Raw genomic sequence first — 72089 nt, forward strand, 5'->3', positions numbered from 1 at the left:
TGTAATTGCGACTGACACATCATTCACAAAAATGGAGAACAAGAGAGGGCCCAACACGGAGACTTGGGGCACACCGCTTGTTGATCTATACATAGAGGATGTCTGCCCATTAACACTAACGAAACTGAACCGATTGCTTAGATAGCTACCCAGCAACGCCATGAGTGGAGTATCAATGCCCGGCTGCAAAAGCTTATCAAGTAACAACGCGTGGCAGACAACATCAAATGCTTTGCTCAGGTCACAGTAGACGACGTCCAACTGGCCTCGCTCAGAAAGTGCAGCGGAGGCCTGCTCCATGAAGCAGGCGAGATGAGTCGTTGTCGACCTTCCTGACATAAAACCATGCTGTTTACTTGTGAGAAACTGCTGTACAGAACTTGACAATACCTTGTGCAGCGCTGTCTCAAAAAGTTTGGAGGCAGCACAAAGTAGAGAAACTGCTCTATAGTTTTTTGCATCAGATTTGGTGCCCGATTTGAAGATGGGGCGCACTCGAGAAATTTTCCACTTACGAGGAAATGTGTTTGTGTTTAGACAGTGATTGAATACCGCAGTTAAAACAGGAACAAAAATGCTACTGAATGTTTTTAAAATAGCGGGAGGTATTCCGTCAGGGCCACACGACAGCGACGGTTTCATGCGCCTTAGACTCTGGAGCACCAACTGCTTGTCCAATTGTACTAAGCTAGGACCCTGTACATTATTTAACATTAGGTTTATTTCGCTGTCATCGCGCTGTCCATATGTAGTTATAAATTGCTGAGCAAAATGGTTTGCAACATCAAGAACTTCTTCCCCAGAGGAATCAACAAGACGGATTTGCTCATGAGAGTTATTTTTACGGGATCGAATATATTTCCAGAATGTTGAAGGCTGGGAATTAACGCTGCTCTCTACAGAATCGAGATAAGAGCGCTGATCCCGCTCATAAAGACTTTTACACGTTTTACGGTAGGAGCGGAAGTCCTCTTTCCATTCATCAAGCCCGGTTTTCTTACATTTTCTGTGGCTGCGGTCTTTTGACTTAAGAGCGGTACCAAGTTCATTAGAGAACCAAAAGGAATGTTTGAAACGGCATGGTTTACACTTGGGTATAACCTGATTCATGCTACTTTTGACTATTTCAGTGAACCGCTCGACCTGCGCATCGCAATCTGGGAGTTCTTGAATTTGCAACCAATCGAACGAAGAAAAAAAGTTATACAAACCAATGTAATCCCCACGGGCATAACAGTAGGGAGCGAATTCATTATTCTTCAGTGTAGCACTGCAACGCTGAATCGAGACATGAGGAGACACTAGAAAAGGAGGATGATGCTTGTCGGGCTTGAAAAAAGAGATGTCAGACAATGATACACGCGCGCTTTGAATGTCTGAAAAGCAAAGATCCAAGATATGTTTAGAGCTGTTTTTGATATTATTAAGTTGCACGAAGGATGTGAAATCCACGAAGTCTAAAATCATGCTGGATTTTTGCTGTACGTAATAATTGTAGTGTTGATGGGTAAGATGTTCCCATTGTACACCCGGTGTATTGAAGTCGCCCACAATGATATGCTGGTGATTCGGGTGTGATGAGGAAACTTCTTCTACAGAAGAAGTCTAATAATCAATCAATCAATCAATCAATCAATCAATCAATCAATCAATCAATCATGTTTATTTACGTGCCCAGGAACAGCCAGAGGCCTGGGTGCTGGCGCACGGATAGTTACATGAAAACAAAATACAAGAAACATATTGAAAGAAATAAACAAGCGACAACACACACAAATTGAAGTAGCGAAAATTACAGAAATAAAGCACAGGCGGAGCCTGGGTACAGGTAAAAAAGAAAAAGAAGATGCCTTTGTGGCTCAGCTTATTGTAATGAATACACAACAAGCAGAGAACAAAGTTTAACAGTAAGACGACAAGAACAATGACAAAGTATAGAGACAAATGATAAGACAACCATGATAAGTAAACAGTTTCAAAAACAGGCAACTATAGTGGTTAAACAGAACCACAGAGAAACCAAATTTCAGCAATAAAAAAAAGAAAAACGAACGACAGAGATATCATAGATGTTTAACATACTGTGTTCAACAAAGCAGTACGGTAAATTGTAAAGGAGCTTTGAAAGATGTCAAGGCGTTCAGAGAAGCGGTTGTAGCAATTCTGTATTCTGCGCACAGGAGAATGATTGGAGTTGCGCGCAGCGGTCAAGAAAGGGCGATGCGACCTGGTGGGCCTCTGTGGAACACTAAATTCTAAACAGTTAAGCAGGTCTGCGCAAGAAAGGTCACCATGAACAATTTTGTGAAGAAATGTAAGGTCTGCACGCATACGTCTGCAGGTCAACGAAGGAATGGAAGGAACTATGGGTAAGTCAGAATCAGGACCCGAACTGTGATTGTGATGACGGTGCTTAAATATGGATAAAAACTTCTTCTGCACACGTTCTATTAATTCACTACTAGATTTGGAGATGCCGTTCCAGGCAACAGAAGCATATTCTAACTGGGGGATACATATTGCATTGTATAGCATTAGAAATGGATCTGGAGAAGAGAATTCCTTTGTAATCCGACACACATTTCCAAGACTCCGGAGTGCTCGCCGGGTGATGAGCCTAATATGAGAAGAAAAAGAGAGGGTACTGTCGAAAAGAACCCCGAGGTCCCTAATCTCCTCAACCCTTTGCAACGGAGCTCCCGCTATACTGTAGGAAAACAGTAGACGATGGGTTTTCCGGCTGTACGTGACAACCTTTGTTTTAGCTGGATTTAAAATTAGACAGTTTTTGCTGCACCAGACCGATAATTCCGACACATCCCTCTGCAAGGCACAGCAGTCCTGAAAACTGCTAATGTGCCTAAATAGTTTGACATCATCAGCATAGAGAAGAAATTAAGATTTTGTTAACACTGTTGACACATCATTGATAAAGATAGAAAACAATAGTGAAATAATAACAATAATAATAATAATAATAATAATAATAATAATAATAATAATAATAATAATCATCAATGAATCAATCTATCAATCAATCAATCATGTTTATTTACGTGCCCAGGTACAGCCAGAGGCCTGAGTGCTGGCGCACGGGTAGTTACATGAAAACAAAATACAAGAAACATATAGCAAGAAACAAACAAGCGACAAGTCACACAAATGCCACACGACAGGCAGAGCAACAAAGTTTGACAGTAATACAACAAAAACAACGGAGTGTAGAGACAAATGATAATACGAACAAATGACAGTAAACAGTTTCAAAAATAGGCAACTATCAGTTGGATAGACACAACCGCAGAGAAACCAAATTTCAGAAAAAAAAGAGCGACAGACATATCATAGGTGTTTAACATACTGTATTCAACAGCGCTGTACGGTAAATTGTAAAGGATTTCTGAAAGATGTCAAGGCGTCCAAAGAAGCGGTTGTAACAATTCTGTATTCTGCGCACAGGAGAATGATCGGAGTTGCGCGCAGCGGTCAAGAACGGGCGATGCGACCTGGTGGGCTTTTGTGGTACGCTAAACTCTAAACAGTTAAGCAGGTCTGAACAAGAAAGGTCGCCATTAACAATTTTGTGAAGAAATGTAAGGTCTGCACGCATACGTCTGCAGTTCAAGGAAGGGATGGAAGGGACTATGGGTAAGTCAGAATCAGGATGAAAACTGTGATTGTGATGACGGTGCTTAAATATGCATAAAAACTTCTTCTGCACACGTTCTATTAATTCACTACTAGATTTGGAGACGCCGTTCCAGGCAACAGAAGCATATTCTAACTGTGGTATACATATTGCATTGCAGAGCATTAGAAATGGATCTGGAGAAGAGAATTCCTTTGTAATCCGACGCACATTTCCAAGGCTTCGGAGTGCTCGCCGGGTGATGAGCCTAATATTAGGAGAAAAAGAGAGGGTACTGTCGAAAAGCACCCCTAGGTCCCTAATCTCATCAACCCTTTGCAGAGGAGCTCCCACAATACTGTAGGAAAACAGCAGACGGTGGGTTTTCCGGCTATAGGTGACAACCTTTGTTTTAGTAGGGTTTAAAATTAGGCAGGTTTTCCTGCACCAGACCGATAATTCCGACACATCCCTCTGCAAGGCACAGCAGTCCTGAACACCGCTAATGCGCCTAAATAGTTTGACATCATCAGCATTGAGAAGAAATAAAGAGTTTGTTAACACTGTTGAAACATCATTGATAAAGACAGAAAACAATAATGGACCCAGCACGGAACCCTGGGGTACACCACTTGTTGCAGGGTAAACACTAGACTTTTTGTAGTTAACATCTACATAAAAGGACCGGTCAAGGAGATAGTTCGACAACAAGGCAACAAGGCTTGCGTCTACAGCGGACTTAGCAAGCTTGTTAATTAATAACTGGTGGTTCACCACATCAAACGCCTTACTGAGGTCAAAATAAATAACGTCCAACTGGCCGTTTTCACAAACTGCACCGAAGCCTGTGTCATAAAGCTTGCAAGATTTGTGACCGTCGATCGACCCGCGAAAAAGCCGTGCTGATTTGGTATCACAACGTTCTTGACGCAGCCAGCAAGAACTTTGTGCAGAGCTGGCTCACAGAGTTTTGAGGCGACACAAAGGAGTGAGATCGGGCGATAGTTAGAAATGGCTGACTTATCACCAGACTTAAATATTGGAAAAATTCGAGCGATCTTCCATGCACAAGGAAATTTACCTAAAAGTAAGCAGTTATTATAAATGGAAGTTAAGACAGGCACAAAAATGTTGCCGTAAGCCTTTATGAGGGCTGCTGGAATTCCATCTGCACCACAGGAAAATGATGGTTTCATCCGTTGAAGGCTATAATTGACTATTTTTTCATCGAACCTAAATGTGTTAAAATTAGAGGTATTAAAAGATAGGCGTTCGTCGTTGCCATCTGGCAGTCTAAAGACAGAATGAAAGTACTGAGCAAAACTGGTGGCAACATCCTCAACCTCTTCACCATCGGAATTAAGCAGGCTAACGTGTTCTTTAGACGCCTTAGAACGGCCGCGTACATACCTCCAGAATTCAGCTGGTTTGTGAGACGCAGCAGCCTCTAACGATTCTATATAGAGCTGGTGGTCACGCCGGTAGAGGATTTTACAAAGTGAGCGATACCGAATAAACTCCGCTTTCCACTTGTCAAGCCCAGAACGCTTGGCCTTTTTGTGGGCGCTATCCTTAAGTTTAAGCGAACTTCGAAGTTCTTTAGAAAACTAGTGGGGAAATTTGGAAGGAACAGGCTTATAACAAGGAATATACTTTTCCATGCCCCGTATGACGATTTCAGTGAAACGTCGAACCTGTTCGTAAACATCATTGACATCCAAAAGACTAGACCATTCAGCAGATGAATAAAAGTGATACAGCGGAGCATAATCTCCACGCTTGAAAGCATATCGCGGGACTGCACAATTGTCAACACCGCCAGAGCGATGCTGGGTCGTGACCGAGACAGAGACAATAAGAGGGGGGTGAAACTTGTCGGGGTGCACAAGGGATGTTTTGGAGGCACACACTTGTACGTTTTTTAAGTTTGAGAAGCACACATCTAGAACATTATTACAAGAGTTTTCTGTGCGGCAAAACTGCTGCATGGAGGTGAACGATTGAAAATCTAATAGCACGCTGCATTTCTGCGCTGCATAATGGTTTTTGTGCTCAAAGGAAAGACTGTTCCAGCGAATACCTGGGGTGTTGAAGTCTCCACGTATAATGAGCTTATGGTTGGAGTGTGCATTTGAGACATTTTCTATGGATGTGAGTGTTCGATTAAATACAGAAGGTAATACATCCGGGGATATATAGAATGCACCGATCAGTAGCTTCTCGCCCTTCATGAGGCCTACCTCAAGCCAGACTGATTCGTCTAGGGTCTCGAGGTCAGCATGCCGCATGCAATACACTGAATGATCAACGGCAACGAGAACCCCGCCACCTTTTTGTTTAGGTCCAGTTAATTTTTTGTCGCTTCTAAAGATTTGATAGTTAGAAGGGAAATAGTCTGAAGACGAGATATCATCGGAAAGCCAGGTTTCAGTAATGACAACAGCAGAAAATTTAAGCATACAATATTTCTAATAAATTCAGAGGACTTAGTTCGTAGACCTGTAGTGTTTTGATAGTATATGTCGAAACTCTCGTACTTACTGATCATTTTCAGTTATTTCAGAGCTGTGCAGCATACCAGGGTGGACCTTGCCTTGAAACGGCTTGAAAAGGCAGCCTTTTGGCCACATAGACGGGTCGCTCAGGTTCCTAAAACACTCCTCGTTAACAGTTACGCAAAAAGAAGAATAGGAGTCGTACTTGGTCCTAAGGCGTTTGCACGACAATGGCGTATCTTGCACAGTTGACAAGTGAGCCAACAATTGAGCAGATGTGGTGCTAGCGGACAGTTTTGAAACAAAGATGACCCTGGAGCTCGGTGGTCGGTGTACCACAACCAACTGAGAAGCTTCCGACGCACCCACGCGGGGAGGGCTCCTTTTCATCTGCAAGTTCATCGGCGGGCCATTAAACGCAGTTTCGGACCTAGGAGGCGGGGGCAGAGGGTGGACCGAAGGGGAAACCAAAGTGTTAAGGCCGTAGCAGGTTGACTGCTGGGGCGGTCAACGAACGGCGAAGCGGTGTTAGAGGACAGGAAGGGGGCACCTTCACCAGCTGCACCGGCGGCGGCTTCGGCGAACGACGACCTCGTAGGGATACCAGACTGCGGTGACGTCACCGGCGGCATGAAAGGATTAGCAGGCTTCGGTGAAGCAGGTGGAGAAGGCGGGGGACGCGCGAGATCCCCTCGCAGGCAGCGAACCTCCTCACGCAGGGAAGCGACGATTGCAGCCTGATGGGCAAGCCCAGCCACGTCGTCCCGTCGAAGAAGCCGGTTCTCCTCGCGCAGCTCGGTGACAACATCCCCGAGAAAAGAGAGGCTGGCGCAGGCTTCGGACAGGAGATTCTTCAACGCAGCTACCTCTGCGCGTAGGTCCGCCGAAGGGTTGAAGCTTGCTCCGACAGGGGACGCCACTCGTTTGGCGGGGATGTTCACTGGCTCACCGTCTTCGCTGGCTTGGTCACCGGGGTCCCTAGGCCTAGCGGGTGACGCCGCAGGCACACACAGATTGCAGACGAACGGCTGCTCACCGGAGATCAAACGCTGCAGTTCCTCGTCCGGAAGAACAATGCACTTTCCGTGCGCACGGCGTTTACACGCAGAACATCGAAAAAACGCCTGCCTGCCGAAGAAAGCGAGGCAGCAGAGGAGGCACTTGTCCTTACTGGGCGCCATCATGCGGCCAATAATAATAATAATAATAATAATAATAATAATAATAATAATAATAATAATAATAATAATAATAACAATAACGCATGCTACAAAAACAAACTTAACGCAGGCAATTAAAAGGTAATTATAATAGTGCGGACATGCCCACACAGTTTATTAGTTATTGTATATGTTGTTACAAATACACTTTGCTGCGTACCGTGCATAGCCATAATGCGAAGCACACGATCGAAATGCATGAAACCAATAACGCACGTATAAACAAACTTGTGTAGCTAATGTAGTCATTGTATTAATTGCCAGATGCTCTGCCACGCATTTCATGCGTAATTCAAGAGGCCAAAAAAGACAATCAGAATCTAATAAATAAAGTGCACGTGTATGCTGAAGCTACTGCTGCAAACGCATCCTGCTATGTCGTGCAAGCGTAGACAAGCAAAACGAGCAGCATGCAGTTCGTACCTTTCGTCCGCGGGGTCCAATTTTTTTCACACAGCTCACTACAGCACAATCTGCGATGACGGCGCGAATCCATTCAAGCGTCTGTTTCGATGAAACAAACTTTACGGTGGTAAAAACGGCCTTCGGAACACCGTGTATCGTAGCATACCTGTGGGCGCGACCAGAGACACCCCTTTTCAGCGGTGCGAAGTAGAAAGGCGCGGTTCCCGTTTTCCACTACGGGTGGCGCTCGTAGTTCGGAGTCTCGAACTGCAACTTTTAAGTTCATTTGCATATCAAAAACTTTGTAATTCATAAGTAACCTGGTAATAAATATAAAATGCAACAACAATGTTCATTTATGATCGCATGTAGTACAGCCCCCAAACGTTAGGATCGCTGCAGTCACGGCACAGAAAAACGGCGGAGTTGCATCCCCCTGGTATAAATCATAAATGTAAGCGCACAACATGCGCAGAAAATGTGGTATATGAAATTCCTCTCTCTTGCGGCAAACCTTACATTGGGCAGACTGGTCGCTGTGTTAATGACCGGCTTCGCGAGCGCTCTAGCAATGTCAAAAACGAGAGTTTCGGATGCTTAGCGCATCACTGTTCCACGTGTTACCACCAACCGCACCACGAACCGCTCTTCGACAAATGCATCATAATCGGCAGGAATAAAGATAGCTTAACAAGGGAAAATATAGAAGCTAAAAAAATAGATAGGTTGCAGTCTGAATGGTTGAGCACACCCTCTGTATCCCTTTCTCAAGTAGAACTCTGTTATCTCAGGCGATTATAGGTGTCTCTGCGCATGTGTGGTAGTATGCAAGTGGAAAGCGTGGCACGTATATATGGTGGTTTTTTCCAAATACATTTTGTTGGTAGTAAGCGCTCCTCCTGTTGTCCCCTTCCTTTGCCCGTGTCGAATTTGCGCTTTAGGTTTTCATTAGGCTGGTGGAGGCCGGACGCTACAACCTCCGACGCTGAGACTCCGAGTACCGTCCAGGGGATCGTGTGCGGGTTTGAACTCCCAGTCGACGACGTGGACTTAGAAGCTTCTGCAAGTGTATTTCGGACCGCGCAAATTGGGACCAATTTATTCCCTGAAACTTCTTGATCTTATGTGCCCATCTAACTTTCTTCCAGCCCCTGCCACGCTTGCCTTTTCTAGGGATGCACTCTGTTACCCTTAATGACCAATGGTTATCTTCCCTTCGCACTACGTGCCGTACTATTATGTTTCTGCTAATATGTCCCTAACACACGTTTGTTCCCTGACCCACTCCGCTCTCTTCGTGTCCCTTAATGTTACACCTATCATCTTCCATTCCATTGCGCGCTGTGGCGTCCTCAATTTAGGTTGAACTCTCTCAGTGAGCCTCCAAATTTCTGCCCCGTAGGTGAGTACCGGTAAGATGCAGCCGTCATACACTTTCTCCTTTAGGGACGATGGTAGGCTGCCATTGATTATCTGAGAATGTCTGCCGAATCCACTCAACCCCATTCTTATCCTTCGAATTATCTCTGCCTCAAAGTGGGGATCTGGGGTCACAACTTGGCCTAAGTAGATATATTTGGTTACCACTTCCACGGCCTTGCCACCTATCTCAAACCACTGTGCGGTCCTGAGGTTAGTGATCATTCTTTTAGTTTTCTGCATATTAATTTTCAGGCCCACGGTTCTACTCTGTTTGTCCAATGCGGTAAGCATGCATGGCAATTCCTCCCGCGAGTGGCTAAACAAGGCAACGCCATCAGTAAATCCGAGGTTACTGTAGTATTCTTCATTAACCTTACTCCCACCTGTTCCCCATGCAATATTCTGAATACTTCTTTTAAACACCCTGTGAATAACATCGGAGAGATCGTATGTCCTTGTCTGACGCCCTTCCTTATAGGTACTTTACTGCTCTCCTTATGGTTGATCATGGTAGCTGTGGACTAACGGTTTATTTGTTTTTCTTTTTAGCGCCCGGCAGCGCCGGGCTGTGTTATCTGTGTCCTGTGGGCAGCATATGTTCCATTTTTTGTTTCTTAAGCCCCACGGATTATGTGATTTGATAGGAAGAATGTTGCGCCCTAGCACCACTTACCTAGAATAGTATTCCTTTATCTACAGTGTTCTCAGTAACCGCACGGTTCGAGAGACACCTCCACCGAAAGATAAATGCCCGCAGAGGAGTCAATGCGCATTCGATTAGCCGACACTCGCCTGCGGATGTCAGTTTGTTGTCTGCTGCTTCGCCGCGTGTGCATTTTTATTTGTTAGGGGAGCACAAGTTCGCTCCATTAAAGTTGCTTTTCCTTCAATCCAACTGCTTCATCTTTGGCTTCGTGACAATATTTATACTCAATAACTAATACACCTTTTATAACTCCTCTCCTGCTCCTAACTAAGCTTATATGTTCAACAAGCGCGGCTGGTCACACACGAATATCCATTTTACAACTCCGAGAAAAGAATTGTTGCTAACGCGAATGCTCAAAGCGTCGTAAGTCGTAATATGGATCGCCTTAGGACTTGTGTTGAGTTTTTGGTTGGCTGTTTGGGTATTTGGGCTATTCTTTTTTTTTGAGGCACCCTAGAGATGTGAACGAAATGCAACTTTTGGGCTTGCTCACAAGACATAAATGAATCAATCGTTGTTTTACACTCTTATCATAGCAATGTTTTAGTCTCACCGCAATAAAAAAAGCCGAAGAAGATATAAAGTTCTAAATGCGCTGAGCAACAAGTATTAAAACGGTCCGGGAATCTTCTCGTTTTCAAAGATTGACAGTGCCGATTGGCACCAACTTGCAGTACGCAGCAATTTATGCGGCCACGTGGGTGACCTAAAGCTGCGGTGTAGGCCAAAACCTAAAAAGAAACGTTCCCTATCAGCCTTCGAGAAGGGCGAGAGGGAGAGCGATCATATGAGCCTGCCACATAAGCGAGTGAAGAAGTATCAGCAAACCTCACTGTCAATGTGTAGAAGAGAAAGCTTTCAGAGGGTTTTTAAAACTGAGTCCGCACAATTGCTACTATGCAACGTTTAAAAAGTTTATACCTTCAGATTTTGTGTGATACGTTAAGAGTATAAAATACATTGTACGCATGAAAAATAAACCAGTTGGAAGTCAGCACACGCTTGTGTCCATGAGTCCCTGGTCTGACCAATGCTGCTGACCAAGCTGCCACACGTGCTTCACAACGCCATGGGCAATTGGGCCCAGGCCAGTATTCAAAGGCATGTCAAATAGATCCCGCGTTCAACGGTATGTTGAAAAGGTTAAGCTTTATTACCCTGGTTTCTTTCGCCCTGTCGTAGATTTCTGAACCATTTTATACTGCCATGTTACCATTCCAGTCTGGTTCACATGCATCAGGAGCCCTTCAACAAAGTTATTTGTATTGAACTATAGATTGGCTCACCTGCTCACCATCCGGGGATATGGCTTATTGCACCGCCTGCAAAACAGAGCTACGTGCCCATGTGCGAGACCTCCAAGCGCACCGCAAACATAAAAGAATACCAGAAGCATGCAGCCCTAATCGCCGAAGAACAACACAGGCAGTTGCACAGCTTTGTTCCCTGGCAACCAAGGATTCCTAGTTATAGGAAGGAACTTAAAATGGCAGAGCTGCGTTTCGATGCGCACATCGCCGTCCATGTTTCGCTTGTACTGCTAACCACATGACGCCACTTATTGGCTACAACCTCGGCGCATCGCCAGTGCCGGATATTTTGCTAAAGCTCTCCCAAACAGCGAATCACATCTGCGCAGGTGCGGCGGGTTACCAATATTTTGCCGCATTTGCTCCTGCACTCATAGACGCAGTACAAACTCCGCTTACATCCGTTTCCTTCTGCAGCACAACCCCACATGAGGCTGAAGAAGCAGCTGTGTACTTTTCGGTCACCTTAAAGGCAACCCCTAAATTCATCTGTTTTTATAAATCAGCCATTATAAATTTCGCCCGTGGTAGCGTTTCTACACGGGTAGCCAAAATGCTCCCTCAAAATTTGGTGCACCTATACATCAATGCCTCCTGTGGATCCCTGCGCACGCGGGAGTCAATTTGGCTGAAACCACCCCGGAGGTAGAGCGAGACGGGAACAAATTGGTTCCCGAGGCGAGAACAAAACAGGTTTCTTTCATGTTTGCACAGCGAAGGTTGTGTTGGTCGAAGCTTTCATGGGACAACGCGTGGTACGGTAGGCGCCACCATGTGCAGAGGACCAATCATAGCGTAGAGGAGAGCAAGAACCAAGCACCGCGGCGCTATGGAAGCTACGGATGTAGTCTTCAGCAAACATAACCCAATGCTATCACTCCGACTGGCATCGTGGCTCAGATGCGTGTGCCGGGGAATAGTGTCTACATGGCCGAAAGAAAAGGTTGTCTGCTGAAAGTTCAGGCACCCTCGACACACAGTATTGTGCTTCGACACATGGCGCCACCTTTAAGTTTCTCCTATAGGAAACACTGAAAGGAGCAGCAAAAATACGCAACCTTCGTCAGTCCAGATTGAGCTAGCAAAGATCTAATTATAATAATTGAGTTGACAGTATTAGGAAGTTTATTCTGTGATTAGACTTGCGCTCTACTTTCCTAGTCGCAGGATGCGCGCAATCGCTCTGTATCCCTGATTGCGCTGCACGCTATGTATGAACGGAGTATAGGCGGATAAATGCGCTTGGCGATCGTTTCTAGAATGTTCAAAATACGGGTAAATTCGCGCGCTCTCGGGAAGAAGCAACAGGTCTTCGGGAGCGCCAGCAACAGTTCGCGTGCGAACGGGCACGGTGTCGTCGGGCGAATCCAGTCTTATGGCGAATTCTATTGAGCGAACAGGAGCAAGTGGAGCGAGCAGCCAGAGCAGCACACGGGAGTAACGGGGACGCGTGCTTTCACTCCGCGAATGCCACATTCGCGCTGCTCCGGGAGCAGTGAAAACAGTGGGAGGGCGAGGTGTCAAGAGTCACGTGACCAAACGTTTCCCGCGCTAGCTTCCCGAAGCATATCGCGCTCGTGATGTCCGCACCCAGTTATTTCTCGCCAGTTTTGCCAGATACGTGCCGGTGGTTTTGGGTCTGCCTTCCGCATGGCGACGAATGAAGAAGCCGAGCGGATGTTCATTTTCATAATAAAGGGGTCCCCATGGTGTCTCCCAAAAATTAGCTGCGAAGGATAACAGCGTCCGCCGTCTTTTCCAGATACGACTCTGCCTTCGGTAGCTGCTCCAGAGGGGTGAACAGGTGCTCGAACATGAACTCATGCAATGTCAAATCGTCGTGTTCATCGCTGCTGCTGCTGTCCGATGATGAGCTTGCGCTTTAATCTGTGGTGCTTTCATCATATAAAAGTAGCAGCAATTCCTTGACCAGACGGCCGCGCTTAGCTGCTGCCGTACGCACTGAGCGACTACCGCGGCTGCTGAATTCCGCCATTTTTCCTCCGCCACCCGGAGATAAAACCAGAAGTGACGCAAAGGAGGTCATGTGACTTCCTCGGCGTTCCCTGTTATTCCGCCGCTGGCGACGGAGCACCGAGAACTGCTCTCGGCTGCTCTCGGCGCCAAAAAAGTGCTCCTCATCGACCAATGAAACACAACGTCCCTGCTCCTTCCCGACCGCTGGAAGACGCCAGAACTCGCGAGAGCACTTTGGGTGCAGTTACAAGGGAAGCGCTATTAGCTTGTGCAAATCGACCTTCTGGCCTTGAGAGGCTTTGTGAAACTTGACCTTCCCATTAGGAACGCCAGGAAGCTGTACTACTAAAATCAGAGTTCGCGACGTTAGGGCGTTTGCCTTGGCGAATTGAGAGAAGACGATTGAGAGAAAAATTGAGAGAAGACGATTGCGCATAGGGCAGCAAAAAGCCTGACATATATTAGGTGAAAGACTAAAATATTTTATCAAGAGCAAAAAGTGACCGTAGTTGTCAGCGAAAACGTAAATAGAACCAAAATAACGGCCGCTGCATTATGAAAATAAATAAAATATAAATGAAAACACCTTTGGGTTCAAACGGCATTTGAGCTGGTGTCACCGGAGCAGCGGCAAAGTTCGGCAATCACAGGGTTAACCTGGTAGTGCACCAGGACGGAACAAAGATTTGCCTGCTGCGCGACGTGGAATATGTAAACGTGGCGGCACCGTAGGCACAATGCAGTAGTTGAAGTCTTTTATTATAACTAGCTTTACCATTCTAATCACTTCAGATACTCAAGTGCCACGTGAATTTTCTTTCCAACACTGGAAAGAGTATATTTGCTGCAGGTTGCATCACCCAATTCCCAGCAGAGGTTCCCGTTTCGAAATGTGTGCACGAATGCACCTGAAGGCATTGATTTCAGAAAGCGCTTCCATTCCTGCAGATTGGTCTCGATAGACCGACCGGAGGGGTCACCGGTGGGTTTGGGGTTTAAGCGAAAAATGTAGAATGTGCACGGATTTCGTGTCTGTGAGGTTTGGGGGGTGACGTGTGTGCGTGGCGGCTCCTTTTCGTTCCGTATAGCACTTTACATAAGCTCCTCCTCTGCCAGCACTCACGCCATGTAAATAAAATTGATACGAAAAAGAAGGTAACTCACACGTTACCCTCGCTTAGAAGCGAGGGTAACGTGTGAGTAACGTTAGAAGCACTTTGCCAATAGTAGTATCAAAACGGAATTTATCTTGGAACACCTGTTTTTTTTTCACTTTATCGTGCCTAAAAACGTTGGCTCCAATCCACGCTATAAAGGCGACTGTAAAGAAAATATTTAAACGACACCTCCAACAGCTGCCCAAGAGAGGTCACTTCAATTCACACACGTGGCTCCATATTGAGTGAAACCAGAGACCCTCCCAACCGTTTCCTGGTATTCGCGCGGGCGGAATCCCGAACGCAGCAACGTCAGCCATAGATGGGCTAGAGTGGCGGATGCCGCCACTGTAACAGTTACGGGCCGAGCCTTTTCCTTCTGTCAACACCCTGTTAGAATGTGTGGAAGCGGTGACCTATCCGGAGCCTCGGGTCCGGTGGCTCCTCGCCGTGCGCTGAGCGGCGCTGGCGTCCTTACTGAGGACGCTGCCCCTCTCTCTTAGTGTTCAGCGCCTGGAAAAGACAGAGTTGACTAATTCATTCATTCTGCAGAAAATTATGTTAACTTTGTATAGAAGCAGATGGAAATTTTTCTCAGAGTTCTTTTACTCGGTATTTGTTTTCTATGACTTGTTTTTTTTTTCAAGTCAAGTTGTCAAGTCAAGTTGAAGTTCATTCTTCAAAAGTAAACGGTTACAAAAAAAGTTTACAGACAAGGGTGCCGAAGTCAGCGACCGCACTGGGACCCTCGATGGTGAATTACATGAAAATTGTTACAGATGCACCAGTGCAAGCAAAAACAAGTACAATAAAACATGAGTAAAGGAAACAAATAAGCAAAAACATGTAGTGCATGGTTTTCATTTAGAGTTTACTTAAAAATAGGCTATGTACATCAAAAGACATTTTACACAATTAAATAATGACGGTTTAGAAAAGAACACAAAAAAACTACTGCGGAAGCACATGACGAATGTCAAATGAGCAAAACCCAGAAATAAAAAAAACATATCAGGTTAGAAGAAGACTTTTCGGAGATTTTTTAAAAGCTGTGATAGAATGTGAAGACTTAAGATTAAGTGGTAGGCAGTTCCACAGATTATTGGCGGCAAAAGGAATGTTTGCTGGCCATAATTAGTTATTACTTCAGGTAGCAACAAGTTGTTATTCAAGGCAAATTTAGTATTGGTATGATTCACAAAAGTACCCACGTCAAGAAATTGAAAACATAATTGGTTGTAGAGTAGTTTGAGAAACAAAATACCTAAGTTATATTCTAACAATGCTGTGACACGTGAAACTTAATTTTCGCGAAGTAGAGGTGATGCACTTGAATGGCGAGGGCTGCTAGTATTGATACGGATAGCTTGATTTTAAATGTGCTGGGTGATTGATAGGTGGGTGTGATGTGTGTTACCCGACCATTGATTCCATAGGTAATATGACTGTGCATGAAAGCGAAGTAGAGTGATAACAAAGCCTTGTTTGGAAAGAACGGTCGTGCCTTTAGCAATGCCGGATGCCAAATGCCATTTTTTATATGATCGACGTGAGAAGTGAACTAAGGTTAGTTTCAACAATTATGCCAAGACCTTGACGCAGTTGCGTGATACGGTAAGATTAGAGCCACGTTTTAATTCCGGCAACATGCCTAGCACTTTCTGGCTTCTTCTAAAGATCATAAATTTACTCTTAGTAGGAATATTATTTAAATTATTTCTGCAGCACCACTCAGTCACATCCGTTAAAGCAGCGTTTAATTTATCAGTTAGAGATACTATAGATGTGTCTATAATGTTATTGTGGTATCGTAGCATATAAAAACACATTTGTAGGGCATACAAAGTTGGGTAAGTCATTGATATAAACAATAAGGAACCGAAAATGGAAACCTGTTGGACACCTTTATTAATAGTTTTACAGTCGAAGAACGAGCCAGCTGCCGCAACCACGTATTGCCTATCAATCAAGCATTTTTTTTAATGAGTAAGTGCATGACCGGCTATACTGTATGCTTCGAGTTTCATAAAGAGACTTGTGAATACTGAGCCAACATATTTGCCACAGTCAATAGATTTTTTAATAGAATCAGTTGAAGTTAGTAAAGCTAAGCTAGTGGAACTGCCCGCACGAAAACCGAACTGTGAATTATCTATTACGTTAAATTTCCCTACATAGTTAGTTAGGCATTTAGCAACTAACTGTTGGATGACCTTGCCTAAACTGGAAAGGATTGAAATTGGTCTATAGTTGCTAAATAACTCCTTGTTACCTTTCTTAAATACTGGAACAGCCTTGGCCCTCTTTAGGGTTTTAAAAAATGGCAGACTTAAAAATAGTATTAGTTATGATACTTATTGTTCCGAAATGATATGAGCAACAAGTTTCAAATGAGGCATTGAAATTTCATCCAAACTCAGAATAGTATTATCCAAACCGGTACTGTCCTCTACATTGCGATCCTTGAACTCCTTGCGGTCCTGTACCTTGCGATCCTTGTGTTACATTCACATATTGGATTCATCTCTCTGCCCTTTGTGTATTTTTTTCTAGAAGTGCGAAATCAGCTACCGTTTTATTCATTGAAAACACAAATTTCTCTTTTGAGCAGCTCCTGTCAAACATAATTCATTGCTTTAAAACATACCTGGGCTGAAACGTTCTGTCGGAAAGAAAGTTTGCGGTATTTTTTCGTTACTCTAATGTCTACTGCTGCATCAGCATTTCTTTGAATTTTTATTAGCCGCAAGTATAAAATGAGGCGCTGTTATTTTGAATCTTCACATTGAAACTGCTTCCTTCCGGAGATAGTGATCAGGAGTCATGAAAGCCGTATACATTCTCGCCCTTATGGCCAATTTTGTTTCGGCACTGTGAGTACACTTGTTGCACATTAGACTGAATATTTGCATTAGTAGCCATTTATTGTTATTATTATCTTGTTCCAAAGAGTAATCACAAGCGCGTATTGAAGCTGCAATCTTTTATAGTCACCTCTAATTGTATCCCTAATTCGCGCAATTACGTTTTATTATCTTACACAAATCAGCACATCACCTATTAAAAAGATATTCTGGAAGAATCGTAACAGCTACAAACCTCGATGGAATTCAACGTGTGATGCCAAGCTTGCAAAAATCATGCCGTAAATGCAGCTGCCCTATTTTTGCACACATCTGCACTACCGAATCTGCATTGAAGTTCAATATTTTTATTACTTTCACTCTGCATTGAGAAAAACAAAGGGCTTTTAAACACTTCTCCACCTCTGGCCAATTACCTGGTTAAAATTATAAAAATCACGACGAGAAAATAAACCCGTTTTTCACGTCAAAATGCAGATTTCATGGGACGATTTTGTCTAGCCACAACCAGGTAAGCAAAAGAACTGTACCAAATTGTTTTTTGAGTTTGACGTCCTTAATGGAGAAGATAACACAGAAGTCGAACAGTTTCTCCAAACGTCAGTTTGCTAAAAGCCGAACTTATCACATGGGATAAAAAAAATTGTAGCCGGTTTCAAAGAAAATTTAGAGCCGAAATCGCAATCAACAATTAAGTGGTATTGTTATGATTTCTCGCTGCAAATATAAAATAAAGAGTGGATTTTGAATATATTATCCAAGCGAGGAAAAAATTAACAGGTTAACAAAGGAGGAGCGAATATATTTTATTTCGTGTGAATTCCTAGATGCTGAAATTGAACCTAAGAGCGCATTATACACCAGTGTGATGCAATGTCGTGTTTACGGAGTAAGACACAAGAGGAGCTCCGACTCTGGCCCAGAAAATATAATTTGCTTGTACTGATAATGCCCCGCTGCGCCGGCCGGCCACCTTGCTGTACCTTTACCGTCTTCCTTCTCCACACACTTTCTTTATTGTGCCTGCGTACGTGGCTCTCCACTTATTCGTATTCCATCTCCCCAGTTTCTTGCTTCCTTCCGGCGCGACATCTGTCTTCGAACCTGTCAAACGGTGTGTGCAAGAAGAGACATTCGTGGACGCGCGGAATCTATAGCTGGGTGCACAGCCGCAATGAGAGGCACTGGTGATCGCGTACTGTCACATACGTGACAATCGCTTTTTCGCTATCAGGGAGCGTGTAGTCAGACATAACCAGGGTCAGCCGAACAATATCGATCTAACCTGAGAGTTAGAAGCCGCAACACTACAACTACGATCTCCCTGCTGACGATAAATCGATGCTATACAAAAATGGCCCTTTCTGTTACAGCCGTTCTCCACCCGCCTTTTTGATCATCTATGCTTCTTCTGCGCCCAAACAACGCTTAGGAGGGTCATCAGCAGTCTCTATAGGCGTTCAGCAATGGCGCTACTTCTGCAGGGGGCTTAAGGAAAGAAAATAAGCAATATTTAAAAAATGAGCTTTCGGAGGTAAATTAATTTTTTTTTTGGGAGAAGTGATCTGAAGCTATGGCTTGCGCAATAAAACGAGTTTGAATTGCTATTATCTTTTAATTATTGCTGTGAGGCATGTTATTGTATTGTCGAAATTGTAGAGCATCATCAGTCAACCCGATATCCAATATCAGCTTCGCGAGAATGTCTTTGCCCAGAAACATGTAGGGTGAGTACTTCAGTCCTCCAGACGCGCGCACCGGAAGAGCGCTGCAACGCCATGTCCGCGTGTTGATGTCGCTCAGAGCTGTACACCTCACACGCATGCTGCGCTTTATCACGGCAGGGCTAGAGCGGACTAGCAACTTCGGTTAACCCCGGACGTGCCTTCATCTTCCTTTAAGCGGAAATTATAAGAATGTTAATAACAAAAAGGGGTACAAAACTTGCTGAGTAGCTTGTTACTTGTCATAATTAGATAGTTCACTGCGGAGTTGCAAAAGTTACAAACTCCTGCCTGCTACAGAAGCTCCTCGCGGAGGTGGCTGGTTATGGGAACGGCTGGAACTCGCGCTTTCTTCAAACTATCCCGAAACAAACTGTAGTAAGATCATATTCTGAAAGCCCTACTTTATCTGGGAAACATTATCTGGTACGTGCGAAGGTAGCCCTCAATCACAGTTCTACAATAAATTTTATCAGTACAGATAATATGGCTCCTCCCGGAGGTGGGCAGTTATGGGGAATGGCTGGAACTAGTGCTTTGTTCAAACTATCCCGAAAGAAACTGTAGCAAGATGATATTTTAAAAAAATGCTTGATAATGGGAAACATAATGTGGTAGCTGCGACGGTAGCCATCAGTCACAGTTATACAACAAATTTTATAAATAAACATCATATGGGCTCCTCCCGGAGGTCGATGGTTATGGGGAACGGCTGGAACTGGTGCGCTTTTTTCAAACTATCCCGAGACAAACTGTTACAACATGATGTTCTGAAAAGAATACTTGATCATGGGAAACATTATCTGGTAGGTGTGGAGGTAGCCATTAGTCACATTTCTAAAAAAAAGCTATACGTGCAGATAATATGGGCTCCTCCCATTGATGGGTGGTTATAGGGAATGGCTGGAACTAATGCTTTGTTCAAACTATTCCGAAACAAACTGTAGCAACATGATATTTTTCAAAGAATACTTGATCATGCGAAACATTATGTGGTAGCTGCGAAGGTATCCATTAGTCAACTACAGATAATTTGGGCTCCTCACGTAGGTGGGTAGTTATGGGGAACAGCTGGAACTAGTGCTTTATTCAAAATATCCAAAAGAAACTGTAGCAAGATGATATTCACAAAAAAATACTTGATCATCAGAAACATTAAGTGGTAGAAGCGAAGGTAGCCATCAGTCAACTACAGATAACATGGGCGCCTCCCGTAGGTGGGTGGTTATAGGGAACGGCCGGAACTAGTGATTTGTTCAAACTATCCCGAAAGAAACTGTAGCAAGATGATATTCTCAAAAAATACTTGTTGTGGAAACAATGTGGTAGGTGCGAAGGTAGCCATCAGTCACAGTGATACAACAAATTCTATAAGTGCAGATAATATGGGCTCCTCCCAGAGGTGGGTGTTTATAGGGAATGTCTGGAACTAGTGCTTAGTTCAAATTATTCTGAAACACTGCAGCAACATGATATTCTGAAAAGAATACTTGATCATGGGAAACAATAACTGGTAGGTGCAGAGGTAGCCATCAGTCACAGTTCGCACAATAAATGCTATAAGTGACGATTATATGGGCTCCTCCCGGAGGTGGGTGGTTATGGGGAACGGCTGAAACTAGTGCTTTGTTCAAACTATGCCGAAAGAAATTTTAGCAACATGATATTCTCAAAAGAATACTTGATCATGGGAAACATTGTCTCGTAGTTGCACAGGTAGTGATCAGTCACAGTTCTCACAATCAATGCTATAAGTGCCGATAATATGGTCTCCTCCACGAGGTGGGTGGTTATGAGGAATGGCTTGAACTAGTGCTTAGTTCAGACTATCCTGAAACAACCTGTAGCAACGTGATATTCTGAAAAGTATACTTGATCATGGGAAACATTACGTGGTAGCTGCCTAGGTAGCCATTAGTCAACTACAGATAATATGGGCTCCTCCCGTAGGTGGGTGATTATGGGGAACGGCTGGAACTAGTGCTTTGTTCAAACTATCCCGAAAGAAACTGTAGCAAGATGATATTCTCAAAAAATACTTCATCGTGGAAAACATATTGTGGTAGGTGCGAAGGTAGCCATTAGTCAACTACAGATAACATGGGCTCCTCCCGTAGGTGGCTGGTTATAGGGAACGGCTGGAACTAGTGCTTTGTTCAAACAATCCCGAAAGAAACTGTAGCAAGATGATATTCTCAAAAAAATACTTGATGGTGAGAAACATAATGCGGTAGGTGCCAGGGTAGCCACCAGTAACAGTTCATCAATAAATTTTATAAGTACCGACAATATGATCTCCTCCCGGAGGTGGGTGGTTATAGGGAACGGCTGGAACTAGGGCTTTGTTCTAACTATTGCGAAAGAAACTGTAGGAAGATGATATTCTGAAACGAATAATTGATCATGGGAAACATTATCTGGTAGGTGCGGAGGTAGCCATCAGTCACAGTTCTCACAATAATTGCTATAAGTGCAGATAATATGGGCTCCTCTGGAGGCGGGTGGTTATGGGGAACGGGTGCAACAAGTGCTTTCTTTAAACTATCCCGAAACAAACTGTAGCAACATGATATTCTGAAAAGAATACTTGATCATGGGAAGCATTCTCTGGTAGGTTCGGAGGTAGCCATCAGTCACAGGTCTCACAAAAAATGCTGTATGTGCAGATAATATGCGCTCCTCCCGGATGTGGGTGGTTATAGGAAATGGCTGGAACTAGTGCTTTCTTTACACTATCCTGAAACAAACCGCACAACATGATATTCTGAAAAGAATGCTTGATCATGGGAAACATTATCTTGTATGTGCGGAGGTACCCATAGGTCACAGTTCTCACAATAAATGCTGTAAGTGCAGATAATATGCGCTCCTCCCGGAGGTGGGTAATTTTGGGTAACGGCTGGAACAATTGCTTTCTTTAAACTATCCTCACACAAACTGCAGCAACATGATATTCTGAAAAGAATACTTGATCATCGGAAGCATTATCTGATAGGTGTGGAGGTAGCCGTCAGTCACAGTTCTCACAACAAATGCTATAAGTGCAGATAATTTGGGCTCCTCCGGAGGCGGGTGGTTATGGGGAACGGCTGAAACTAGTGCTTTCTTTAAACTATCCCTCAACAAACTGTAGCAACATGATATTCTGAAAAGAATACTTGATCATGGGAAGCATTATCTGGTAGGTGCGGAGGTAGCCATCGGTCAAATACAGACAACATGGGCTCCTCCTGTAGGTGGCTCGTTATAGGGAACGGCTGGAACTAGTGCTTTGTTCAAACTATACCGAACCAAACTGTAGCAACATGATATTCTGGAAAGAAATTTGCTCATGGGAAACATTATCTGGTAGGTGCGGAGGTAGCCATCAGTCACCGTTATCCCAATAAATGCTATAAGTGTCGATAATATGGGCTCCAGCCAAAGATGGGTGGTTATGGGGAAAAGCTTTAACTGTGTCTTTGTTCAAACTATTCAAAAACAAACTGTAGCAACATGATGTCTTTAAAAGAATACTTAATCATGGGAAACATTAAGTGGTAGATGCGAAGGTAGCCATCAGTCAACTACAGATAACATGGGCTCCTCCCGTAATTGGCTGTTGATAGGGAATAGCTGGAGCTAGTGCTTTGCTCAAACTATCCCGAAAGAAGCTGTAGCAAGATGATATTCTAAAAAAATACTTTATCGTAGGAAACATAATGTGGTAGGTGTGAAGGTAGCCATCAGTCACAGTTATACAACAAATTCTGTAGGTGCAGATAATATGTGTTCCAGCCGGAGGTGGGTGGTTATGGGGAATTTGCTGGAACTAGTGCTGAGTTCAAACTATCCCGAAACAAACTGTAGCAACATGATGATCTGAAAAGAATACGTGATCATGGGAAGCATTATCTGGTAGGTGCGGAGGTAGCCATCGGTCACAGTTCTCACAATAAATGCTGTAACCTGCAAAGAATATGCGCTCCTCCCGGAGGTGGGTGGTTATGGGGAATGGGTGGAACTAGTGCTTTCTTTAAACTATCCTGAAACAAACTGCAGCAACATGATATTCTGAAAAGAATACTTGATCATGGGAAGCATTATCTGGTATGTGTGGAGGTAGCCATCAGTCACAGTTCTCACAATAAATGCTATAAGTGCAGATAATATGGGCTCCTCAGCAGGCGGGTTGGTATGGGGAACGGCTGGAACTAGTGCTTTCTTTAAACTATCCCGAAACAAACTGTAGCAACACGATATTCTTAAAAGAATACTTGATCATGGGAAGCATATCTGGTAGGTGCGGATGTAGCCATCGGTCACAGTTCTCACAATAAATGCTGTAAGTGCAGATAATATGCGCTCCTCCCGGAGGTGGGTGGCTATGAGGAACGGCTGGAACTAGTGCTTTCTTTAAACTACCCTGAAAAAAAACTGTAGCAAGATGATATCCTCAAACGAATACTTCATCATGGGAAACATTATCTGGTATGTGCGGAGGTAGCCATCGATCACAGTTCTCACAATAATTGCTATAAGTGCAGATAATTTGGGCTCCTCCGCAGACGGGTGGTTCTGGGGAACGGCTGGAACAAGTGCTTTCTTTAAACTATCATGAAACAAACTGTAGCAACATGATATTCTGAAAAGAATGCTTGATCATGGGAAGCATTATCTGGTATGTGTGGAGGTAGCCATCAGTCACAGATCTCACAATAAATGCTATAGGTGCAGATAATATGGGCTCCTCTGCAGGCGGGTGGGTATGAGGAACGGCTGGAACTAGTGCTTTCTTGAAACTATCCCGAAACAAACTGTAGCAACATGATATTCCTGAAAATAATGCTTGATCATGGGAAGCATTATCTGGTAGGTGTGGAAGTAGCCATCAGTCACAGTTCTCACAATAAATTCTATAAGTGCAGATAATATGGGCTCCTATCAGAGGTGTGTGGTTATGGGGAACGGCTGGAACTAGAGCTTTATTCAAACTATCCCGAAAAAACACTGTAGCAAGATGATATTCTCAAACGAATACTTGATCATGAGAAACATTATCTGGTATGTGCGGAGGTAGCCATCAGTCACAGTTCTCACAATAATTGACATAAGTGCAGATAATAAGGGCTCCTCCAGAGGCGGGTGGTTATGGGGAACGGCTGGAACTAGTGCTTTCTTTAAACTATCCAGAAACAAACTGTAGCAACATGATATTCTGAAAAGAATACTTTATCATGGGAAGCATTATCTGGCGGGTGCGGAGGTAGCCATCGGTCACAGATCTCTCAATAAATGCTGTAAGTGCAGATAATGTGCGCTCCTCCCTGTCGTAGGTCGTTATGGGGAACGGTTGGAACTAGTGCTTTCTTTAAACTATCCTGAAACAAACTGCAGCAACATGATATTCTGAAAAGAATACTTGATCATGGGAAGCATTATCTGGTAGGTGTGGAGGTAGCCTACAGTCACAGTTCTCACAATAAATGCTGTAAGTGCAGATACTGTGCGCTCCTTCCTGAGGTGGGTGGTTATGGGGAACGGCTGGAACTAGTGCTTTCTTTAAACTATCCTAAAACAAACTGCAGCAACATGATATTCTGAAAAAAATACTTGATCTTGGGAAGCATTATCTGGTAGGTGTGGAGGTAGCCATCAGTCACCGTTCTCACAATAAATGCTATAAGTGCAGACAATATGGGCTCCTCTTAAGGCGGGTGGTTATGTGGAACGGCTAGAACTAGTGCTTTCTTTACACTATCCGTAACAAACTGTAGCAACATGATATTCTGAAAAGAATACTTCATCATGGGAAGCATTATCTGGTAGGTGCGGAAGTAGCCATCAGTCACAATTCTCACAAGAAATGCTGTAGGTGCAGATAATATGCGCTCCTCCTGGAGGTGGGTGGTTATGGGAAACGGCTGGAACTAGTGCTTTCTTTGAACTATCCTGAAACAAACTGCAGCAACATGATATTCTGAAAAGAATACTTGATCATGGGAAGCATTATCTCGTAGGTGTGGAGGTAGCCATCAGTCACAGTTCTCACAATAAATTCTGTAAGTGCAGATAATGTGCGCTCCTCCCGGAGGTGGGTGGTTATGGGAAACGGCTGGAACTAGGGCTTTGTTCAAACTATCCCGAAAGAAACTGTAGCAAGATGATATTTTCAAAAGAATACTTGATCATGGGAAACATTATCTGGTAGGTGCGGAGGTAGCCATCAGTCACAGTTCCCACAATAAAAGCTATAAGTGCCGATTATATGGGCTCCTGCCAAAGATGGGTGGTTATGGGGAATAGCTGGAACTATTGCTTTGTTCAAACTATTCCGAAACAAACTGTATCAACATGATGTCTTTAAAAGAATACTCGATCATGGGAAATATTATGTGGTAGATGCGAAGGTAGCCATCAGTCAACTACAGATAACATGGGCTCGTCCCGTAGGTGGCTGGTTATAGGGAACGGCTGGACTAGTGCTTTGTTCAAACTATCCCGAAAGAAACTGTAGCAAGATGATATTCTAAAAAAAATACTTTATCGTGGGAAACATAATGTTGTAGTTGCGAAGGTAGCCATTAGTCACAGTTATACAAGAAATTCTATAGGTGCAGATAATATGGGCTCCTGCCAAAGATGGGTGGTTATGGGGAATTGGCTAGAACTAGTGCTCAGTTCAAACTATTCCGAAACAAACTGTACCAACATGATGTTCTAAAAAAATAACTTCATCATGGGAAGCATTATCTGGTAGGTGCGGAGGTAGCCATCAGTCTCAGTTCTCACAATAAATGCTGTAAGTACGGATATAATGGGCTCCTCCCGGAGGTGGGTGGGTATGGGGAACGGCTGGAACTAGGGCTTTGTTCAAACTATCCCGAAAGAAACTGTAGCAAGATGATATTCTCAAAAGAATACTTGATCATGGGAAACATTATCTGGTAGGTGCGGAGGTAGCCATCAGTCACAGTTCTCACAATAAATGCAATAAGTGCAGATAATATGGGCTCCTCCCGGAGGTGGGTCGTTATGGGGAATGGCTAGAACTAGTGCGTTGTTCAAACTATTCCAAAACAAACTCTAGCAACATGATGTTCTTAAAAGAATACTTGATGATGGGAAACATTCAGTGGTAGATGCGAAGGTAGCCATCAGTCAACTACAGATACCATGGTCTGCTCCCGTAGGTGGCTGGTTATAGGAAATGGCTGGAACTAGTGCTTTGTTCAAACTATCCCGAAAGAAACTGTAGCAAGATGATATTCTAAAAAAATACTTGAGAAACATTCAGTGGTAGATGCGAAGGTAGCCATCAGTCAACTACAGATACCATGGGCTGCTCCCGTAGGTGGCTGGTTATAGGAAATGGCTGGAACTAGTGCTTTGTTCAAACTATCCCGAAAGAAACTGTAGCAAGATGATATTCTATAAAAATACTTGATCGTGGGAAACATAATGTGGTAGGTACAAAGATAGCCATTGGTCACAGTTCTCACAAACAATGCTATAAGTGCAGATAATATGGGCTCCTCCCGGAGGTGGGTGGTTATGGGGAACGGCTTGAACTAGAGCTTTGTTCAAACTATCCCGAAAGAAACTGTAGCAAGATGATATTCTCAAAAGATTACTTGATCATGGGAAACATTATCTGGTAGGTGCGGAGGAAGCCATCACTCAGTGTTCTCACAAAATATGCTATAAGTGCCGGTCATAAGGGCTCCTGCCAAAGTTGGGTGGTTATGGGGAATGGCTTGAACTAGTGCGTTGTTCAAACTATTCCAAAACAAACTGTAGCAACATGATGTTCCTAATAGAATACTTGATCATGGGAAACATTCAGTGGTAGATGCGAAGGTAGCCATCAGTCAACTACAGATAACATGGGCTCGTCCCGTAGGTGGCTGTTTAAAGGGAACGGCTGGACTAGTGCTTTGTTCAAACTATCCCGAAAGAAACTGTAGCAAGATGATATTCTCAAAAAAATACTTTATCATGGGAAACATAATGTTGTAGTTGCGAAGGTAGCCATCAGTCACAGTTATACAACAAATTCTATAGGTGCAGATAATATGGGCTCCTGCCAAAGTTGGGTGTTTATGGGGAATTGGCTAGAACTAGTGCTCAGTTCAAACTATTCCGAAACAAACTGTACCAACTTGATGTTCTGAAAAAAAATACTTGATCATGGGAACCATTATCTGGTATGTGCGGAGGTAGCCATCGGTCTCAGTTCTCACAATAAATGCTGTAAGTACGGATATAATGGGCTCCTCCCGGAGGTGGGTGGGTATGGGGAACGGCTGGAACTAGAGCTTTGTTCAAACTATCCCGAAACAAACTGTAGCAACATGATATTCTGAAAAGAATACTTGATCATGGGAAGCATTCTCTGGTAGGTTCGGAGGTAGCCGTCAGTCACAGGTCTCACAAAAAATGCTGTATGTGCAGATAATATGCGCTCCTCCTGGATGTGGGTGGTTATAGGAAACGGCTGGAACTAGTGCTTTCTTTACACTATCCTGAAACAAACCGCAGCAACATGATATTCTGAAAAGAATACTTGATCATGAGAAACATTATCTGGTATGTGCGGAGGTACCCATAGGTCACAGTTCTCACAATAAATGCTGTAAGTGCAGATAATATGCGCTCCTCCCGGAGGTGGGTGGTTATGGGGAACGGCTGGAACAAGTGCTTTCTTTAAACTATCCCGAAACAAACTGTAGCAACATGATATTCTGAAAAGAATACTTGATCATGGGAAGCATTATCTGGTAGGTACGGATGTAACCATCAGTCAGAGTTCTCACAATAAATTCTATTAGTGCAGATAATATGCGCTTCTCCCGGAGGTTGGTGGTTATGGGGAATGGCTAGAACTAGTGCGTTGTTCAAACTATTCCAAAACAAACTCTAGCAACATGATGTTCTTAAAAGAATACTTGATGATGGGAAACATTCAGTGGTAGATGCGAAGGTAGCCATCAGTCAACTACAGATACCATGGTCTGCTCCCGTAGGTGGCTGGTTATAGGAAATGGCTGGAACTAGTGCTTTGTTCAAACTATCCCGAAAGAAACTGTAGCAAGATGATATTCTAAAAAAATACTTGAGAAACATTCAGTGGTAGATGCGAAGGTAGCCATCAGTCAACTACAGATACCATGGGCTGCTCCCGTAGGTGGCTGGTTATAGGAAATGGCTGGAACTAGTGCTTTGTTCAAACTATCCCGAAAGAAACTGTAGCAAGATGATATTCTATAAAAATACTTGATCGTGGGAAACATAATGTGGTAGGTACAAAGATAGCCATTGGTCACAGTTCTCACAAACAATGCTATAGGTGCAGATAATATGGGCTCCTCCCGGAGGTGGGTGGTTATGGGGAACGGCTTGAACTAGAGCTTTGTTCAAACTATCCCGAAAGAAACTGTAGCAAGATGATATTCTCAAAAGATTACTTGATCATGGGAAACATTATCTGGTAGGTGCGGAGGAAGCCATCACTCAGTGTTCTCACAAAATATGCTATAAGTGCCGGTCATAAGGGCTCCTGCCAAAGTTGGGTGGTTATGGGGAATGGCTTGAACTAGTGCGTTGTTCAAACTATTCCAAAACAAACTGTAGCAACATGATGTTCCTAATAGAATACTTCATCATGGGAAACATTCAGTGGTAGATGCGAAGGTAGCCATCAGTCAACTACAGATAACATGGGCTCGTCCCGTAGGTGGCTGTTTAAAGGGAACGGCTGGACTAGTGCTTTGTTCAAACTATCCCGAAAGAAACTGTAGCAAGATGATATTCTCAAAAAAATACTTTATCATGGGAAACATAATGTTGTAGTTGCGAAGGTAGCCATCAGTCACAGTTATACAACAAATTCTATAGGTGCAGATAATATGGGCTCCTGCCAAAGTTGGGTGTTTATGGGGAATTGGCTAGAACTAGTGCTCAGTTCAAACTATTCCGAAACAAACTGTACCAACTTGATGTTCTGAAAAAAAATACTTGATCATGGGAACCATTATCTGGTATGTGCGGAGGTAGCCATCGGTCTCAGTTCTCACAATAAATGCTGTAAGTACGGATATAATGGGCTCCTCCCGGAGGTGGGTGGGTATGGGGAACGGCTGGAACTAGAGCTTTGTTCAAACTATCCCGAAACAAACTGTAGCAACATGATATTCTGAAAAGAATACTTGATCATGGGAAGCATTCTCTGGTAGGTTCGGAGGTAGCCGTCAGTCACAGGTCTCACAAAAAATGCTGTATGTGCAGATAATATGCACTCCTCCTGGATGTGGGTGGTTATAGGAAACGGCTGGAACTAGTGCTTTCTTTACACTATCCTGAAACAAACCGCAGCAACATGATATTCTGAAAAGAATACTTGATCATGAGAAACATTATCTGGTATGTGCGGAGGTACCCATAGGTCACAGTTCTCACAATAAATGCTGTAAGTGCAGATAATATGCGCTCCTCCCGGAGGTGGGTGGTTATGGGGAACGGCTGGAACAAGTGCTTTCTTTAAACTATCCCGTAACAAACTGTAGCAACATGATATTCTGAAATAAATACTTGATCATGGGAAGCATTATCTGGTAGGTACGGATGTAACCATCAGTCAGAGTTCTCACAATAAATTCTATTAGTGCAGATAATATGCGCTTCTCCCGGAGGTTGGTGGTTATGGGGAATGGCTGGAACTTGGGCTTAGTTCAAACTATCCCGAAACAAACTGTAGCAACATAATATTCTGAAAAGAATACTGAGATCATGGGAAATATTATCTTGTATGTGCGGGCGTAGCCATCAGTCACAGTTCTCAAAATAAATGCTATAAGTGCCGATAATATGGGCTCCTCCCGGAGGTGGGTGGTTATGGGGAACGGCTGGAACTAGTGCTTTCTTTAAACTATCCTGAAACAAACTGTAGCAAGATGATATTCTCAAAAGAATACTTGATCATGGGAAAAATTATCTCGTATGTGCGGATGTAGCCATCAGTCACAGTTCTTACAATAAATGCTATAAGTGCAGATAATATGGACTGCTCCTGGAGGTGAGTGGTTATGGGGAATGGCTGGAACTAATGCTTTCTTTACACTATCCCGATACAAACTGTAGCAACGTGGTATTTTGAAAACAATATTTGATCATACTAAGCATTACTTTGTACTTGTAGAGGTGGCCATCAGTCACAGTTCTCACAATAAATGCTATAAGTGCCGATAATAAGGGCTCCTCCCGCAGGTGGGTGGTCATGGGGAATAGCTGGAACTAGTGCTTAGTTCAAACTATCCCGAAACTAACTGTAGCAACACAATATTCTTCGAAGAATACTTGATTATGGGCAGCATTATCTGGTAGGTGCGGAGGTAGCCATCAGTCAGAGTACTCACAATAATTGCTGGAAGTGCAGATAATATTGGCTCCTCCGGAGGCAGGTGGTTATGGGGAACGGCTGGAACTAGTGTTCAAACTATCCAGAAAAAAACTGTAGCAAGATGATATTCTCAAAAGAATACTTCATCATTGGAAATATTATCCGGTACCTGCGGAGGTAGCCATCAGTCACAGTTCTCACAATAAATGCTATAAGTACCTATAATATGGGCTCCTCCCGCAGGTGGGTGGTCATGGGGAACGGCTGGAACTAGTGCTTTCTTTAAACTATCCCGAAACAAACTGTAGCAACATGATATTCCTAAACGAATACTGGATCATGGGAAGCATTATCTGGTAGGTGCGGAGGTAGCCATCAGTCACCGTTCCCACAATCAATGCTATAGGTGCAGATAACATTTGCTCCTCCCGGAGGTAGGTGGTTATGGGGAACGGCTGGAACTAGTCCTTTCTTTAAACTACCTGGAAACGAACTATAGAAACAAGATATTCTGAAAAGAATACTTGATCATGGGAAGTATTATCTGGTATGTGTGGAGGTAGCCATCAGTAACAGTTCTCACACTAAATGCTATAAGAGCCGCTAATATAGGCTCCTCTTGGAGTTTGGTGGTTATGGGGAACGGCTGGAACTAGTGCTTTGTTCAAACTATCCCGAAAAAGATTGTAGGAAGATGATATTAAGTGCGAATGCACTTCTTAAGCGACCCTGAACCTGCGTCCACCGGCGATGTCCACGCACGTGAAAATGGGCGCGCGCAGCCTGGCCGCTGACATGGCACATACCCACTTGGGGGATTGGCCAGGAATCTCCTCGTCTTCCTTGGCAACGGGGGGAGATGGGCGCGCGCTGCCTGGCCGCTGACATGGCACATGCCCACGTGGGGGATTGGCCAAAAAGCGGGCGTGAGAAGGGCTAATGCACCTGCTTAAAGGAGTACTGACACAAAATTTCAAAGCTGAGATCCGCTCTAGCAATCAAGTACAACGACAACACAAATAGGTGTCTGTGAATAAATGCATCTTACTTTCTTTGTAGTTGTGTGTGTGTGTGTGATCTCTCTTTTGCGAACATTACCGAACTGCGCAAATTCAACTCGTGCATGCGTACTTTCACATTCTTCCCCTCAGGGAAATGCGGGGAATTTTCTCAAAAGAATACTTGATCATGGGAAACATTATCTGGAATGTGAGGAGGTAGCCATCAGTCACAGTTCTCACAATAAATGCTATAAGTGCCGATAATATGGGCTCCTCCCGGAGGTGGGTGGTTAGGGGGAACGGCTGGAACTAGTGCTTTCTTTTAAACTATCCCGAAAGAAACTGTAACAAAATGATATTTTGAAATGAATACTTGTTCATGGGAAGGATTATCTGGTAGGTGCGAAGGTAGCCATCAGTAACTGTTCTGCAATTAATTTTATAAGTACAGATAAAATGGGCTCCTCCCGGAGGTGAGTTGTTACGGGGAACAACTGGAAGTAGTGCTGTGTTCAAACAATCCTGAAACAAACTGCAGCAAGATGGTGTTCTGAAAGGAATACTTACTCATAGGAAACATTATCTGGTAGGTGCGAAGGGTAGCCATCAGTCACAGTTTTATTTCAAAATTTGTCTACATAGCACGTAATATGAGCTTTTCCGGGAGGCATGTGGTCGCAGAAACACCCAACAGATTCCGAGCGCTGTGCTACGCAGGCAAATTGAACTGATTTCCACTTTTTAAGCGAATATATATTTAAACCAACTCCAATCGCCTCTTTCAAAGGAACCCGCAACTGTTCCGATAAGCGGTTTCACTCTTTTCTTCGCGTCTGGAACCACTGCGAAAGTATAGTTATCGGCAGCACGGAGCGGCACTGCACGATTTCCTTGCCACAACAAAAAAAGCTACTATTTCTGCTTTGCTTTTGTGGCTTTTTTTTTTGCTATCGAAAAGCGTTCCATGCTGCAACTGAAGCAAAACCGGCCACCACCCGCTACATGGCCTTAGTTATATAATTGGAGCCGTCGAACAACGTCAAAACAGAGAAAGGGAGAAAAATCTTTTGAGCGATTTTACAAGTTGTCTGATGGGCATAGAGCAGTATATTTTGGCTGAGGTACTTACTGACCAGCATGCATGCTAGTTCCACCGACGAACTTGCTCCTTTTCGTCGAGCCTTTTGCTGACTGGCGCGTACCCATAAAGAGGAGTTTCCCGCGCATCCTCAAACAGCTGAGTACATTCTCAACCGAGCCGAGGGGATGAGCCTGTGACAATATTAATGAATGATACCGCTTTTTCTAAGGCACTGTCTGTGTTTTAAGCGAAAGTGCACTGTAGATTGACACGTCTGCGTTACTGTCACCTTTGGGAACAAGGCCGACTAGGCATATCAAGCCGAACGCTTTCGCTCCATATTTCTATGCTTCTGACGCCTCCAAATACTCGTTTTTTCGCGTACGATACTACATTGATTGTATTCATTGTGTGTTTTTTGCATCTTAGCTCCTGGTGCACCCCTGCTTGGACCTAACCATGGTGTGCAGTATAAATAAATGAACAATAAATAAATAACAAATGAATAAATAAAAATGAACTAAATAAAAAAAATCTAAGGTTACAAACACTCATGAGCCTCAGTAAACATAAACAGACATACCCTTTACTGAAAAAATCCTCGTACAAGTTTGTACCAGCGCAAAAACCAAAATTGAAATTACACATTTTTGAAAGAAACATCACGTGCTCTTCGTTTACATTATTCGTATTCGCATTGTACCATTTTTAAAGATAACACGCATTCTTAAGCAAGGGTGTACGTACAATATGTTAGTGCGCTTATCTCGGGATGTTATGTATTACTGTCACTCGTGTGACGTCTCTTTGATATTTCAGAGAAATGTAGCATTTGCATTTATAGAGCTCGCAGGTCAAACGGTGTGATTTTTGTGTTCACATGTAGGAATTATTGTGACGAGAAAAACGACACTGCATGTGTTGGCTGAATGTTGGTAAATGGTAGAATTAAGCCAGGACTTTTGCAGGGCCACCAGTAACCCGCATCCAGACTACAAATGTGAAGGAATTCCAGTAAGTACTGTACATTACGCTATCTCTTTTCGAGGCTGCTCAGTAAATAATTGGTCACTTAGGTCTGCTGAAGTGCTTTTAATAAAAAATGTGACTTCTCCTGCGATATATATGAGACCTTTTTTCGCAAAATCGCGGAAAAAATTGTTTCACTTTTGCTTTTTTGGTCGTTTGGCGTGTGTTACTAGCAAAGACTGCGTGAAAACACATTGCGCAAACGTTTTTCGATGACCGCAGTGCTGTGTGTCGAATGTGGCTCTATTCTACTATGTGCCGTTCCTTCCCGCTTTCTGAAATACAATGTCTGCTCTAGGCCCGGAAAGCTTTCTTCCGCCCTCTTGTGGAGAACATGGTAGAATACCGCTGTGGTGATCCACTCGGCTCTAAAAAAAAAATCCTGTTTACATCCGAACTCCAAAGTGCCGCTTCACTTTAAATAAAAAAACATTTTTTAACTTATGTATATCTCAACGTTAAAACATTTTCTGTATTTTCATGCTTGGTGCATTTAGGAAAACGGGCCATTTTTGTGGTGCACCACAACACTTTTCGCACAATTGAGGAGCTAATGTTTTCTGATTATTACAACTACGAGTAACTACATTCTCAGCCACTCTTTCGGTAATATAGGCCTACCCCAGATGAAAAAGTGCGTAATCGACTGGCTGTTTTGGCCTCTGAGCTTTAGGGAACTAAAGCGAAAAAGCAACAAAATCGGAAGCAACCACTTTTCTGGTAGAAAAGAACGTAAATAGAGATAAACCGAAGAGCTATGCTTATTATGCACAAAAAAGCAAACAACTTTCTGCAGGCATAGTCTGCGTGCCGATGAGACGTATGGGTTTGCTCACGTTTCATTTATTTTGGCAAAAACACGACATACTTGCCTTTTCTAGCATAGCTCATTACCGCCAGTCCGCACCCCTTGCTGGAATCTTGCAATTGAAGTTACTAGCAAAGCATTAGCTTCAATTCATTTAGGGGTAACCTGTTGACTTTAATATTGTTATATTTCAGAGATTATTACATGAACAAGCTTCCATTAATTTGTGTGCTCAATCCCATGCATGTTCGCGTATTTACCGTCAGCCTATGACAAGCTTTGTTAACTAATTAAAATTGTCATGGTCGACCGCACACTTCTGTAAGGACGCCTGCCACTGAAAAAAGCGAAGCCCAGAGTAGAAAATAAAATTTTGGAGGTCAGAATGGTGGGAGCTTCATGCAGCATGCAGCGGGAGCTGTATGTTGCTTCCTTTAAGCAGGTAATATTCCGTTTCAAGCGCACAACGACGTATTCTCAACGCGACCGATTCAGCAACGACTCTGGTACATGCGAAGAAAAGTTTGACATCCACCTCAATGCAGCCATACGGCTACAAAAGAAAGCTGTACAGCTTTGATAAACACTTGAAAATTCTTCATGGCCCTGGATTCAAACCCCGGGCGAGCGCTAAACCGTACAAATTGCTCTACCAACTGAGCTAACGAGAAGGCTAGCAGTTCGTAGTGCGAGAGAGAATTGGTCAACAACTGGAAGTGATGGACAAGTGTTAGACGACCCGGATTTAAATTTATATTGACCTAACGGAGAACTTAAAACGGTGAGATAGCCAGATGCCCCGACGACTATAATCAGGCTGGCATTGGTAGATCTTCAAGGCTAGGCAAATTATGCAGAAAGAAGGACCCGAAAAGTTGTACATCAGAAGTTTAAAATTTTGAACATTAGGCGTCCGAATAGGGTACTTCTGATTACTATACACAGCCTAGATAACAAATATGCTTTGTCAAAATGGCCGTTAGAGTTTGGTGGCGCACGCAGTTGCTGATGGACGATAAATTCTTCAGAAAGTCGACAAGAAAATAGGAATAAATACGCTCATTGTGTGTGGCCAGGTTATCAATCACAGAACCGCCAGCTAGTAAATCTGCGACCAAAAGATAATCCGTAGCATTCTTCAGGTGCAATAACAGAGCTTTCTGTTAGGAACAGAACAAGTAAGAATGTTTCATGGGCTTCACTGACCGGTGAAACTGTGTAATAGCTAAGTTGAAAACATACACCAAGGACGCCGTTCCAGAAGGCCCGAAATCAGCCTGCTCCAAAGTTTTCAGCTGCTTCAGTTAAGAAACTGGCGGCTCTGAATCACCTTGTACACGTCAGGCAGCCCAAGCGACCTTTTCCGTTTCCTCAGCGGTCGAGACCGTAAGATGCCGGATACGGGGCAGGAAACATGCAGCCCCATGTTTTTCCGCTAGAATAAAGCGAGTCGTCCTTGCAAATTTCGATCAGCAAGTCTAGGAAGCATGTTCAATGGGAAATTATAAATTAACTTGTTCTGTATAGTGTACCCTATGGACGCCGTCCAGCTTCGCAGTGCATCCTTCTTTGCAGATTGAAAAGACTTTTATTTTCTGTCCGTCAATAAGTATGTTGCGGTTGTAGTGCGAGCTAATCTTGTCGACAAGCTGCAAAGCGAATGTCGCGCAATTCCTCAGAGGCGGCTATCGCTGCATCACCACCATGGCGGAAGTGATGTCGGCGCTGTGGTTTCACGCAAAGGCAAGTTTCCATGAAAGCGTTAGGAAGAGTGCAGCAGTGAAGGAAGCCACCCTGCAACATACCTCCACATGTTTGTCTACAAAGATAAGACTCCAGTCGCTTCAGGTTTCCGGAATTTAATTAATTTGAAAGTAGGCCAAGTCGTAAATTAGCAACAATAATATTTTGTTAGTTGTCCACTGTTCACCTGCACATTTATTAACTTGCACTTCAATGTGCACCATGAATTTGCCATTTATATTGTAACCGCATATTCATTTTGTACATCAACGGAGTGGATATCAGGGATAGACAAAGGCTTTTTGTTGCTTTTCAGAGGTGTTGTTATGGAAGTTATTGCTTGGGCCAATTCCCCGAGCTTGCATGTCATATTGCACGCTGAGAGCCAGGCATGTAGAGCAGCCTTGGGTTATTGCCTCTTCTGGTTTCATTACAAGCGAGAAAAAAGAAAGGTTGATGCCGATTGAACTTTGCATTGCAATATTTAGGTAATATTGTCTCAGCGCATGCTCAGAATATAGTGGGGCATTTATGCGAGTTTGCGACAGCCTCTGCAAAACACAATTTGCTGTTTTTTAAGAGCGAAGCCCTTTGTGTCGTCGCCGTCGTCGTCGTCGTCATTATCGTCGTCGTATCTCGTATCATGTAGCGACGGTACAAAAATACCGGGACACTTCATTTCCAACGCCTCACAAAAGAATGTAACGCGCATTGAAAGAACCCATAGGGGCACTAGTTATCCAACGCCTTGGGCTAGAACGTCTCATCTACGTGGTTCGAAAGAACGTGCTAAAATGGGCACCAGGACACTTTTTTGACAACGCCACGCGCTAGAAGACAGAGAGCAATATAAACTTTACTGAGCTAAGCTCTGTTACGGGGACGTGGTGGCTGCTGGCTTTAGCGTAGCGGCGATAATGGCAGTGCGATTCGTTAGATAGGCTTGAACGTCCTCATCAGGGCTGCCCAGCGCCCTCTCTCAGTGCTTGTGGCAAGTTATGGAGGGCAAAAGATCTTTTATACAAGCCCACATGGTGCGGGGTGAGGTGGCGGGAATGCCGCAAGATGGGCAGTTCGGGCAGGGAAATAATGAGGGGCGAATGCGATGGAGCAGCGCGATGCCGGGGCGGCTACCCGTCTACAGAAGGCGCCACTGGTGTTCTTTCACGTCGTCGAGCCCACTTTGTGTTTCAAAAATACGAGACTTTTAAAGTAAAACTTTATACCTCTACCCCCCCCAATGGTTTCATCTCGGTGGCCAAACAGGGCAAGGCGCCTTGAATACAGTTAGGCACGGCATGCTTCGCCCCTCCCCAGGTTTCACGTTGGTGGAGATGGCCCGGGATTTTGGCAGTCTAGGTCACCTGTATATTGATGACTTTTTCTTTTATTGAAAACAGTGCCAATATAGAAAAAAGCGGTGTCATCGCATAGCACGCACGTTTGCTAGACTTTCAAGATAGCACATGTTGAATTGCTTTTCACACAAGATTGCAGGTGCACAAACGCCGTGCACTGGCTTAGAATGGGTGTATAACGTCTCAAACTGGAAATTGTTTGTCAATGCGATCTGTATATTTTAATGGTGCAGTAATATTTATGTATTCCCGTACCAAGTACTCTGCGAACGGCTTATTTATATGTACGCCCTGTTTTGAGCCTTTTTGTGCAGCTAAATTGGAAGCGAACTATCGAGGTAACGAACACAATGAAAATTAATCAATTTTACACACCTGCATTTTCATGCACTTAGCAGGCAGCGGATACATCAAGGATTATTTTTACCGTATCTGATCATCAATTATGCATGACTACCACTTTGCTCTAGGCTACAGCCAATCTAGTGCTCGCTGAGTGGTTAAAGGTCACAATAAACTCTGCTACCCTCAGTAGAGAGCGTAGAGAGGGGAGTAGAGACTCCCACAGTGCTCCATGACCAGCGTGCACTGTTAAAAGGGCGGAAAAACAAGTGTGCATACCTGCGGGGCTTCACACGGATCTTATTTTCTCCAAATAATAAGAACTAAATATATTGCAAAGTGGGAGGTTGAGGTAAAAAATGCATTTTGTGTTGCCATAAATACATAGATTGTACACAAACATCCACATATTCGTCACTTCTATTTGTGAAATTATTTGGTATTGTTTTCATCACTTCACTTACTCCTAAGGTATAATGCCCAAGAGAATAAGTGTCTTCGCCAGTGTTCCTGCTCAATACTTTGTGAGTATTAGGGCGCACAGTGTTGTTCGGTAAATCTAAAAATGATGTTTTATAACACAACCGTAGAAACAACTTGTCCCCCGGTATTATGCCCATCACAGTTTATTTTCAGTTTGCTGCTGAGTACCTTCTTCTAGTCACAAAAGCTTGATCTTGGCGAGTTGGTACATTACGCTAAAAACATACTTGGTGCTAAAACAGAGAAGAAGAAGAAACACGTAACACACAATACACTGGCGAACATCCAACTAGATTTTATTAAAAAAAGGACGCTGCTTATATACACAAAACTAATATCTAAAAGCAGTGTAAGGTCAAAATGCATCACATTTCCAAAAATGCCACTTGTTTATCTGACAGTGGTTTAGAGGGAGCATTAGCGCAGTTTTGCCCTGCCTGTCTGATAAAATGAGCTTCAAGAATGTAGCGATAAAGCTTTCCTCTTGCTCTTCGTAAAAACTTTGTCCTGTCTAGCAGGGGGCTACACTTGCATCTTTTGCAGTGCTCAGAAAGGTGGCCAACAGCATTACATGAAACTGTGCAGTTTTACTCGTTCGCCCTCTCATTGAAACAGCTTCCAGTTGGCAGTATGTAGACTTTTTTGAAGCTCATAGGAATTTCATAAACTACACACATGCTGCTTCTGATTTTTACTTATCAGAGGGCATACTTTTGACAGCTTTTCCGGGCACGGAAATATATATTGACGCTGGACCTTCGGGCCATTATCTTTACATTAGGTCACAATTTGTGCAGATACAGTACGACATGCACCTTTTTTCTTATCGGCCTGTCTAGATCGTGAGGACAATTTTTCGTCTGATCTTTTCGAGAAGAGCTTCACAAACGCTCGAATTGAGAAAAGAAGGAATTCAGGCCCGGCTCAGTCTCAAAATCTGGTGGTAGAAAGTAGCCTCCAGTTTGTGAATGCACAATTTTTTCAAGGCTCCCTGAATACAAGTCATCGCCACACCCAGTTTTACTAGTTTTGAGCGCGCAATTTTGAATAAAAGAAGCCGTGTTGGTGCCCTTGGAGTCTACTGCCAGCGAACATTTGGGCGTCCTCTGAATGAAAGCTCCAAAACCAGAAAACGCATTTAATTATGACTTGGCAACCCACACGTAAATCTGAGAGCTTGTGACGTGTTACTGAAGGTGTAATCACATTTTTACTATGAAATCAAGCTGCGTTATTCCCCGATTCACCCACACAAGATAGTCATCGACATACCTACAAATGGGAAGGTCAAGCGAATTATGTAAAGACAAGCTCACAAGCTTATCAAACGCACACAGAAACAAGTCGGACAATATGGGGGCAAGGGAAGAACCAATGCAAATTCTACTACGTTGAGCATAGTGTTTGTCCGTAAAATTAACCACCCTAGAATAGAGGTAAATGTTCAAAAGTTTCAGGAAATTGTCGCTGTTTCCTCCCGTCATGAACGTTATTTCACCGTAAGCTCCTATTCTTTTGCCAAAGGACACAGGGCCGTTCATCGTGAGGAATAGTGTTGTAAAGGTACTCTACGTCGAGTGAAAACGCATACACCCCGCTCCACGTAACTTTTTTTCGGACTTCTGAATGACCTCGGTAGAGCTTCGGAGGAGAGAAAGATAATCCAGATGCAGTTAATGGGGGTGGCGTTGCAAGTATTGCGCTACTTGAGACTGCCAGGTAGTTTTTTCCGAACAAATAACGCGAAAAGGACTATCAGGCTTATGCGTTTTGCCGGTGAAAAACAATACTAAGAGCCCCTCTTCTGCCTTACTTGTGGCCTTTCTCAGTGAATCAAGATTTAGGTCCGGAACTAATTTCAGCGCCTTGGATTTATGTTTCTTCGGATTAAACGCCACTGTCTTGAAATTCTTTTGAATAGCTACTAGAGCTTTCTCTCAAAATTCCCCGCCTGGAACGATCACAAAGCGGTCTTCTTTATCCTCTTGCACAATAAAAAGGTTGTTCTGCCGACGAGCGCTTATCACCTTCGTCAATGGAGCGTTCGCCACAAGCTTCGTACTGACGGTGGGAAGTAAGGTGTCGCCAGTATCTCTTGTGGCCCTCGCCCGCTCTTCATGAAAAGATTCAAATGTGCGAAAATGTCGAACCCAACATACTGCGGCTGGGAATGTATACAAGCGCCAACGCCAAAGTGTTTTCAAGTGTCACTCACGGTTGCGTGGCCAACTGCATTGTATTCTCCACCAGCTAAATGACCTTGGACACATAAAAGCTCGCAAATCGCTGGAGCCCCTAAATTATTTACGAGTGGCAGGGTGAAGTGTTTGTCAGCGAAGAGTTTCGGAGACAACAAAGTGTTCCTGCTTGGAGAGGTAAGCGCAGAGGTGTTGCTTACTTTCAACGTCCTTCAACTGGTTGTACATTGTTTTATTGCATCCACCGTGGTACCTCGCTCGTTTTCACGCTCGGCTCCTGACACCGTGGGTACGGCATGAATGTTGGAGACTAAACGCAGGAAAAAGCCCGTGGCCTGTGAGATATCAATGCACATTCAAGAACTGGTGGCATTATCAAGCCCTGGAATGTGGGGCCTATTTATTAGCTTTTTGGCGCGTCGTTTCTCGAGGGGTTGGTGTTGTGAGGGACCCGCGTTGTTCGAGGTGTAGACGAACAGAAGCGGCAGAGCCCAGTTAGGGTCCGTCCTTTTAGCCGACTATCCTAAGCACGCCAGCTCAACAAAGTTAGTTTATTATGGGCTAGTCATAGGCTGCACTGATTCGTGCTCAGCGCTTTTGTCCGCTCGCAAGGGGTCTCTACGATCTTCGGTGTTCAAAACAAGTGGCTGTGAGTTGGTTTCCCCACCTACGGGTCTCACGTTGGTTGGAACAGCCGAAGATCGAGCAGATGACCACGGTGGCAACACGGCTTGCGAAGCTGGCAACGGCTGTGGGAATGTTGGCGGTTCATGTTAAAGGAGGATGAATATCGCAGAATTCTTTTCATTAATGCAAATGCAAGCTATGTATAACGAGCGGCAGGAAAGCGGAGAGCATCGGCGTCGCTGACATTTGAGCATTATATGCCGATGTCGTTAGTGGGTCGTCGGAGCCCCGCTGCAACATGCAGACAGAGGATTGAGAGGTTTCATTTCATTCCAGTTACTTCATCTATTTCACGTTATTTTGGTAAACGAGGAGACGGGAGAAAAAGCCACACAACGGAAGCTTGACGAGAACCCCACCTCCTGTAGCATGGCCTAAATTACGCACCGTACATACAAAAGCGTTTTGTTGACAACCACAGACAAAATAATAGGTTCTCAATTAAAAAAATAAATAGTTGTGCCCAGAAATGCCAAATACATATTGGCACGAAGCCAAGGACGACGCAGTTGTCTTGAAGGAGATACAAGTATATTAGAGCGAACTTTTGCTCCCCTAACAACTCTAAAGAATACAGAGGCGAAAAGCAGCGGTCAACAAAGTGACTAGCACAGGCGACTGTCGTAGAATGAATCCCGCGGCGGCTGCTCTGCCGGCTTTTATCTTTCGGCGCAAGTGTTTCTGGAAACGTCGATTCACATCCAGAACATTGTAGATCACAGGAGATTATTCTGGGCTAGTGACGTTAGGGCGAAACAGTCTGCTTATCTGAATGTGATAGCTCGTGTGGCATAAAAGTACAGAATGTAAGACGCGCTTCGTTTGGAACGCAGATAACACAGCTGAGTGTGGCCGGGCAGTAACAACAAACAATCAATAAACAAACCCAAACATGGTTCGCGGCCTTACCCCCCTCTAAGAGTGCATCGACCTGATGCTTAAATAAAACACAGTGCGAACGAACAACCAACAAAGTCCGTCATCTTGAATAGTAAGGTTTCAAGCAAACCACGTGGACGACTTCAGGCCGGATGCGTCGCCGTGATGTTGCGGAATCACCATCGGGGATCACCTCGTAGGTAAGTTGGCCGACATGTCGTAGAATCTGGTAGGGTCGCAGAAGCTTCTCACTTACCGTCGCAGAAGTAAAGTTCTGGTGTTCGTCCGACGGGAACTAAGATATAACCTCCATTCTGTGGAACCTCATGACAGCAACCAATACATTTGCCTCACAGTGAAGAGGAAAAATGTCTCGTTCACACTCATAGGAGTTTATTTATCTCCTTCAGGTCGCTTCGATTCCAGCAGATTGGACAAAATCATCAGAGACACCCCTGGTCCTTGGGTCCTTATGGGGGACTTTAATGCCCATCATATGCTCTGGGGAAGCCACAGAAATGATCCAAGAGGTCGAAAACTGGTTTCACTGGCGTCTCGTCATGAGCTTTGCGGTGTCAACGATGGCAGCCCAACATTTCTTCGCGGTACGACGTATAGTAGCTGTCTGGATTTGGCTTTTGTCTCGAGAAGTCTCATTGACAGTATTCAATGGTTCACAGAGATGGAAACCCGTGGAAGTGACCTCCTTCCAACATACCTGAGGATCGAGGGCTTTGATGGTTTTCTTCCTGGGAAAACCATTCGACGAATAGACTGGAAGAGGTTTAAATCTCGCATGGAAGATCTCTGCTGCGAAGGGCTCTCCTCGACTTTTGAAAGTGCCGTAACCAGCACTGCGCAAGATTCCATGCATTCTTTCCGGGTGCATCCCAAGCTTACAGAATTTGACGAAGTGCTAGAACATCTCAGAGCTATTCGTCGTCGTGCAGAACGAAGATACAGGCGCACTAAGTCTATTCATGACCTTCGGGAGGCCCGACGTACACAGAAAAAAATTCAACGTCGCATCGTACAAGTACAAGCACAGCGCTGGAAATCGTTCTGCGAGAAACTTGATTCTCGGAAACCTCTATCTAACATCTGGAACACTGTCAGGGGCCTTCGAACAACAACACAGCAACGTCGGCCTTTCAGTGCTTTGGCGCTTCATCAGAAACGCCGAGCGGTCGACGTAGCGGAGGACTTTTGCTTAAGAATCGCCAATGGTCGAGCTTCGACCAGCCAAGCGGACATACGCGTCGTCCCCGTATCACGCGACTCCTGCATGGACGTCCCATTTTCAATGGAAGAGCTCGATGCGGCGTTACATCTGTGCCGAAGTAGATCTTCACCAGGACCAGACGGAGTGACGTACGCCGCCCTGCGTCACCTCGGCCAAGAAGCCCGTCACACTCTTTTGTATCGGCTGAACCAGTCATGGCAAGATGGTTTGGTCCCTGAGGATTGGAAGGCTAACCGCCTGGTCCCAGTTCTTAAAGCAGGCAAGTCTCCCCTTGACCCGGCATCATATCGTCCTATAGCCCTTGCAAGCTGCATTGGAAAATTAATGGAAAGGATGGTTTTAGGTCGTTTGGAATGGTACCTTGAGCACCGTAAAATTTACCCCCATGCTATGGCTGGATTCCGACGTGGACGTTCATCCATCGACAACGTAATTGACCTTGTCACATCGGTACAGCATAACAAATCACTCAAACGTTTGACAGCCGCTTTGTTCCTAGACATAAAAGGAGCGTACGATAACGTAATACATGACGCCGTTCTGGGCGGCCTACAAGATGCAGGAGTCGGTGGAAGGACATTTAGATGGATCCAAAGCTTCCTATCAGGAAGATATTTTTTCGTTGAGACTTCAGATGGCCCAACATCACAGCACTTTGTTTCTCGTGGAGTCCTGCAAGGAAGTGTGCTTAGCCCTACATTGTTTAACCTCACGTTGATAGGACTCACCACCGCATTACCAACCAACGTCCAGCTCTCCATCTATGCTGATGACATCTGCATCTGGGCATCAGGAGTTTCACGCCCTCAGATTCGGACCGGACTTCAGAAAGCCGCAACTCTAACGTCTTTGTTCCTGCGTCGAAAAAGGCTGGAAAGCTCTCCGGGGAAATGTGCACTCGTTGCTTTCACCCGCAAAAAAATGTCGCAGTATAAGATTTCTTTAAATGGACAACATATTCCTTACGTCAAAAGTCACCGTTTTCTGGGAGTTATCGTGGACCGGGATTTATCATGGACTCCTCAGGTTTCATACCTGAAAAAAGGCTAACTGCAGTGGTCCAGCTATTCACGTTTCTGGCCGGAAAGACGTAGGGTGTCTCCGTGCACTCAATGTTATGCCTGTACGATGCCTTGTTTCTGGGTGTTTTGCGTTACAGCCTGCCTGTATTAAGCAACACATGTAAAACCAACCTACCGGCAATTCAGGCCATACAGGCCCAGGGTCTTCGTACATGTCTCGGTCTCCCGCGTTGCGCCTCAACTGTGGCCACAATTTGCGTTGCAAGGGATCACCCGATCACAACCCACATGACAGTGGAGACACTAAGGGCACACATTAGGCAACTCACCCGGTTGCCCCATCACCACCTTGCATCCCTGCCTTCAACACACCGCAGGTATCTTTTTGTAAGGTGGTTGCCGCTCACAGTGGGAGCTTGCCATCGAGCTATACACCTCCGTCTCGGCCCTCGTCGCCACTTTGGTGCCTGTCACAGCCACAACTGCACTTAAACATCGCGGGAATAAAAAAGAAAGCGGACCTTCCACCTAGCGGTCTTCAACAGCTATCCCTACTCTTTCTACATGAGGCATACAGAGACCGGGCCCATGTCTACACGGATGGGTCGGTCACCACGTCCAGTTCTGCCGGCGCTGTTTTGATACCACAGAAGTCGACCGAAATTTATTTTAAGCTTTCAAACTCGACGACGTCAACCGCTTCTGAATTGGCAGCTATTCGGGAGGCCCTTCTATTCATCCAGCAGGAATCGCCAGAAAAATGGGTTGTGCTATGCGACTCGAGGTCCGCTCTTCAGTGCATCCAATCTGCCCTCCGCCGCGGCCCATACGAACAACTTGTGGCTGAAATCCGGTGCTTATATGACACATTAGTCAGGCATAGACATGATATCGTTTTCCAGTGGCTCCCAAGCCACTGCGGCATTACTGGGAACGAACAGGCGGATAGAGCGGCTCATGGCGCCCACACAAGTGCAAGATTGACCCGCGTCCCTCTATCACGCACTGATGCTGCAAGGTCGCTGCGGTCCATTGCCCGGGAAATCACTCTCGCTAAGTGGAATACACCCGAGTTCTCTAACGCTCGTCTTTACTCGCTCGACCCAGATTTGCAGCGCCACCTACCTAATAACGTGCCACGCTTGGACGTCACCTTACTTTGTCGCCTGTGGTTAGGTGTTGCCTTCACCGGTGCTTACTCCTACACCATTGGAATGGCCAACAGCCCTGCTTGTGATGCGTGCGCCACCGACGAGACGATTGAACACCTTCTGTGCCATTGTGACCGCTTCATAACGCCGAGGCAACAGCTCTCCACCACACTTCGCCGACTCGACGACCTCCCCTTTACGGCGCAGACAATTTTGTGCCATAGGCGCTGTCCGACACAGGCCGAAAAGGCTACAAAAGCCCTACTGCTCTTTTTGAAGGACACGGGCCTGTCTGAACGATTGTAGGGACATTACTATAGTGCAGTGCCCTTATTTCGCCCATTTTATCAGTGGACCGTATTAGTTTTGTGCATTTTCTGGTTGTGTGCGTTGTTTGTACCGCATTTATAGTTGCCTGGTCACGCCTTGTGTTTTTTCTACATTTCTTTCTCTCATTTTCTCCTTTAATATCTACCGCTGTCCTTTCTTTCCCTTTAATTTCCCGTATCCCCTCCCCCCTGAGTAGGGTAGCCAACCGGACAGTATTCTGGTTAACATCCCTGCCTTTCCTGTACTATTCCTTCCTTCCTTCTCACTTAGTCCGCGTCAACGGATGGGAGTCCAAACCGATACACGATCCGCAGGGTGGTAGTCGGCGTCTCGGCGACGGAGGTGTGTACCGCCCGGCATCCACCAGCTGCTGGTTCGTTACACGAACTCCAGCCAGCTGGCGGGCCTCCTCCGCACGCTGAAGGTATCCTTGGACGTTGTCGTTCAGGTCGTCGTCTTCAACATGCGGAAGCATGGCGAAGAGCATCGTAGTCCGCCGTCTTCCGTAGACAAGCTCGAACGGCGTCCTCTGCGTAGTTTTTTGGATAGCCGTGTTGTACGCAAAGGTGACGTACGGTAGCACTTCGTCCCAAGTCTTATGTTCAACGTCGACGTACATTGACAGCATATCCGCGATTGTCTTGTTCAGGCGTTCCCTTAGTTCATTCGTTTGGGGGTGGTACGCGGTCGTTCTTCGGTGATTCGTGTTGCTGTATCTTAATATTCCTTGCATCAGCTCCGCAGTAAAGGCCGTTCCGCGGTCCGTGATTAGGACTTCCTGGGCTCTATGTCGAAGCACAATGCGACTTCTTGTGCAGTACCCCTCGGAAGGGCGGCGGTCTCTGCGTAGCGCGTCGTGTAGTCTTTCGCTACAAGAATGAACTTGTTCTCGGATCGGGATGTAGATAACGGGCCCAGAAGGTTGATTCCAATCTGTTGGAAGGGCCTAGATGGGACGCCGATCGGTTGCAGAAGCCCGGCGGGTATCGTCGGTGGCGTTTTTCGTCACTGGCAGTACCGGCAGCTCCGGACGTAGTGGGTGACGTCGGATGCAAGGCGGGGCCAATAGTACTTCGCCTTGATTTTGCCACTGTGCCGAGATGTCCGGAAGACGGGTCGTCATGGCACGCTTCCAAAATTTCGTCACGAAGATCTACCGGGATCACAAGAAGATAATTTACTCTCGTTTTGGGGATGAAATTCTTCTTCATGAGGACGGCGCCTTCAGGCTGAATGCAGGTAAGTTGCGTTTGAAGGCCCTGGGCACGGCGACGTTGCATCCTTGGAGGTAGTCGATCATGACGCGTAGATGAGGGTCGGCATGCTGTTGGGCGGCCAGGCCGCTCTCAGTCACGACTCCGAAGAACACACTATCTTCATCGGTGTCTTGTGGTGGTGGGTCGACGGGGGCACTGGTCAGGCAGTCGGCGTCGGAGTGTTTCCTCCGGGATTTGTAGACTACTGTAACGTTGAATTCTTGCAGGCGCAAGCTCGACCTGCCAAGACGCCCAGAGGGGTCCTTCAAATTGGCGAGCCAACACAGCGCGTGGTGGTCTGTCACAACCTTAAATGGTCTTCCATACATGTATGAACGAAATTTTGAAATGACTCATATAATCGCGAGGCACTCTTTCTCAGAGGCTGAGTAGTTGCTTTCTTCCTTGGCAAACCACGGCTGGCATAGGCGATTACTTTCTCCTTTGCTTTTGTACGAGGACGGCACCCAAGCCTATATTACTGGCGTTCGTGTGAATTTGCGTTTCGGCATTTTCGCCGAAATGCGCGAGAACAGGCGGGCTTTGCTGGCATTGTTGCAGTTCGCAGAAGGCTGTTTCTTGGGCATTTTCCCAGCTGAAAAGGGGGCTATCTTTTGTCAAGCGGGTGAGTGGCTCTGCAATGCAGGCGAAGTTTGTGACGACGCGCCTGTAGTATGTGCATAATCCGAGAAATCTCCGCACTCCCTTCTTATCTTTCGGTCTTGGGAAGTTCGCTATGGCGGAAGGTTTCGCCGGATCATGCCGGACTCCCGCGGCGTTGACGACATGGCCCAAAAACTTTTCCTCGTACGCGATGCGGCACTTTTCAGGCTTCGGTGTTCCGCGACGTACGGCGGGCCTCGAGTACAGACTGCAACCTTGCAAGGTGTTGGTCGAAAGTCCGAGAGAATACAACATCATCGAGGTATACGAGCAGGTGTGCGACTTCAGGCCAGCTAGCACCGTGACCATGACGCCTTGAAACGTTGCTGGCACCTTGCACAACCCGAACGGCATCACCTTGAACTCGTATAGGCCGTCCGGGGTTATAAATGCAGTCTTCTCTCGGTGTCTATCGTCCACTTCAATTTGCCAGTAGCCGGTCTTCATATCCATCGATGAGAAGTACTTCGCGTGGCAGAGGTGTTCGAGGACGTCGTCGATTCGGGGAGGGGGTACGTGTGCGGCGTGTGCAGTGGCGTGTGCGGCTTTGACAGGCTGCACAAGCTCACCAGTATTTTTTTGCCACAGGCCTGCCAACCCAAAGTTTTCATCGAGCCAGGACTGCCCACTGCTTGACAGCCTGATCACCGGTGGGTGCTCTACACGTGGAGCATCGAACGCCGATCCCGTGGAAGATAGCGGCCATCCCGTGGTCAGCTGGGCTTGCCTGACGTCATCAACGGAGCGGCTACATAAGCTAAGGCATCGACAAGCATCCTTCACTCGGCGGCAGTGGCGTGTGCGGCTTTGACAGGTTGCACAAGCTCACCAGTATTTCTTTGCCACAGGCCTGTCAACCGAAAGTTTATATCGAGCCAGGACTGCCCACTGCTTGACAGCCTGATCACCGGTGGGTGCTCTACACGTGGAGCATCGGGCGCCGATCCCGTGGAAGATAGCGGCCATCCCGTGGTCAGCTGGGCTTGCCTGACGTCATCAATGGAGCGGCTACATAAGCTGAGGCATCGACAAGCATCCTTCACTCGGCGGCAGTGGCGTGTGCGTCTTTGACAGGTTGCACAAGCTCACCAGTATTTTTTTGCCACAGGTCAGTCCCATGCATACTTGCCATTGACATAAATGTGTTGTCGCCTGCCACGCCACTGCTGCCGTTACGTCTAGTGTTCCTTCCGCATCTTTTTTTTTTCGTGCCACTATGACCAAAGTAAGCAAGGAACTGACAACTGCCCTTGACGAACTCGAGTGAAATTAAAGCGGATCTGAAGGCCTTTCGAGAATCGATAGACCGGGACTTTCGAACAGACCTACGGGAAATAAAAGCCAGCCTGAAATTCATTAGTGATAAGTATGATGAAATGAGGGTCGACCTGAAATCAGTATTAGAGCAAAATAAGCAGTTGCGTGAAGAAATAATCACCCTAAAGGAGCGCTGCGATAAACAAGAAACTCAACTAAAGGCCACTGAGTCACGGCTTGTTGACTGTGAACAATACTCAAGAAATGCGAACGTTGTAATAAAGGGAATACCAGTGCGCGATAAAGAAAACCTGTTTGATATCCTAACCGAGATAGGAAACTGCATTGAAGAGCCCATTTCACCCTGCGACGTCGATGTATGCCATCGTGTGCCGGTCCCAAATGACCGAGCGAGTAAAAACATTATCGTGTACTTCATTCACCGACGTAAACGTAATGCAGTACTTGAGGCCGCAAACAAAAAGAAGCTGACATGCGAAGACCTTGGGCTAAGACATACTGCACCCATCTTCATTAATCAGCATCTGTGCCCAGATCGCAAGCGTTTGCTCGGACAAGCTATCGCAAAGAAGCGAGAAACTGGCTGGAAATTCGTGTAGGTTCGCAACGGTAACATATGTGTTCGCAAGTCAGAGAAAAGCAACGCATTGAAAATCGGCAGTGCATCGGATCTCGTGAAAATGACCTAGAACGCAATATGGCAAAAATAAACAGGAGGCAAAAACAAAACAAAAATGGGTAGCTGTGAAGAACTATGTACACCCGCAAGTCTTTGTGATTCTGCGAGCAGAAGCACACTCAGGCTCTTTCATTTAAATTGTCGCTCAAATTATAATAAGATAGACGAGCTGCAGTTACTTTTCGACACATTCAGGTTTCCCTTCCATGTCATTATGTTCACGGAGACCTGGTATCACGATGACTCTGGTTGTTTTGTTTTAAACGGCTACACGCATTTTGCACTTAACAGATCTGACCGTCGGGGGGTTTCCAGTAGAAAATAGCAAATTCTCGACTATTACGCCGGACTTTGAAATACTGACAGTTGAATGTGGCAGAAATGTATTTACTGTGCTGTGCCGTCCACCAGACGGCAAGCCAGATTCCTTTTTTCCATGCTAGAATCTCTTCTTGATAACGTGTCTTTGAATCAACAAATTTTATATCTTTGTGGTGACATGAATATCGATGTTAGTTCTGCTTCCCCCGCACAGCTTGAGCTAACCAGTTTATTAAATGCATATGGGTTTCATAATTTCATTGAAGTGCCGACACGCGTCACACTGTCGACGTCAACAGTGCTTGACCTCATCATAACGAACCCGGAAAAGCAAAATGTACGTGCCGGCACGCTTGTGTGCGATATAAGTGATCATCTGCCAGTATTTGCCTTCGTCAACGAAGCTCATTTAAATGCGGAATGCGATTTGCCTCACGCATGCTATCAACGTATTGACGTGAACACACTTGAATGCTTTAGGGATAAGATTCGAGCAACGAACTGGGAGGGAGTACTATCACAAACCGACGCGGATAGCGGGTATGAAGCCCTCATCAACAAACTCTGATCTTCTTATAAAAACTGTTTTCCTTTCCTGTACCATCGAAAAAGAAAAGCTAAAAACCATGGGTAACTGCGGATTTGCTACAAAAAATTAAAATAAAACTAAAATTATTTTCGCAGTTTATGAAGTCGAGAGACATTATTAAATTACGTACCTTCAAGAAATATCGCAATGAATTAAATAAAGAACTAAAAAAGGCGAAATTCGATTACTTTAATGACGTTTTTTCCTCTACTACCAACAATAACTACCTTGACTCCTGGGCTCAATTAAACTCCGTACTCAACCGCCGATCAAGAGTCTCACCAAAAACAATGGACCATGATGGCACTGTTTTAAGCGGTAAAGCACTTTCAGATAAATTTAACAAATTTTTTATAAATGTAACGCGATCCTTATGCTGCTCGTCTAATTCTCCATGCGGTTACGCTTATCGGGCTCCAAGCGTCCACGAATCTTTGTTCATGTGTCCAACCACTGAAATAGAAGTTCAAGAAATATACAAAAATCTCAGACTTAGCAAGGCTCAGGATATCGATGCTTTTCAAATTCAGCCATTCAAATATGTGATCGACCTACTAGCCCCTGTGTTGGCTTTCATTTATAACCTTTCACTAGGTACTGGGATTTTTCCAAGACAAATGCAGATATCAAAATGTGTTGCCATACATAAAGGTGGTAGCATTTATGATTTTTCAAATTATAGACCAGTTTCGATCCTTCCAGTAGTATCAAAAGGCTTAGAAAAGATCATTTACATCCGAATGAACAATTTCTTATCCAAGCACTCCGTGATTTCAGAGTGTCAGTTCGGTTTTCGGAAATGCAGATCAACAGAGACTGCCCTGCTGAAACAAACAGAAACAATAATTAAGGCATTTGAGGCAAAGCATCTTGCTCTCGGGATATATATAGATTTTTCAAAGGCATTTGATGTAATTAATCACACAATTTTGTTGGACAAATTTTTTCATTACGGCATCAGAGGCTCGGTCGCTAGTCTTATACGATCATACTTGGGATACCGCCGTCAAGTAGTAACTCACAATAACATCTTCTCAGACCTGCAACCAATTTTGTCTGGTGTACCACAAGGCAGTATTTTAGGCCCTTTGCTGTTCCTATTATATATTAATGATATCTTTTATAGTTCATTGCCAGGTAACATGATGCATACGCGGATGATATCACCATGATAGTTTCGGAGAGCACAGAATCACCATTGTCAGTATATGGCAATCAATTTCTGGAATACCTTCGACAACGGTGCGAAAAAAATTACTTAAAAATTAAAAATAAATACCAACAAGACAAAAGCTGTAATATATTGAGCGAAAAACAAAATTATACGTGATACTATTCAACTGGTGTATGGAAATATAGTTATTGATATTGTTTGAAACATAATGTCCTTAGGCGTAGTCTTTTCAGAAACACTCAGCTGGGATCTGCAAATAAACCAAATACGCAATAAAATGAATAAAATAAACGGTGTAATATGTAAACACAGGTACTCTCTTCCAACGAGAGTGAAGCTAGTTATTTACAATGCTTTTTTGCTTCCAGCCATAACATATTGTCATACCGTGTGGGGAACAACAACAAAAAAACTATTCAAAAGTTACTTGCAGCACAAAAACGAACAGTTAGACTAATTGTAAATATACCATGGTATGCACCTACAGAAGGCTACTTCAGACAATATCATTTAATTAAAGTTACTACCTTATACGCCTTTAGATTGTTAGTTATGCATAAGAATGTAATATCAAGAAACAATGAATCATTTCCATGCCTCAACTCACACGCCATGCCACTTCTTACAACGTACGCCAGCGCCTGGCATGGTTTCTGCCTTTTTTCCGTTCTAACTATCGAATACAGTCCTTGTGCTATATTTTACCATTGTATCTAAATTGCCTTGAAAGTAATAACATCTGCCTCGAAAAAACTTCAAAGAAAAAATTGTATACGGTTCTTTACCTGTTCGAATCACTGTGAATTGTGTTAATGAGACTGCATTAAATGGTTTTTCAAGCAGCAAACTGCGCGAATAGCAAACCCCTTGTGCTGTGTTTTAGAATTGTATTTCGGGTTTTATGCTGCGCCTTTTAAGATATATGCTATGATTTTCATGCCTGTGTTTATTTTATTTTGTTTGTTCTCGTGCAAGTGTGCTTTGTGATTTTTATCCTTCTGAGTGACCGACATATTACGTGGACGTTGAAATTGTTCTTTGGCCAATGTACGAAGCGAAATGTATATGAAATAAGTTGTCGGGTTGGGCGTACGGGGTCTTCAAGCTGCGTTGTTTGCAGCTTTTTCCCATGCGTCCTCTCTCTACTGTACCACAGCAAGAGAGAAATAAAGTTTCTATGTCCGTTTTGGTGACTTTGTTCAGTTGCTGGCAGTCAGCGCAAAGCCTTAATGTGCCGTCTTTTTTCTTCAAGAGTACGACCAGGGAAGCCCAGGGGCTTTTCGACGGCTGTATAATGTTGTCGCTGAGCATATCGTCCACTTGAGTCCGGATGGCTTCCCGCTCGTGTGAAGAGACGCGGTTTGGTGACTGTCGGGTAGGTCGGGCTCCATCATCGGTTTTAATTCGGTGCTTTGCCAGAAGTGTCTGACATAGTTTTGAGTTCGACAAAAACACTCTCTGTAGCATTGCAGCAAATCCAATAATTTCTTCCGTTCTTCTTGCGGTAACGCCGGATTCACGTCGAAGGGATTCGGAAGCGTGAAGGTCTCTTCGGGTGTGCGTTCAAAGTCGGCAACCGCGATCACGTCACTTGCTTCTTGCGTTTCTTCCAGGTACGCAAATGCAGCGCCGCTGTTTAAATGCTGGTATTCCTCGATGAAATTAGCGACCAAAACTTGGGATTGGCGTTGCGTAAAGCGCGTACTGCCTCTTGCAACGGAGACACCGCGGTCGAGGAGCAACCTTTGGTCACTCTCCACGATAGTATCGACGTCAGGAACAGCATTTTCATAGTAGAAGGTTATCAATAAGATTGCGCGGGGTGGCAGTGTGACATGATCATCGGCGATCACTAAAGCAGCACGGTGTTCGGGTTTCGGTTCTGGCGTCATGGAGTGATCGGAGGAAAAAGTTATGGTCTTGTTCTCTAGATCAATATATTGCACCGTTGACTGTAAAAAATTCCATTCCAAGAATTACGTCGCAGGAGCAGTTAGGCAAAATGACGAACGTCCCAGGGTACGTTGTACCGTCTATGGTGACGCGTGATGTGCACGGTCCACTTGGCGTCACGAGGTGGCCTCATGCTGTGCGAATGTGCGGACCGTCCCATCTGGACATAGCTTTCTTCAGTTTAGACGCAAAAGGTCCTCTGATGACCAAGTAGTCGGCGCATTGTCTATGAGGGCGACTACTTCAAAGCCGTCGAGGGACAGCTGAACGTCGGACGCTGCTTTCTTCGAGTTCCGGGTGCGTCATGGCGTCGTATCTCGGCTTCTGCGTATTGACGGTCGGGCACTGTGCATCATGGTCTTCGTTGCACTCTCATCGGCAGGTTCGGTCATGACGGGTACACGTCGCGCCGTTTGGCTGTCGTCTTGGTTGGGAGTCATGTCAGGGTTAGATTAGGTCGTCGGCGTCGAGGCATGTCTTGAATCATGGTCTTCAGCGAATTGCTCCGTCGTTGGAGGGTTTTCATTTTTCCACCGTTGTGCAACGTTACCTCCCGAAGTTGCTTCTTTTAGTTTCCCCCACGTGGGCTGGGGACACCTTCAACGTGAGAAGTCAGCAGTGCTGCAGCGGTTCGGGGACTGATACGGGTAGGGCGACGGGGAATGGTTGAAGTGGGCTCCTGCTTGGTTGGTATGGGAGAGGTATTCTTCGATCTCAGCAGGGCCCTGGCCATATCGGGGGTGTAGAGCGTCGACGGAGAACCCTCGCAAGCTGAGCCTCTTGTAGGGACAGCGATGGTAGATGTGGTCGGCCTCTCCGCAGTGGTAGCACAGCGGGCGATTATCGGTCGTTCGCCGCACGTCGGTCTTCCTTGGCGTCTGGAATTGGTCTACAGGGCGTCGGGCGGGCCCCAGTGGATGGCGGTATGGCTCGGCCTCTTGACGACGGGTGGAGCAGGGCGGGGTTGACGAACACCTGATGAGTAGGTCACGACTTGTGGCTCGCGGGGTGCTTCCGACGGCGTAGAAGTTCCCAGTGCGTTTTGGACTTCTTTTCGGATTAGGTCGGTCATGGAAGCATCACAGCAAGCCGGACTAGTTGAAAACGATTCATGATTGAACTTGCGCAAAACACTTCCCAAAACACTTGCGCTAAACTTGCCTTCCCTGACCGTCCAATCATGGACGGTCAGGGAACCCACTTGAGGTTGCGGCGTCGTTGGAAAAATCTTCCGAAGCTCCTCTCTGACCACTGCTCGGATGGTCTCTCGCAATGTATCGGACCTTTCATTTGCGGCACCGATGGTCTCCGAGAACAGCGCGCTGAAAGGGTGGTCGTACTGCCTCGTTCAAATTTCTACCGTCTTCTCCATCGCAGCCGCCTCAGACGCGAAATCCGCCACTGTCTTCGGAGGGTTACGGACTAGACAAGCAAAAAGATCTTGCTTCACTCCTCGCATTAGAAACCTGAGCTTCTTTTCCTCGGTCAATTCAGGGTCCGCACGACGAAAAAGATGTTTCATCTCCTCAACGAAAATCACGACTCCTTCATTGGGGTGCTGCGTTCGAGTTTCAAGCAAAAGCCCAGCTCGCTCTTTTCTCACCAGGGTAGTGAAGGTCTTAAGGAACTCCCTTTTGAATTGAGTCCAGTCGGTCAAAGAGCTCTCATGGTTCTCGAACCAAGTTCGAGCAGCGTCTTCTAAGTAAAAGAAGACATGCCGGAAAGTTTTTTCGTCGTTCCACCTGTGGAAGATGCGGGCGCGCTCAGCTTCTCCAACCATTCTTCGGGGTCTTGAGCGTGGGCTCCCCGGAACGATGGCGGCTCGCGGGGCTGCTGCAGGATGATTGGCGACGTTGTTTCTAGCACCATGGTGTTGGTTGCAGCGTTCCTTCTCTTGGGCCCTTAAGGCAGAATACCGAAATCGGGTAGCAATCCTTGCAGTCGGCGGCTTTGTCTGGTTGGACTGGCTTGGCGGCTTCCAGATATCATAGAAAGCCTAAAGGCTTAGTTTCCCGCACCTCAACCAGATGTCACGAAGCCAAGGACGATGCAGTTGTCTTGAAGGAGACACAAGTATATTAGAGCGAACTTTTGCTCCCCTAACAACTCAAAAGAATACAGAGGCGGCAAGCACCGGTCAACAAAGTGACTAGCACAGGCGAGTGTAGTCGAATGAATCCGCGGCGTCTGCTCTGCAGGATTTTATCTTTCGGCGGAAGTGTTTCTGGAAACGTCGATTCACATCCAGAACATTGTAGATCACAGAAGATTATTCTGGGCTAGTGAAGTTATGGCGAAGCAGTCTGTATATCTGAATGTGATAGCTCGTGCGGCATAAAAGTAAATAACGTAAGACGCGCTTTGTTTGGAACGCAGATAACATAGCCGGGCATGGCGAGGCAGTAAAAACAAACAATAAATAAACAAACCCATACACGTTTCGCAGCAATATGTATGCATAAGTAAAATCAACTTGGCGTACATGCTGAAATTCCTATATGTCCCGATGGACTATAGTCATAAGTGTAACAAGAACATAAACCTACGTACACATACAAGACGCACTAATACCATTCTTCATACTTTTACACCGATATGATTCTTTCACTAAACACAAAATTCATCTAATAATAGCAAGAGTATGACACAAGAAAATAATGGTAAGTTCGAAAGAATTGCGGGGTGAGAAATAGCTGAAATGCGCGTTTAACTGGTAATGTCCTTCCTTGTTATGTCCTGGTTATTTAACTGGCTATGTCCTTCCCCTGCAGTGAAGGCTATCCGTCCAAGCAGAGGAAAAGTCTTGTCCATTCTGGCGTTGCATGGCGTGGACTGACTTTGCCTTAGCGACTACCAGCTCCGTGTTGCATCACCAATCGCTTCTGCAACATGCAAAGCTAAAGCAAATCGGTTTGAAACCACACTTGGAGCTATATTATCTCACAAGGTATGTCTTCAAAGGCCACTTGTTGGAGGTCCCTTGACTTCACGCTTTTTTTATTATCAAAGCGGAAGAATATAAATGGGCTGTTGAAAATAATATGGGCAGGCAGAAAATGGGTGAAATTGACAAGTAAGTGAATCTGATGCAACGAAGAAGTTTCATGCCTTATGTGCCTCTGATGAGGAATCTCGGGAAGCGTTGCACTAATACACTGAAGGCAGCCAGAAGAATAAAGTGACAAATATGAAAGAGGTAGCGCTAAAAACACCTACTAAAATCGAACATATTTTCTTTCTGTTCTAGCATCAACACGTCTTCCAGAACACCTGTTAATTTTCGCGCCCTTTTTAGTGAATGCCTGGGAGCCACTGCGAGCCATAAATGTCTTTTTTATACAGTACAAAGTGCCAACAATTATAAAAAAACATCTTCTTTGGGCTAAGAAAACCTAAAAAACACTGTTGAGAATTTGGACTATAAACAAGCTTCTAGAATACAACCTTAAACTACTTAAGCCGAAAGTCGTCATGGATGGTTACACCGCCACCTGAAAATCACCATTTATTACCACTTTTTTCCGAGTAAAAGGCGCCAAATTTTATTACCATTCCACTCTTCAAAGCGTAGCCCTCATTGTATTCCCATTCCGTAACCGCATCTCTAAAAGATTGAATCAATCCGGAGTCATTCCTTTTCCGGAGTGCTAACTCCGCAAAACTGCAGTCGACTGTAGGTGAAGATGTCACTGTTAAGATGATGGTTGACAGTATCAAAAAACTACATTTTTAATCACTTCTACGTATTACATATGTAAAAAAATTACAACCATGCCCACCCTACATAACACAAAATAACAGACTCTTTTACGTCGCTTCATAGCTCAATTACACACTCGGCAATTAGCATATGATTTCTAGTATTCTTGCTGCCAGCGACAATTTACGTATATTGATGTCAATCACTCAAACTTAACTTTTCATTAGAAAAAGAATTGAGAGTTCAGATTACGTATTTATAATTTCCTGGACGCTTTCTACAGTTAAATAGCGATTATTGCATAGTAAATGGGGAGATTTTCTAAGAGATAGAAACCCTATGACTGCATATACAGATGAAAAGCTCAAGTTATCCCAAGACGTTTCCTCCTCCTTATTCCTCTTAAAACATATAGCAAGCCAAAGGAGAGTCGGAGGCCGTAGATGATCAAGCCATTTGTAGCCTGCATCAAAAAATGGGTGAATTTTACGGGCTGTTTATTACCAATAAATGATTTTTGGCCCTAAAACATTCAAGCAGCATAGAAACTTTGCAACGAAACAGCTTCAGTCGACAAAAGCAAGATAATTTCTAAATGTGTTCAATTCATTCGGACGATGCGACGAGACGGTTAAGAAGGCCCTTTACTCGCTGTGTCAAAACACAAAAGAACCGGTTAAAAATTGCCCATAATAGTTCACACCTAACAGGAAGAACAATAGCAAGTTTTCAGTAATTTTGTTCTCAATGTTGTCCTCACAGGAGTAATAAAGTTCAGGGTGAACTATATACAGTCAAAAAATAACAAAGCAATCTTACTATAACCAGCCAAGATGAATTAAGTTACCAAGACATTATCGACACTCAGTAACAGCAAAGCGATTCGAAATCCAAATTTCGGCAATTTTGCACCTGATGGAACTTATCGTGAAAGGCAACCTATTGCCACAGATCATTTTGCCTGTTTAAACTAAAGTTTCAAAAAATAATGTAAAACGTCTATCGTCATTTGGCGACCATCATAAAGTCATAATTCAAATCCACGGCAATTTCCACAATGAGAAATCGAGTGAATTTCCACGTCTACCTAAAAAAGAATTGATATAACAGAACTATGAACTTGTACAGATATTTCATGGAAGTTTATCCAAGGTGTATGGCTCAACCATTTACCAAATTGTTCGAGAGAAGCTGGACTCCAATGATATTAGAGGCGTATCTCGTGCATTGAATTCTTCTCAACGATAACATAGTCAGCACGGTACAGCCATAGGACATGAACCGTTGCGGGTAATGCCAGCTACATGAGGTGTTCCTCCATAAAGAATTTTAGGACCTTTTCGCATTATACATATAATAATGGTGTAGTAAATCTTGGCAAAACTTCAAAGTATACAATATGTGTAGATGACACCAGTGTATCCTTTGCAGGTAGCTCTGGTATGCAACTTGCAACTAGAGCAAATAAAACGCCTGCCGAAATTTTAAAAGGCCCGTTAGAATAGTATCAGAGAAATCTCAGCAAAGACTGTTTCACCACCGGAGGAAAATAATTGAATTAATATTTTTTTTTGAAGCAGGAATTAAAGTATTAAAACCTTTGAAACACTAGGGGTATACCGTAGTGAAAAATCAAAAATGTGCAACGACCATATTGGCCATCTTATAAAAACATTCGAAAGAACAATCGGCATTATACGCCGCCATTGTTTTAATCTTCAAAATAAATCAGCATGATTCCTGATAACTTACTCCTATTGTCTGATTACCTATTGATTTTTTTTGCAATATTACCAGGAATGAAAACTTGGACCGGATGGCATATTTACAAAAGCAGGTCATTCGTTAGTGTTGTTATCTTCCTTATCTCTCATCCGGTAATTTTGCATATTGTAACATTCCACCTGATAATTTAATATACCATAGGCTTTGCGATTGTAAAAAATAGGTTGAATAAGTTTTTGCGATATAATAATCAGGCTCGCGGGAATAAAAGAAAACACTGGAGTTTCGGAACCCCCTCTATCAGAAACCTGGAAGCTAAATAAATGCTGCACAAAATAACTGACACAAATAATCCATTACTTTTTCTTACAATTGTGCATATTGTCGTCATTAAAACGAAAGTCGCCGTTTCAGCGCTTTGATTCGGACAATTTCGGCATGTGGTATGTACGCCGAATGAAACTTAATAAGATTTTTTTGAGGCTGCACGTGACTTTGTAAGTGCTCGGATTTAAATTAAGAACTGTTCTACAGTTTTGTACTAATTCACAAGTTTTATAGTTGCTTTGTAACTCAACTACATTTGTTGTCTGATTCCTCTCGTCATGATTGACTTACTTCCCTATGCGTAATGTTGTCAGCGTTCCTCGAGCTGCTTCCTGCAACGTGGGGTGAAAAAAAACTCATACTTAAAGTGAATGTATATGCTGCCTAAAAAGAGCCCAAAAACAGTGCCAAGCAGAACCCGTGATGTAGTAGCCACTTATACTGATACGGGACTAGGTGGGCAATGCCTCAGAGCCCCTTGACCGAAGAGCGATTATTACGACGACGGTGTTCCTGGCGCGCATTTTGCGCGAGGTCTGGGTCATGGCCACTATCCACATTCTGTAAATAGATCGCTTCACCCCATCCCATCGTTCGTCTCATCCGTGTCCTGCCGCCATGTAATATTTTGGTGAAGTGTGCGAGATCATCCCCATCCTGGCCTCTGCATCGCATCGTCTCGGCCTGGGGCGATATCGTCGAGGGACCGTCGGCCATGTCGGGCAGCCCCAGCCCACTGCAACCTGCATTCGACCACATCTCCCGCCCCGTGTCCCCATCCCGTGTGCAGCCACTGAAGACCAGTCGATATAAGCCAAGAACACATCAAAGAAGACGCGGTGTCCCCAGCCCTTTCGCCCGACGTGGTTCGATTTCCGCAGGCAGTTCGTTTCTTCCTTGAAGACATCACTTGTGTGGGGCCAGGCTTCAACAGGGACGCCATCTTCATCTGTGGTGGCAGGCAAATCTTCACTGTATGTTTTCATCCCATCGCTCAGCGCATCGAAATCCTCACGTTACCTCGGAATCGACCGGGATGGTCGCCCTCGACCCTGCGGGTGATGTTACGGGACTAAGTGGGTAAAGCCTCACAGCCCGTTGACCGAAGAACGATTACGACGACGGCGACATTCTCGCGCGCTACTTGCGCAAGGCCTGGGTCTTGGCCACTATGCAACTTCTGTAAATAGATCGCTTCACCACATCCCATCGTTCGTATCATCTGTGTCTTGCCGCCACGTACCAATACCGGCATTTGCTACTATATGGGCATTTTGGTAGCTTTTCGACGAAAATGGTTGGTATTTTGTAAATTATTTTGACTAGTTGGCGGCGCTATCATGACTAATAGCACTTTCTGCTGCTCCGCAAAGAAGCCATGTTGAACTCTGAAGACATTTTGTTACAGATTGCTTATAAGCCTTCATTGAATGGTGTTAAATTCAAGTTGCACGTTACGCAAAATGTCTTCGAAGGTATAGGTAATGAAATCACCTACGTTTTTGAGTGCATCTCTGAAATAAAATGAAACCCGTAAAATGAAGATTTGAGGCCCACCACGCGTCTCTAATTTTTAAGTAGGTGTCATTTTCACCAACATCTAAATACAATGTCTCTGAACCCGGCAATGTGACATAGCCAATACGTTGTCCTCAGATACGGGAGTTCCACAAATTTCACTATCGTCTTACGTGGTGGGTGAGAACCTTTCATGCATTATACGAAAATCGACATATGTGTAAACTGAAACAGAGAGACACCGACCATCCGAAATACGGACATTTGAAACAAACAAAAAAAGATTGAGATATGTTAGGCGCAATTATTTTTTCTTCAAAATAATAAAGAAGACTACTCAGTTCACTCAATAAATTTTCACAAGTGTGCGGCGCCTTTTAAATCTAAAAAAAAGGTCTCGATAGTCACACATATTTCTACAAACACGTATATAGGATATTCGCCTTGTGCAAGCATCAACAATTTATTGTCAGCATTTCTGGAGAGGTTTAGGAATAAAATATTGTTAATGTAGCGGTGTGAACTGCTTGGGCCCAGTTTCTATGCGTTTATTTCAATTCAAAGTTGTTATAATTGTTGCGGACCGATATTTCAGAGCGTTTGATACTTCCGTTCCGCTCGTACGGTATCCCTGAGAACATCAATGGGATCTTTTGAACTTTCCCGTGGTCACTGTTGCAGACTCTGATATTTCAAAAGGAGGTGTCGCCTCAGGGTCAGTTGCACAAAAAGGCCTCAAAGACCCTTGAAATGCTTGCGGGAAACATTACAAATTATGCATTCATCGAAAGTTGGCGCCCCCAAATTAGCAAACAAAAACCACCTGTTTTTGTGAAGCTTGTTTTAGATAGACAAGACCTTCAAACCAGTGAGAATGTTGTTATGAAGAGAGAAGAAATAAAATACTAGCGCCCATTTTCAACGCAAAAAAGTAAACCACGCAAAGCTCATTGCTGAACTCGCAAAGCACCACGACCATTTAGGCTCTCGTCGCTTCTTCGCTTTCACTTCCAACCGAAGAACGGTGTCCGCACGACGATGTGCTGAGCACGATAAAGCCCAGGAGTGCCTGCCTTCATAAATGCAAGCTCAGAGGCCGACCAAATCACCATTGGTTACCCCAGGTGATCGCAATTATCATTATCACTGCTTTTTTTGGTAGGCTTTACTGTATGGCGTTCGGCATGCGGCTCTCTAGCAGAATGAATCAGTCTTGGCTTCCTCATAGAGCTGAGAACGTGAATGGAGGTAATCGCCACGTAAGTGCTGCTTAAGTTGGGCTTTACTATAATGTTTTTCGTGCAGCCCTTCGGCTGGAGAAAGCAGCCGTCACCTACCGTATACCTGCGCAGGTAAGGCAAAGTCAAGAGCGTTAATATGAAATGTCCATAAAGTGGCTTTTATTCTGAGGCACTTACCACACACAAATCGCCCCTTCAAGTCTGCTACTAAATGCTTTTCTTGATAACTGCCTCATTCACTCGGAATAGACAAGATCAGCAGCTCGCGAATGGCTACGCAATCATCTTACTGGCTCATTTATAGTGTTGGTTTTACTGCACTTTAATATAAGATCTCTTTTGCACAATGGTAGCCTGAAATGACGGCTGAGCAAGTTCAGTGATACTCATTGTTGCATGAATGCCAAATCAACCCTGCCAGTCGCACACTGACCAGTATCAAGCGCTCCTAGTCCGCCTCACTTACACTCACTCGGGCTCCAAGACACTCAGGATCACTCAGTCTCGAACACACCCAAGAAGAGGCGTTCAAAAATTAATTCGGGATAAAACTCACCACGGCTGAAAGTGATAATGCCACCCAAGGTTCACTCTCACGCGTGCTTTACAGACTAAGTGAGGTTGAGGACGTGGCCCCAAAGTGAGCCCACTGACCTGTGCATTTCATAGAAGAGTGAGGTCGTACGGACACATGTTGAAGGCGTTCTTGGTGACATTATACACCTATCAAAAAGTCACAAAGCTGCTGCAGTTGTACATGTAGAAAAACTACACGGTGGACTGTAATATCTACTGTCTACCCATAGCTGACAAAGGCACGGAACAATGTTCACGATGCTGTTGACCACTTTTGCAAGGTGAAGTACCTCTCTATGGTAAAATATGCTCGTGCTCTAGTTGGTGCATTATGCCCTAAAAAGACATTGCGCTAACCGGGAATAGATAGCCCAATTAGTACAACATTGTTTATTCCACACTTTGTTCAACCTCCGCATTAGGATACAAGGGACTCGTCAATGAGAGTGAGCAAAAACTTTGAAAAATCTTCGTTTAAAACTCGGACGCATCCAACGTGATGACGTTTGGCCTGCTCCTGGCAGCAGGATAATTTCAAACAGTCATGGACATTGCGCTATCCCGGTCCAAATTTCGATCTTCACAATCACTTCCACGATGAAGGATCCGGGTTGGTTTCAATGAGCACCTTACAGATTAACATTCAGTACTCGACAGAATTCCAACGTCAGTGTTAATATTGAACACCTGGAAGCACCGCTTTCCGTACGCACAACTTAAACTTGAAGCACAAAAACTTCAGTCATCGCAAACTTCCCACGAGCAAAATACAAAACGGCGTGTGAAGTTTCAACAGACTGTGCGCATATTACCGGCGCATCGTTAAAAACCAGGGTAAAATACGGAAACGCTGGCACGCTGGACAACAGATAGCGGTACATTCGCTGGGAGGAAGCGTAGCAGAAAGCATTCAGCAAACTAAAACGTCGGGCACACTGCCCGCGTGCGTTTTTACATTTCGACTAGTATGCCGCAACAAAGTTTGCGAGACATCTACGTGTGTAACCTAAGATTTAGGGCGAGATAGCGCTTCTGCGCTTGCACGGAATGTTTTCGTACGCAGTTTGTGCATTTCTGATCTATGCTTCACGACAACGAGAGGTTATCAAAGAGGGAATGGTTAGCAATGAGGGTTTATAATCGCCGTGTGCCAGTAAACACAAAACCTCTCTCCCCTTCTATGGTTTAAAACGTGAGCAGGAAAGGTTGCCGACGCGAGGTGTTGGTTACTTTGAGAGAGGAAGCATTGGGGTCAGTGTTTGAAAATCTTTATTCTGAGATTTCTACGCTGGGCTTTACAATTTTAATTTTTACGAATAGATAGAGAGAGAGAAGACCTTTGTTTAAGATGAAATTGTTGCGATTTAGGAAAACGGGATAAAGAGATGGCTGCAGCTTAAGGGTGGTACCTGAATACTAGGACACAGGATACCGCCCCTCCTTCCTTTGCCCTCTCATATGGGATGCAGCTGGTCAAAGCTGCCTCCCATGTCTCGAAGGTGTGGAATATGTTATGTTTAAGTTGCTTCCCCTGACCATACTCTTGAACATGGCTCGGATGAGTTAAGAGACGGAGTATTTCCCCGATTTTAGCATAGTTTTAAGTAATGTATGGTGTTTGCACCTAAAACTTAATGCACATACATTTGCAGATACTTGTGGAGGTTTATCTTCCACAGAGTTTATGATTCTTCGCAGCTGCAACCTCCTTGTAGCAAGAGGGAAAGATTGTGTTTCTAGGCTTACGTTGTGGATTCATCGTTCGTAACATTTTTGAGAAGGGCAGTGTGGTTGTCAGGGTAGCAAAGATCACGCTATGCAAAGTTTGCTTTTTTCTTGGTCAGTGCGTCTTTCTATTCCAGACCATTGGGTCCGGGTGCCCAGGTGAAGTTGTAAACTTTTTTCTTGGTAGAAGCGAATATCCTACCGAAATGCTTAGGTATTCCACTTGCAGAAAACAGTTTTGTCCTTCGAGAGTGAGTGATGATTTCACGCTTCCGTTTGATGCTTCGGCTATTCGGATTGCTGAAAGGACGACTCCAACTTCCACTTCTTTCTTCTTGTTTGTTGGAGGATGATGCCGTCACAAATACTGCCACAGAACTGAATAACGACAGTTCGAGCCTCGCGCTTTTATACATCCCGGAATCGGAGTATACTCTGCCTCGTGATTTTCAAACATTCCCCGAATAAACTTGATCATGCCATATCACCTCTTCTTGTATATGAATAGATTCATTGTTTTTGTGAAGGAGAGTTTTAACACCTAGTCAATGCATCGGTGACAGGTCTATGCCGTGGAGGTGTTTCTTTTAAACGGGGGGGTGCAGATCTTCTATACGATGCCCCCCCCCCCAAATTTGGTTTGTCTACCCGCTCTCCTAGTGCTCGGAGTCTAATTTCTCCACTTTCCCGTATTGTGTTCGGAAGACACAAGTTGAGGACATATTCATTGTCATTATTACTAACATTCTATTTAGGACAAGTGCAGGGTTAGGGTCTCTTCCCTTGACCTTCACCCGCTCCTGTCCTGCGCTTCCCGACTCCATTCTTTGGCCTCAATACTGTTAGTTTATTCCTATGGCCTTCCCCTTCTTCGAGACCAGTCTAAGCATGTCCATTCTCCTATCCGGGGGGTCCAGCCGTTGTTAGTTTGTCTTACGATCAAAATTACGAGGTTGACGATTGTCTCAGCTGCTGTGCTCATAATAGTGTCTCTATCACTTTCTTTGGCGAAGGTAAATTTGTATACTGTAGGGTGTCGAATATTCGGCTCAAATTCAGTGGCTGCATGACTCGTATTGCGCCTTCGTCGGTTTTTCTTGCTTTTCTCTTTGTTGAGTGGTTTGTTTCTTCGTCTAAGGATTGGTTAAATATTGGTTAGTTGGTTAAATATTTTGTTCGCGGTGATTACTTTGGCACCACCGCTTGTCTCCAGAGCGACGCTGAGCACTCTTACGTAACCGTTCTCTTGGAGATCACCGTATTTATTTGTAGTGTAATTTGCTCGGTCGTGTCACCAAATTGGTCGTTTGCCAAACCGACCTTGCAGCGGAGACGTGGGAACGTTGCAAAGTTGAAGTTTTAAGTTCGAAATTTCATTTTTGGCAGAATGGGGTACATGGTGCCGAGGCTAAAGGCTACGTAAATGTCGCCCGACTTGACCTCTGGCGCCCGGTAACACTGGCACCACAGACAGCGTTTTAAGAAATAAAGAAAGAGAGAAAAGAGAAAGAAACAGAAAGAAAAAGAGAAGGGACAGAAAATAAAGAAAAATGAGATAATCAGAATAAAAACACAGAATTACGCAATAGCCAAAATTAGGACACGATAAATAGCGGGAGTACATTAATACAGACAATGTAGCCAGCAAATAAAAGGGGGTGCATAGTTTACCATCTGAAATGACACTAACTAAACAGGTGCAAAGAAAGCTTGAATGTAGCAACTCAGGTCAATGCAAGTCATGATAAATTTATAAAGTAAAGCGTATTTCGCTTTTTAAATGAATACAAACACCTAGAAAAATCGCTAAGGTCTGTTATGTCGGGATGATAGTTTAAAAAAATTTATATCTTCTATTCTAACAACTGGGTAGCGTAATTCGTCCTGATCTTGTTTTTCTTGAAAACAGTATTCCAAACGCAGTAGTGTGGATGAGTGTCTTTGTACTCGGATACCTTAAACTCGCAAATACATTGAATATCCATAAATAATTTTCTGAAAAATAAGGCAAGGCATCAGGGCCATAGGTTAGGTATTGATGAACCGAATACTCCTTTTCTGGATTAAAGCGTGAAAGTTATGGTTGGACATAGAAGTAACACCCCAAATAAAAGACATGCTGTATTTTGAAATCGTATGTGAATATGATATATATAGTGGGCATTATTCTAGTTTTTTTCTGGTTATAATACATGCCTTTTTGATTTCTCAGAGACTAGCGTCAATCATTGCGCCCTGTTTTAGTTAGGTAACTCAATGTTGGTGGTGGCATATGTTCCGGCGGAAAACTCGGTGCCGTGGATCGACGGGAAACCGTTGCGCTGGTGAGCCCAACGTCGCGGTTTCGATTCCAGGCCATAGCGCCCGTTTTCACAAAAACACCATTGCTTTGACAATTCAGTGCACGTTAAAGTATATAAGAAGGTCGAAATTATCCCTGAAACTTTCACTACGCCACACCTCGCATTCAACGTGTAGCTTTGGCGTATGAATTACCGGGAATTAATACTCTTTGATCTTCTGGTGGAAACACGATTTGGTCTGATGACGTCAGTTGCCGGCATATTTGGCGATCGTGTCTACCAAGCATGCTCTTATTGAATAGGCATCGAATTACGTTCACCACACAGGTGTGTTTTTTCTTTCGCATCCGTTGTTGTATCATTGTCCTCCTTTTCAAACTTGAGTTACCGTTGCGTAACATCAAAATTTGGCGGAGACCTCCAAACTAGCTGCCTTAGTCCTAGCTTCCAGATGGCAGCGGTGACGCATTTCCGTGAATGCCTAATGACAGTGCTGATAGCAGAAGGCTTGGAGTCACTGGAGAATAAAAAAATGAGCCAAATAACGCTACCGCACTAAAATGCACACAGATGCAGTCGATGTAGACTCTGGTACCGTTGTCGGGCGCAAGCCCGACCGTAAAAAAATCGCCTTTGTCAGCCGCGTACCACCAGAGCCTAGAAACGATTCGTATTTCAAAAAACAATGCCTCTTCATTCTATTGCTTATATCTGCTCATCGTCGGTTCGTATAAGACAGGCCATTCAAGTCTGTATAAGACACTCATGTGCTCTGTTGGTTCTTTATTGCACACGTCGCCCTGGCTGTAGGAACGTGACGTCACTATCACGCAGAAATGTCGGAAGGAACATTCGGGTTCTGATTGCTATCGCGCTAACCACAGAGACTGCAGCACAGGACTCTGAAAGAGCCGGACTGTTTTTCGTCATCGTCACATAGAGTGACCTAAACACCAAGTACACTGCCCATCCCGAGAGGAAGACTTTCGTGGCTTCCTTCGAGAAGGAACAATAGCCTAACCATGAACTTTGATGAGCAACTTCCCTGCTCTCTGCCTAAAAATGTGGCTGCTAGTCCAGAAGAAAGGCCACCTACAACAAAAACGAAATCTCTTCTGGTAATTCTGGCTGGCCTTAGCGATTATATCCTGTATGCTGCCCACGACGAACAGCATAAAAAGTACCGCTGCACCTGATCCGCGTTTGGAAATATTAAGAAAAAACCCTACTGCACCATCTTAGATCCGGATTCACCAAATACAGCTAGAGGTCATGTTACTACTAGCGGCGTAAAACGCAACCGACGATACACGCCGGAATCATGACGTCCTTGTGGTACAATCGCGGTAGTTCTTCGGGACTTTCTTGGACTTTCTTCGCGCGTTCGCTACGTCACAAGCTTCGAACAGGTGGACTGCAGTAGCCAACGTTTAACTGATCATCTACCCAGGCACCGCCGCGTTTTCCAGTGAGACTCTAAAATATTTGTCAGATGCTTCACCCACTGAGTAGTGCTGCGTCATGGCATCCCCGAAGTCCTAGTCCCGGACAGCAGAATTGCATTCCCGACAGTGTACAGTTTCATACAATAATACCTAGAGAGAAAACTGGCCCTGGTGTCAAAGCGAACTCCGAGGTGGCGCTCACGCTTCGATTAGAATGATTGGTAGCGAAGTAGCCGGATGTCTATTCATGATATGGGCATAAGACTACGCAAATTGTGTTTTTTTCCAAAAAAAAGTCTTGTTGGGCAAGTCGCTGTTGAAAAATCACATGGCGAACAAGAAACTTAGTCACCCAAAGCAGGTTTTAGGAAAATAAAAATGTGCGTTTAACTAGAATGCACACGCGGAATTGCACAGCCTGGTGGAGTACGTTCGCCATTTACCGCCAAGACGAGGAGTCTCCAAAAACTGTTTGTAAAAGTTTCGAGACTTGAAGTTTTTCATATTACTAAACGTTTTCTGCTCCTAAAACTAGTAACCGGTTATTTTTGCAGAAGTGGTTCTCGCATGAATGATTGACATTTATCAAGCAGCGTTCTTATGGCCGCTTGTACTGCCTGTCTACGCCGAAGGAGCCGGTTTTCGAACGAAAGATGTGGCTTTTCCAAGCAATTCGGAACCGTCGTGAACTTGAAAACCACATAACTTTGGCGAATGAGCAGCGCCGCAACTACTAATTCCAGGCAATTCGCCGCACACAGCGCCGTCATTTCTGTTTTTGTGCTCGCTTTTTCGCCAATGAATTGATAAATCGTCTGATTCGTAATTATTGTTATAAAACATTTCGACGCAGGGTGGCGTCAGTGCACTTGCCGAATTTATTTGAAGCAGATACGCATTTTTTAACGCTTCTTTCCACAGCTCACATAGCGAATCGGAGGCTTAGCGCAAAAAAGACGAGGACGGCGGCAAACGTGACTGGCGTCCTCGTCTTTTTTGCTCTAAGCCTCCCATACACTATGTACCAACTCGCCCAACAGCACGTTCTGTTAAAGCTCACGTAGCCAAATGCGCTCAGCCAAGTTCAAAACCAAAACGAAACTGCCTACACAATAAAATTTATAGTACCTTCCACTAGATACCGAGCGCCAAAAAGAATCCAGATCAAACCATCATGCCTTTTGCGGCGGACGATCGCAGCACCAAATTGCTCTCTAGTTGCAATTGTATAAGCCCTTTGCATGAGCCCTTCAGAGCTCATGCAAAGCCATCTTGGGCACAGCAACAGGGCTCATCAGAATACCGTTGCTGCCACCCTCAGGCAAACTAACTAACCGTACGCCTGAACAAGATGGTCGCATTAAGGAGTTCCTTGCAGTATTTTCCCAAGATATCCTGGACCACAGCTACAGAGATCAGCAGCAGAAAACAGTGTACCACTCCCGACAAACTTACAAACCCGATGCCTGAACAAGATGGTCCCTAAATTGCTGTGTATGCACGTTGACGTTAAACATAACATAAGAGGCCAAATATTTCGTTAGATCACGTTCCCGTAAAATTAAGCTATTAATAAATTACGCCCATGCCTCCACTAAAACTTGTCTACAAAAAAAACCGTTGACGATGCTGGGTGAGATGTATACACACATAGAAGACGAACAACGCACTGCTAACATCCAAGTGCACCATTAACGAGCCCAGGATGACCACTAGCAAGCAATCGTACGTAATACGGAAAAGGAGACGTTAGGTTCCCGCTCCTACAGCCTCATGAGTGAGTATCACGCAGGTGCCATACGTGGGTTTATTTCCAAATTATACTACGCGCACTCAGTGAGAAGGTACTGTAACTGCATTTCGGACTAAAGAAAATTCACAGAGCTGTTGCCGAAATACTCTGCGAGGTTGTATCCGGCGTTTCCTCCGCCTCATCACCCCGCTGCAGGCAGCTCGATGTAGTCCACGTGGCTTTCCTGCAGCCTCAAAACAGGTTGCGTATTTTTAGTGCACAGAACATTGGCTCCCCCTCCTGCGGTTTGAAGGCGCCGTTGGTTTCCTGAGCGAGATAGCGAAGGAGACACCACAGGGAGCAAAATACAGACGTACAAACCATGGCAAAGTTTGTGGGGGAGGGCGGCTTCCTCAGGTGGTGCCAGACGCTCCTCGGTGGCGACACACGGCGGGTCTGCGGGGGACGCCGTGACACATGCTGGGCGGCGGAGATGTGCTGCGAGAGGACGCCATGGTAGTATATGCCATCATTCTGTCGACGATTACGTGTTCACTTCCTGAGCCGCAACTCGCGCCGCCGATAAGGAGGCTTACCATATCTGCTCAAAGAGAAACCATGATTGAATTGTTCCTCCGCACACCTGAGCAGTCAGGGGTGAGATCTGAGCAACGAGTGAGGCACCCAGTGAGGATTTGCTTGGCGTTCTCCTCGCTGCGTCGCTCATCCGAACAATATGATAGGTACGTCGTAGGTTTACAAACGATTTTCAACTTTATGATTGTTTGCGGCGATGCGCTGGGCAATATTCGCCGAGTAGTGCGCGTCGCCGCAAGTTCGTGATGCCGCGCTAACGTTGTGAGACGCAGCAGCTGTGCGCAATGACAGAGAAGAGTTCGGGCCGTGCTGCGGACAAATTAATCTTTAAGGAGCATTCTAATCGTCAGCCATTCTTTATTGTTTCGACTACCATTTTATTTTATAGTGGTTAAAGGCCCTCTTAAAAGGGGTAATGCCGAAATATTGCAGTCTTTTTTTCTGTATGCATATTTGTTACAAAGGCATCGCCAGTGGGCCATGCCATATCTTGTGTTTCATGCAAAGCGAGCTGAACTTTTTAGTTTCGCATGACGCAATTACAACCTTGAGCACGCTAGAATGAGGATTTTCTGTGCCTTTCATAGATGGGTCTTGTCTCATCGGAAGTGTTACCTACCTAATTAGACAGTTACAGATAGTACACGGAAATATATAAATGTTTGCGTAGGAAACGCCACGCCATTGCTCGCCCCAACGCCCGTTTCTGCATGTCACTTTGTTGATGTTTATTGCAGAGCACACAGTCGGGCCAATAAACCTTCGCTTCTAGAAGAACTTCGCTTCCTCTCTGACTGAGTGAAGATATCCACTTTGTTCTGGCGGGCAAATGCTATAGAATTTAGGAACATTCTCAAAAGATTTGTTTTTGAAAGATGCAAGCGGCGTTTATTGGTAGCTAAACGCTTTGTAAAAAGTTTTGTCTGTGTTTTAATGTACAATGACCTAGTTAACCATCGGCCATCTAATTTTATTACGTTTTACAGTGCCAACCAAGTCTGTATGGCATTAAATGGCAGTGCCCGCCTCCCTGTTTTTGCCACGTCAACAGAACTCACAACTCGACAACGTGTAAAGATCCTAAGGGCGATGCTCCTCAGAAGCGAGGGTGACGTGGTGGTACAATCCTACTCCAAGGCATTTGGTCCTGATGAAATTGCACCACGAACAACATCGTTTTTGTAAAATAAAGCTATCTTCCTGATAGACATTTCTTCTGAATGTATTTGCACCAGCCAATGAGATGCACAGACTGTAGTGAGTCGCTCATGCATGTTTTTTATCTTGGTGTTATTTAAGCGCATCCCACTTGATACTGTTGCGTAACATATTCTCGTGGTGGGAATTGGCGCGTGGCTACGCAGTCAAAGCTCAGACAACCAGAGAGTTCACAGGGCTCCCAAGCCAGTGAGTAAATCAAATCGCCGAGTAGACCAATCGTCACTGTTCACAGCATTCTTATACGTGGGCGCTTTGCAGTTACTACGGCTGTACTTACAGTACGGTGGCTCTCCATGAATGCGCCAATGCAACCTACTCCCATGGAGGCTGGTATTTGCCAGCTTCGAGTTGGGGTACAAGAGAGTACAAGGAAATTTCAGTAATGGTATAGACGCATCAGCGTGAGAAGCGATCATGTCAACA

Source organism: Haemaphysalis longicornis, unplaced genomic scaffold (assembly GCF_048455015.1).
Source record: "Haemaphysalis longicornis isolate Haplotype H1 unplaced genomic scaffold, Haemaphysalis longicornis Haplotype H1 scaffold_14, whole genome shotgun sequence".
Classification (NCBI taxonomy): Eukaryota; Metazoa; Arthropoda; class Arachnida; order Ixodida; family Ixodidae; genus Haemaphysalis; species Haemaphysalis longicornis.